The 72,089-nt window shown below is 35.9% G+C and overlaps 1 long non-coding RNA gene across 1 annotated transcript; it reads right to left on the reverse strand.

The window, feature by feature from the left end:
* Positions 1–9,318: 9,318 nt before the first annotated feature.
* Positions 9,319–30,628, reverse strand: LOC145671962 (uncharacterized). The gene is made up of 2 exons (XR_014128603.1): positions 30,446–30,628; positions 9,319–10,123 (listed from the first exon to the last, which is right to left on the reverse strand). It is a non-coding gene; the product is annotated as an uncharacterized LOC145671962 (long non-coding RNA).
* Positions 30,629–72,089: the final 41,461 nt, after the last annotated feature.

A 72,089-nucleotide genomic window follows, 5' to 3' on the forward strand; every position in this document is an offset into this window, starting at 1 on the left:
ACTATACGGTTTTATTGCAGCCTTCAATCCCCCCAAAACTTTGGAAAAGAACATCAGCCAATTTAAGAGTTACTACACGGATCCCAATGAAAAATCAGGTATTTATGAAATAAAATGTATTTGCCAAGAGAGTTCCATAGGCAAAACGAAAACAAATTTAAAAGTATGAGTAAAAGAAAGTATTAGAGATGCTAAAGTGAAAAGTCCGGTGTCAGGTTTATCAAAACATTTAAAAGAAACACAACACAGGATAGAAGAATCAAAAAGTTTATTTGCAGCTAGAAATGAATTTAAGAGACGGGTTTTTGAAAATTTATTTATTCATTTAAAAAATCAGAAATTAAATTTAGACAAGAGATGGTTGAGTGACGAATGGGAAGCGGTAATTACAAAATTTTCACAATATTGGCATAACAATAAAAATAATATGAGTTGGCAATCTTCGAACAAGGAACAAGTAAGGCGCATAAATTGAATCCGCCATATTTTAGTTTGCATCCATCATCCGGAGTTCGCTGACAGTTTTGACATGTTTTCACACAGCTCTTTCTTTGGTAAGCCCGTTCCATTTTTATTCCTTGATGTTTCTTTTGTTTATCTTCCTGGTTTTAACCTCCGTGATCAAAACTCCAGGGGAGAGTCGAAAGTTGCAAACTGTAAATAATATTCAGGAATTATAGAAAACTGTACGTAGAATGTTATTTTCCTTATTTAAAACTAAAATGTATATTGCGCGTAATACTGAATTCTCGTAAGTTTCTTTGAATAAAACAACATTTATTTCCTCTGATATACCAAATTGTTCTTATTTTCCCTTGTATTTGAGAATTTACTTCCTGCTAGTAGAGTTAATGCTAGCTGGCTTCGGTAAGGAAAGAGCTCCCGTCCTTAATCTTCTGAATCGTTAAATGTGCGAAGAGACTACTGGATCGCAATGACTAATTTCATGTTGGTAAAAATTCATTGGAACAATTAGTTATCAACAGAACTAGACTGAAAAACAGACTAATAAATGAAAAACAGGTAAACTGACAAATCTTATTTAAGGCAAATATGAGCTTTTGTAATTCTATTTTTCTAATTTCATTTCGTTTCTAATTTTATATACTATTTTTTGAACAACAAATAGTGGTAAGCAATATTGTTCAGATCTGCATTTGTATGTATAAATAAAATTATGTAACACCTTGTGCTACCTTCTGACATATCTTTTCACAATGCTGTATCGTGGAATTTTTTCCTATTACAATAGTCTTACAATAGATCAAGTAAAAGACATTAAGATATGTTGTCAGTAAGTAGTTAATTTTTTTTGCCATTCTGTGAAAGATCCAGTTTCAAATTCGAATAGGGGTGCACGTTGTTCGGATCCCATATTAAACCGGAAGTCAACATCTCGTTACATTCTTGGTAGTGAAGAGGAACGTTAAGTTTAAAAAAAAATGATTTTTAGGATTTAGGATTAAGATTTCTGAGCCTTCGGCAACTATGCCATTTAGAACGTCACGTTTGAGGGATGACATCCCTGGGCGAGCACACGATCCGGGTAAAGGGTAGAAAGAAAAGATGGGGAAATAAGGGAGACCTGTTACCATCCCGGTATTTGCGTGGTGTGAATGAGGAAAACCCAGGAAAACCTCATTTGCGATGACTGGCCTAAAAAGCTTTTTACCGAGTGCCCCCAGCGTGAATCGAACCCGGGACCCCTCGCACCGAAGGCGAGAGCGTTAAAAATAAGAAAGAAAAAGTTAAACCCATTGTTATAATTTTCCTTTTGCTGCATTTTAAGTTGAAGTAACACAGAAGTTTCTTGAATAGATTTAAATAGATTTATGAATAAAACGTATTAGAACAATATTTTGATGACTTTATTAATGTTAAATGCCATTTTTTGTTTTAGTAATCTGTACTTACTGTTTCAAATGTAATACGTATTAGGTACTAGATTCTCTGAAATATCAATTTTCATTGACAGTAAATTATGTCAAAATAATAATATGAAATATTATAATAATTCGTTGTCATGTTGTTGGTTTACATTGGTTAAAATGCTTGAAAATTATTTATTTTCCTAGTATGAAGTTATACTTTCTACCTGTAATACTGAATCCAATCTAATTGTGTTGTATTTAGGTAAAACTACTGCCTTTGATATTGAATTGTACCAATGTTTTGTTTTATTTTCATTTGCATTTGAGAATTTACTTTGATCTAGTAAGTTTCATTGTAGCTGGTTTGAGCGAGATACTTCAGTAAGAAAAAACAAACTTTTTTTCCTTAATCTTTCCCTGAGTCACTGAATGTGGAAGGGAATACTAGATTGGAAGAATTAATTTGAATTTGGTAAGTATTCTCCGAGACGTTTAGTTATTGTAATAAACGAAAAAAAAAAAGGTATATCAGATGTAAATATCATTTGGTTGGTATATTTAAATTTGATATAGTTTCCAAAAATAGGGTCACCATTTGCTGTAATTTCTCTAAGAACAGTTCCTATTTCTTTAAGTATTCCACTGTACTGAATTTGGTCTAAATGTACCGATTTTTGTATATATATATATCTATTTTTAAAAAGGAAAAAGAAGGAGAGGGGAAGGAATGGTAAGGAATAATACTCAGAAATGCATTTGTATATAATGATGTGACATTCCTGGTGGCTAACTCTCAAAATTTCATTTGATTTATATTGCATAACATTTTTGTCCTATTCCAATAGACATGCGATAGGTCCAGTAAATAGGGTACCTAAGTAGTAAATATTCAGCTTTATTGCCAATAAATACTTAGCTTTTTGCCATTCTACGGAACACCCAGTTGCAAATCGAAATAAGAGTACGTTGTTCGGTTCCCATGTTAAATTAGAACTTTACATCTCATTACAGCCTTTGTACTGAAAACGGACATTAAACAAAAATAAAATAAATAAAACTCACACCATGATTTTTTAACGTTATGCATTGTATGTTGAAATCACACAAGACATTCTTGAATAGAGTTAGTTATGAATTATTCCAATGTTTTGATGTATTTATTAATATTGTATTACAAAATTAATGTTATATATTATTTTTGCTTCTATTTTTAGTAATTGGTAGTTCTCAGTTTGAATGTAATACAGTAGACTCTTTTAACTACCTATCTTCCAAAAAATAAGTCATTTTTGTTATCAGTTGCTCTCAGTGCTCCACAATAATATGTGTGTTTCTTCGTTTAGTAATTGTGTTTATTAAACAAAGTGCTGTACTTCATACAGTATTGTAGACTCAATCGCATTATTTTCAGTTTTGTATCTTTCTTCAATCAATAGATATAGCCTACACCGTAAAGAAATATGTGGTTCGTGTGATAGGCTAGTGTGTTTTATTCAATATACAGTATTTTTTGTGCTTTGTGCGATAGTCTAGTGTGCTGTATTCAATATGCAGTATTTTGTGTAGTTCATGTAATAGTCTAGTGAGTTTTATTCAAATATACAGTATTTTATGTGATTTGCATGATAGTTTAGTGTGATTTATTCAATATACAGTATATTGTGTGATTCGTGTGAAAATCTAGTGTGCTTTATTTCATATATAGTATTTCGTTCAATTGATTGTCACTGAGGCAATTTTTGGTCTAAATTAAATTTGTTGAATTAAATAATTTACGCCCTTTTGTTAAACCATTGTAGAGATACTATGTAATTTAGGAGCTATGAAATGGTTATTTTTGTTTTAACTGATTTTTTGTTCGCCAAACCGGCCCTGTGGTGACTGGTTTACACGGAACCTACTGTTTTAAATACTAGGTTCTTTGAGTGTCTATTTTCATCGACAGTAAACAGCTAGTAGCATGTCAAATCACAATGATTTATAATCAATTTACTGGTCTATGTTGGAAAAGTGCTGAATAATCAGTTATTGTACCTCTTTCTGAAGAACAGGTAAGGAATACTATTCTACTTTTATGTATAATGATGGTAAACAATAATAATCTAACAATAATCTAACAATGCTGTAGTAACACTTTCTCCCTACTCCAATAAATTTACAATAGATCCAGTAAAAGTCATTCGCCTTTGTCGTCAATAAATTGTTAGCTTTGTTGCCATTCTGCGGAAAACCAAGTTTCCAATCCGAACAGGAGTAAATGTGGTTTGGATCCCTTGCTTGGCTGAAAAAACACTTCTCATTACAGTCTTAGTGCTGAAAAGGCACATTAAGATTAAAGGTAAGAAAAGAAAGGAAGATAAAATTCATATAATCTTCTTCACCTCAATCATAGATTGGTGAACAACATGGAAATTTTAAAACTTTTCTCTCCCTTGGGAAAGCTGTTTTATACTTTGATAAGGTCTCTTCTTCGTAACTTCGTCTAGATATTCTGTCCTTTGTCTTCCTCTTCCTGGCTTTCCTTCTGCCTTTCCCTCTATCAACACAGTGATTCAATCGGAGTGCAAAATAAGATAGCCAAGAGTGCTGTTTCTTCTTTTACCTATTATCTTCATGATCTGTCGTCCCTCGTTAGCTTCCCTTAGTGCGTCTTCATTCCTTTTCCTTTCGGTTCATGATATGCGTAGCATTCTGCGCCAACATCACCAGCTTGGATATTTCAGCTTTTCTCAATGTCCACGTCTCTGATCTGTAAATCGCTACACTTCATATCAGTCTTAATAAATCTTTTCCAAACGTTCAACAACAATTTATTGATGTTAGTAGTTCTCTTTTCCTATTGAATGTTTGTTTAGCCTGCGCTATTCTCGAACTTGCGTCTTTTTCACTTCTTTCGTCTGAAGATATTAGACTTCCTAAATAGAGAAACGTCTTAACGTCTTCGATTTTCTCTCTCTCTAGCCATACGTTTGCCCCATACCATAGTGATTTTTTTTCTTGTGCTGCATTTTATGTTAAAATAATATAAGAGTTTCTCATATAGATTTATAGATTTTCCAATATTTTCGTGTATTTGTTACTGTCATAGTATATTACATGTTATTTCCGTTTGCGTTAATACCTTGTAATTTCTTTTTCTAAACGTACTATTAAGTACAACGCTTTTTTGAGAGTCTGTTTTTCTCGGTAGTTAATTATGTCAAACTAATAATATATCATGATATATTCATTTGTAGCCATTTTGTTGGTTTTCATTAATAAAGTGCTTAACAATTAGTTATTTCCCCTGCATAAAGCTTTGTTTATTGCCTGTAATACTCTTGCCTATCAGACTGGATTTTCTTTTCTTTAGTGAACCTATGTATATTGCCTGAGGTAATGAACTCTATTACATTGTGTTTATTTTCTTTGTGCAAAACTAAGTTTATTCCAACTCACATTAAATACAATGTTACATGTAGACGAATTGCCTTATTTTCATTTGTGTTTAAGAATTTGCTTTACTGTAATAAGTTTCATTCTATCTGGTTTCAGCAAAATATTTCAGTAAGAAAAATCTCTTCTTCTTAGTTTTCTTCTACGTTACTGGGTGATGAGTGAGAATGAGCGGATTGCAAGGACTCATTTTATTCATTTCTGTTGGTACGTATCATCTGAAAGCTTAGTTATGATTAAAAAAAAAAAAAAAAAGTAAATTGACGAAAATATTCTTATTCAAGACAAATATGAGTATCTATATCCATCACGCTTCTAGAATTTACTAGAAGAATAACTAAAATTTTCTGACCAGAGTATAGACCTTTATTTATTAAGACTAAAATACAGTGTTAAAGTTTCAATATCTTAACGTTATCTTCATCAGATACTAACTGAAAGAAATATCTCCAGAACAGGGGGAAACAGGGAAAAAAAACCTTAAGGAATGAACGAAACAACACAGGGGTGATGTTAGGCTCAAGAGAGAAAATAGTACTATATACAAACATGTTAAAGAAACAGGGCATGATATAGATTGGAAAGGTGTCCAAGGACTAGAAAGGGAGAAAAGAACAAAAGTAAGGAAATGGAAGAAAGCACGAAAGATAAAGAAAGAAGGAAGTGACAAATTAATGAGCTGAACAAGTGAACTGTTACTACATGAGCCACGGGATAAATTATTGACAAATTGAAGGAAAAGTGTAGGACTAGATTGATTCCCATGTAATTTATTTCTATATATTTATTGTTATTTAATATAGTTATTCTTATAAATAGTTTTATTTATATTACATTTAATGTTAATTCTATATACTTTTTATATTGTTAAATTTATAATCAGTTGTATTTAGTATATTTTTGTTACATTGAAGGTTATATCTAATATGCATCAAGGAAGAACAAAGGGAAAGTGTTTAGGGTATCATTGAGGCAGATGGACACTTATAAACAACAGGTGGATTGACAGAAGAAACAGATAAACACAGGTGGACGAATAATTAAGTCCAAACAAATTGGCCGATTGAACTTGTGTAGACTCGAAAAAGAAAGACACATAAGGCTTCCCAAACAAACAAGGAATGTTAGACCTTTTTCTTCTGAGTATATATATTTCAATGTTATGAAGATATTTCTTTCAGTTAGTGTTTGATGAAGATTATGTTAAGTTATTGAAACTGTAACACTGTATTTTAGTTTTAATAAATAAGTGTGCATAATCTGCTCAGAAAAGTTTTAATTATTCTTGAAATATGAATATCGTTTTATAGGTAAATATGAATTTGGCATATTGACTGGTTAATATTTAGTGGGACATCAGCAACGAGGAAATTTGCCCAGTTTCTCTCAGAACTCTCCCTACTTTATGAAATGTCTTACTTTCCTGAATTTGTGCAAAATGCTTTGAACTTTTTATGCATTTTCTGAAGAAAAAACAAAAATTTCGTCTGGTAAAGAATCCTATTCAAATGGGGATTTGTATATATTTATGAATCAATCCTAGCGGCCAACTCCGAAAATATAATTTAAGAATGCTATTGTAACACTTTCCTTACTCCAACAGATTTATAATAGGTCCAGTAAAAGTCATTGAGCTTTCTTCTCAGTAAATAGTTATTTTTTTCTCCATTCTGAAGAAGACCCAGTTTCAAATCCGAATATGCGGTTTGGATATTGTGTAAAATGGAAGTTCATATCTTGTTACAGTCTTGGTACAAAAAAAAAAAAAAAAAAAAAAAAAAAAAAAAGTTAAGCTTTAAAAGGTAAAATTCATAGGTTATTGTTTCTTCTTTGTACTGGATTCTATGTTAAAATCACACAAGAGTTTCTTTAATAGATTTACAAATTTTCTAATATCTCGATGTATTTATTATTAATATTACTTTATATTATGTTTTATTAATGTTGTATGTAACTTTTGCTGAAATTTTTAAATTTGTGGTGTAAATATAATATTAACTTTTTTGTAAAGCTTTTTATTGTCTGTAACACTAAAGTCGATCAACGTGTAATTTTTACTTGTGTTTGAGATTTATTTTGCTCCAGTAGGAATCATTCTGGTTAGTTTAAACGAGACACTTCAGTAGGGAAAAAGATGACCTTCGTGACCTTCTTCTGAGTTAGAGTGTTACTATCGATCAAATTTCGAGTCATATTTTTAGAAACAGAGTCAAATAGCGAACTCGTCCAAACTGACTCAAACTTGTCAAGATGATAGAACTTGACCTACTACATAAGCGTGTGAAACATTATGTTATGCTGGCTTTCAGTTCCTGACTTACTGTAGGTCAAATTTTGAGTCATATTTTTGGAAACGAAGAGTAATATAGCGAACTCGTCCAAACTGACTCAAACATGGCAAGGTGATAGAACTTGACCTACTACATAAGCGTGTGAAACATTATGTTATGCAAGCTTCCGGCTCCCGATTTACTATCGATCAAATTTCAGGTTATATTTTTAGAAAGAAAATTATACATTGAACCCATCCGATCGGGATTAAACTGGGCATAATAGTAAACCCTGACCTGTTATATAAGCGTGTGATATATGATGGTGTGCATGGTATTGATTCTCGAGTTATGGGAAGTCATATTTTCGAAATCAAAATTTCGCACTCCGTACTCACCCGGCCAGGGTCAAGCTAGGCATGTTGGTGGACTATGACCTGTTATACAAGTGTGGGAGATATTACGTTGTGCAGGCTTTTGGTCTCTAAGTTATACACAAAGCTTTAAATCAGTACATTAGGCTCAATTAAAACGTAGTACATACAGTTTAAATAGCAATTAAAGATCTATCTTGGACAGAAAAGTCAAACGAAGAACTATCTTTTACGTTTATTTATAGTTTACTTATTTTGGTAAGTATCCTCTGAAACGTTTAGTTATCGTAATAAACGAAAGCAGGTCAAATTGCAAAACTTCTCTTATTAATGCCATATACCACTATCATTGTGTTATTAAATATCAACTTATTACACTTTCCAAATACACCGTTCTAATTTTTCATAGCTTCTCTCAGAACAATCCTGATTTAATGAAATTCCCCATTATTCGGAATGTGTCCCAAATGTTTTGATATTTCTATATATTTTTCTGTAGAAAGATATATATATTTCGTTTTGTAATGAATACTATTCAGACGTGCATTTTTATATAATGATGTAACACTCTTGCTAGTTAACGACCAAAATATCATTTAGCAATGCTGTGATAAGTTTTATCCCAACTCTAATATATTTGCAATAGGTACAGTAAAAGTCATTCGGGTTCGTTGCCAGTAAATAACTAGCTTCAATGAATTATGCGTACAAATCGAACTAGTCGTGAATGTGGTTTGGATCCTATGTTAAACTGCACGTCCACATCTCGTTATAGTCTCCGTTCTGAAGAAGGATATTAAAATAAATAAACAAAAAAATAAAGTAAAAAGTGGTAACTCATAGTGACGATACTTCTGATCTATGATATGTTATAAGAATATCAGAGTTTCTTGGATAAGTTTTCAAAATCCTTCCAATATTTTGATGAATTTATTAATATTAATAATACATGTATTATGCCATGTTGTTGTTTATATTGGTAATTTGTATTTCTTGTTCTAAATGTAAAATTTAGTGCTAGGTTATTTTGAGTGTCTATTTTCATCAATAGTATATCATGTCAAACTAATAGTATATCCTATTGTAATGATTTGTGATCATTTTATGCTTGGTAGAGTGCATTATCGTTTATTATGTTTGTTATTAAGTAACTAATTATTATCTTTCCGTAAAGATACATTTATTTCTTACAAACCTAAATTATATCTAATTGAACCTTATTTTGTCTGTGTGAAACTGTTTATTACCTATGATTCTGAAATGTAATACTATCAAATTATGTTTTAGTTCCTTTATGTAAAATTACATTTATTGCTTCTAACATCGAATTAAACCAAGTTGTATGTTATTTTAATCTGTATTTGAGAATTTACTTTGTCATAGTTTTGAAACTTGATAGGTTTTATTCCAGCTAGTGTAAATATAATATTTACGTAAGAAGAAGCTATTACCCGTAATCTTTTTCTGAGCTACTGATCGTGTGAAGGGACTATTGGATTGCAGGGACTAATTTTATGTTTGTAAGTGTATCCTAAAACGTTTAGTTATCGTAATTAATTTTTCTTTTTTTAACAAACTAAACGAACAAACATTTGTCTTATTCAAGTCATTTGTTATGTAAGTTAGAATCCCTAAAGATGAATGCGATATCTGCATTCGAAGCGTTGGATGTCAATATCTTCATCTGACTGACAGCCCGATAACACTTATTGAAATCACGTCGCCAGAAAGAATTCAAGTTTTTCTTCAAGTCGTTTGTGTCATTTTATAGGTAAATATGAATTTACTTTACTTTCCAAAAGTAGTGTTTCAACTTGTTCCAGCTTCTCTCTATTTCATGAAATGCCTCACTGTTCCAAAGTTGCTCTAAGTGTTAAATTTTTGTCTTTTTGAAGAAAAGTAATTCTATTGAGATGTGCATTTGAATATAATGATGTAACAGACTGGGTGACTAACTTCCGAAATACCACTTAAGAATGCTGCAGTAACGCTTTCTTCCTACATCAATAGATTTGCAAATGGTCCAATAAAAGTCATTCAGCATCTTATCATCTATATTCACTAGGCTTGGGCATCTTAAACATGTACGAATCGTGTGCGAATTTCTGAACATGGCGTTCTTCGTGTCCATTCATACCGCACTGGCGCTTCTGTCTAGGACTACAGTCCACACCTGTGAAGAGATGTAAAGATGTCATGTATTCACGATACATTATGTTTTATTTTTATTACAAATGTTGGGACATTTCATATTGAATTTGACTTAGTGGAAGGTACAATTGGTATTCATTTGAAATCACCAACTCTAAATTATCATTGTCAAGTAGAAGTTAAAGTTACATTTATTTCTTCTTTTCAGTTCATTCACTAGTTCATTTACTTTACAGACACTAAAACTTTTCCATTTTTTTTACTTGTTCTTACATGTGTATTCTTAATCAACAAAACTCAGATTGTTTCCTTTGTCAACATTCTGATCATCACCTTATTCTTGGTCAATATATGTTACCTGCACTTTTAGTTGTGAACGCAAGAGATCATCTATCGACCAGGGAATGACATGATAGACGTTGAACAAAACTGAGAGAGAAGCCTTGTAGAGGGGGCTAGAAGTTGTATTTTGGATAGGTAGTCGCGCGGAATCATAGACACGCTTCAGAAGTCTGTACCTTGCTCTAGTCTACAAAGAACATTATTCACTTATCACGTCATCTTGTATTTACGATTATGTTTCATCAATATAATAAGTATCTCAATCTTGCCTAAAACTCATTGTCGCAGAAACATTCGTATTCTCACACGAACGGCCGTGGATTTGAACTCGCACCCTTTTCGCATCAGTCAACGAAAAAAGAAGAGACCAACGAATGGAAGGACGACGACCTATCTAACGAATTTTGCAAGGGAGACCAGCAAGATTTTCAAGTAAGTGCAAGTAGCTTGATCTATCCCAAAAGCTATTTCCTTTTCTCACTACTTTCTTTTCCTTAACCTCACATTCTGTTTCAATTTTATGTGTGTTCATTTTCATTTGTAAACAACTCAGATCCGTCTCCATTACCTACCAAATTTAATTTTAAACTCCTGGTTGCGGCTCGTCAGTTCAGACATCCCCAATATCCCTATTTTTTAACGTTTTGTCTGAGCTGCTTAAGCTGACAAGTGGCGATTGTACAGCTCTATTATTCTGTTTAGGCACGCTTCCTGCAGATATTGTTCCCTCAAATCACTACGCCTTCACCATTTATTAAAAAAGACAGAAATACTGTATCATGGCTATTGGGAAGTTTTACCTAATATATGATAACTTGAAGAACATGAAATAGCTTCCAATGAAAATAAATAGTTAAACTTATTTCCGGACTATCCCTAGTAAAAGTATAGTTATTCTAATATATTAATATTATATCTGTGAATACACAAACCTATGATAAAATCTCTTATTAGAATTCGACAAATTGATTTTATTTTATTGTTTTTCTTTTTATTGTTATTAATATTAAACGTATTTTTCTATAAGTTGGTATATATAACGAAAGTTTGAAAATCAAGTTCAAAACGAAAGTAAATTTGGTGTTATGTATTATTTATTATGTAATTATTGTTTCTGTTATTGTTGATTGATTTTGTATTTGATTCTTGTTTTATGTGATATAATATTTCTGTCATAATTTAAGGATTAGTTAATTATTTTAATTAGAGAAAAAATAGTATCATTTACAAAAAACATGCATTAATAATAATGTATGTTGGATTTGATTGAATTTGAGTTCAGCGTTCCGTTCAGCGGCAAGGCTATATAAGACATAAATTTACAACTTAAAGTGGGATCCGAATCATATGAGCTTCTGCCGAGAATGGAATCCGGCTAATTCACGCTAAAGGTACACATGCTATTCACATAGCAACAAGGCAGCTCAATTATAATATATGTGCGTTATTGTAACGGAAGAAGTGTATTTCAAAAGAGTATTTCTAAATATCAATCTCTCTCTCTCTCTCTCTCTCTCTCTATATATATATATATATATATATATATATATATATATATAGATAGATAGATAGATAGATAGATATAGATATAGATATAGATATATATGCATGTTAACTTACTTTCCTTATTTATTCGCAACGTATTTGAGTATTTGATAAACTGCCATTTTGTAACATAAATTACAAGCTTTTGGTTCTCTGTACAACAAACATATGGGCATTCGAAAACTAAGCTCAAAAGCATATTAGTGTATCACAGTTACTTGTAATGTGCCATTACAGTCTAATGAGATTATGTTTCTAATAGGAGGGTGCCCGAAATTTTTTGCACCGACTGTACTTGACGTTTAACAAAAAATTTCTGGCTGTTCATATAATTCGTAATATTGTTCATTATTCTATTTCAAATTAACATGGGAAAACTGTAAAAAATTTCATTGGGAATTATAGTTTTGGGAATCAATATCTTTATTTATATTTTAAATTAGTTATAAGTCTTGTATGTGGATGTGTAGATGGATTATTACAATTCTTACGGTGTCAGTGCTATCCGAAAATATAGATCCACTATTGGACGGAACTTTCCAGATCAAATAACCAATCTAAAATTCGACAGAATTTTCAGGACCACCCTTCACCTCTCTTTTAGATACCCAGGTCCCTCTAAAAAACTAGTTTAATCCAGATTTTACCAAATTTTATTCGTTTTAAAGCCCCACCGCCAAAAATGCTTTGTTTTGATTGGATAATAAACCCACGCTATGATATTAGGGCGCAATTATTCCATTCCACGCCGGGAAATTTTACTGACAACAGCCAGATTCGGATCTTCTCGATCATAAAGTTGAAAAAGGAGTAGAAAAGCTGCAAACAAGGTAATATTTGGGAGGTTTTTAACATCTAAAATCTCTGGAAGTCTCGAGGAGCCAAAAGCTATTAAATTTCGTAGTAAAAACTGAACTAAAAAGCTGAAATAGGAAGCATAACTCGGTGACGCCATGTTGTGCAGATATAGTTCGTGATGGACGGAATTCAGGATAGTGTGTGCATTTAATCTCCTTTCCTAAACCCAGTTTGCAGTTCAGTGAATCGAATAGTTAAATTTCCCTCTTGCCCCTCCTGAAGATCAGTGTTTCCCATCATATTTCCACCTTCCAATTTTCCTGCTAATTGAGGGTTACAAGACCTGTCCATATAGAGATTTGTTTATGTAGGTAGCGAGTGATTTTTTTTTAGCATACATGGCGGTATTTAATTTTGTTGTAGTTAGAATAGTAATCACAATGTACGTGTAAATTTACAGTAAGGGCTCCTATCTGACTTCCAAATTGGGAGTATGGCTTCCAGCGGGATGAGTTGAACATGTAGTTTGTTCCGGGTTCCTGCCCCTTCAGGGCAGGGGTCCTATTGTTAGCTAATACTCCGATATGTCCCCTCAGGGCATTGATTAAACAGGTTAAGTAAAGAATGTGATTTAGTAAATATAAGGGCCAGTTGGCCCTGTTCATTTCTTTGCTTTCGTTACTTTTCATAGAGCCGATTTGACATGGTAAAATATGAATGTTTTCTGTGTATATTTATTAGTATAACATGTATTAATGTAGTGTGTAGTATGAATGTGGCATGTATGTGTTCGTAATGTAGAAACATGTTGTAGTAGTAGTAATTGTGATAGTTAAGTGATGAAAGAGTGTGTGAGATAATTAAATATGGACAGTGTAGTATTTACTATGCGATAAATTTTTATTTTTCCGTCATTAAGTGAACGTAATATAGTATAATAATTCCGTGTACAAGGTCATATTCAGTTGTTCAAGGGTTGATTATATCGTCGCTAGCCCTAGTGTCAAAAGTCAGTACTAACCGCCATTCTTCTGTCGAGATGCTTAGTGATTTAGTTTTCATGAAATTGACCTTTCTTTCCGAAATAAAACCTAGAAGGTATAATTCACAGCCCATATGAATGTACAGTTAGGTCAAGTGCCCCAAAATTAATATATTCTGAAAATTTCAGCATTCTGCCTAGTCTAGAAATCGAGATATTTAAGTAAATAAACAATACGTAAATTTTTAACAGAAGTCGGGCGATATGATGCTAGTTCTTCGCTTTGAAATTATAATAAATGTCCATTTTTCCTTCGTGGCTGCAGAAGTCCATTGTTGCTGCAGAATTTCATAAACATTAAACATTATCGCAGATAATTCTAATTTCAGTGAACATACGTAGGATTTTTTTTTCGTTCTTAATAAAGCTACCAGGTATTACATAGTATTGTGTGTGTGTGAAAGAGTCTTGAGTTCGAGTGAGGTTGTCGTGCGGTGATCGGAATGGGAAATGTTTGTAGTGACTATAGATTTTAAAGTGTTATGATGAAATGTGTAAATAGGCTGGGCGTAGATAGAGGAAACAGGGTGTTTGTAGAATATAGCGTCGTGGCAAATGAATATTAATGTGAATATGAATATAAAGTGTATGAATATTGTAGTAAATGAATATAGAAGATAGAACGCCCATATAGTTAAATATATATAGTAGCCCAGTGAATACTTCGCCGCGTGTTGATATATATATATTGAATAGATACGTGTAGCTACAAACATCTCGGGTTCTGACCCCTGCACCATAATATCACGCGGACCGGAGGGCGATATATAGTCGGACTATGGTAATACTTTGTAGTTTAATGTGTTATAATAATAATCAACCATAGTAATACCATCTGATAGAATGGGTAGCATCATATAATCGCAGACTAGACATATTGAATGATAAATCATGAAAAGACAGTAGTAGTTATACAACAGGGCTGTAGTGAATTATATTTTCTGGTCGGTTTTAAAAAATAGAATATCCTGCTCCGTGAGATTTTTTTTTCCTTCACGTTACCTACTCAGGCTAGCTTACAATGTTCATGGAGGCGACAGCTCTGATAGGGTTACAGAATCAAAACAATTAGTTATTGAAATTTATTTTCCCGTACCCGGGCATCGACCCCATTCCCCTTGAATATTTTCGTTTTCTTTTCTTAGTTTTCAAACTAGATAGTGATGGAAATTAATCGATGCCTCAGAATTTAGCGCATTCTGCGAAGGGGAGCTATCGGTGAGGTTTGGCAATAGAAATCACCGATCCAAAATTCAGTTTATTTAATTTTTTATTTCGGCAAATCATTAGTTAGGGATATCTTAGATAATACTTCTATTCTAGTTTCATTACTGTCCTCGAACCTTCTTAGTTTTTCTAAGGGGTCGAATATTTTTTTTTTACTTAGAGATTTCAAAATTGGGGACGCAGTTACCTGGTCCCTTTCCCCCTCTCCTTTTATCCTGCTGGTCTGGGCCGGATACGGGGATCGGATTTCAATCTTACAAGCAAACTCTTGTGGGATTGGGATCTGATGGACACAGAACTTGCATCCTTGGCAGCAGGGCGCCCCTTGAGTCTACGTATTTGAGTAGACCACCCTTTTTGGCATGTTAAGAATATTTTGGCTATGGATTTTGTTGAGAGCGAAATTCGACTTCTATCTTTGTAGCGTTAGTTATTTCTCACTTAAGTCTTTGGCGCCCCTATTCTTCGTCTTCCTTCTTCTCTATCCCTCTCTCTGTCTTCATTACTTCAAGATTTTTTTTTTCCAAATTTTCAACCTCCCCCCCCCGATTTTGAACTTGTCACTTACGATTTATTTAACGTACAACTCTGATCTGAAATTACCAGCTGAGACGTTGCAAGACACGATTCATGGATAAAGTAGATAGTGATTGGGTCCTCCATCACATTTTGACCTATCGCCGAAATGAACAAAGACTTCGTAGTTGACGACACTTCGATTACGTTCTCTCACCGTCGTCCCTCTTAAGTTTTTTTTAATCCGTTGGTCACTTTCCTTTCTGTTTTGGTTTTCAATTACCTTGTAGTTAACCTGGGCCCAGAAATTGTACTTTGGTTTATCTAGTTATATCTTTAGAAATGCTCTGTGTTACGTGCCTGCCTCACAAAGTTTTTTTTCATTATTTAAGCACGAATTGAATATATAAAAGTGAAAAAATTTATAGATGCGCGGTATCAGGTAGAAAAGCGATTTTCTTTTTCATATGTAATGTCGGAAGTCATTTGTTTTGGGACAATGTTTGCAACCTTGTAAAAAATTTTATTATTGGGGTGATTAATTTAAATGTGTGCACATTTATTGAATATAAATATATATATATATATAGAGAGAGAAATGAATACGTCGAAATGTATATGTACTTAATATGTGAATATGATTTTAAAGTAAAAGTATGATATTAAATGTATTATGAATATATGTAAGAGCGCTCGTGTCTGTCCCCCCTAAACGTGTATTGGTTGCTATAGTTTGCCAGTGAGTTTTCCGACGAATTTGAGAATGTAGATTTTGTCATGAATACCGCCGTGCACTTAAGTAATTTTCCTTTTCTTTTGAATAAATGTAAATGATACCTTATGTAATTCTGTAATGGCATGTATTGGAAAGTAACGGCAGGTCTAAACGTAACCCACATCATAACGAATATTATCCCTGAACTACCAACCAAAAACCATTGTGGAAAGTGTACCTTGAATCCTTCTCACCTGCATATGTACCCTGTGACTTGACCAGTTTTTTTTAATCCTCAATTTGAACCTTTATACTCCGTACACCTGCGGGAGATCGTTTTAAAAATCCGAATTATATACACATATATACGAAAGTGATCCTAAGGAAAGGCCTCATGACATGTCCCAGTGTTGCATAAATAACTTAAAACTATTCAATTAATAAGTTTGGAAATGGACCGTCTAAGAGGAGAAACGTCCTCTAGCGATAGTGATTTTTCGAAATCCCTGGATGGGTATAAAGCGTCGCAGTGTGCGATTGCAGATATAAACTGTTAAAAGTTATAAACCAAGTATAGACGATGAATGGTTTTGTAAACCAATAGATATATATATATATATATATATATATATATATATATATATATATATAGATATATAGATATATAGATATATATATATATATATATATAAACACGAACGAAGTTAAATGGAGCGAAATGTTCTGGACACTACGAGTAGTGCGTGATTTGTGATTTGAACGCTCAAAATCATTAATATTTTATTACCCAATGTGAGGTAGAGACTCATATAAGATCTAATACACCTAAAAGTTTTTTTTCTTTTCTTTCCTCTTTGTTCATATTTTTTTTAAAGTGAAATAAGTGTCTTCTTGGCGTATGTCGCAAATCATAATTTTGCTTTAGCATGTCTAAGATACAATATATGTAATTATTTTTATTTGTCAAGATGATTGAATATATAAAAATTTACTAGAATATAACACTATGTACTCTATTAATATATAACCAAAAACTTGTGCTTTTAATATTTTCTTATAATTATTTGTTTTGTCCTTTTTTTTTCACTATGAATGTAATAAACTATTTGTACCTTTGTAGTTAGTTGGTTTCCTTTAAACATATATACACTGTCCTGAGTGAGTGAGCGAGTGAATGCATGATAGATTTAATATAAGCAATTTTAGTGATATCATCTGTTGTATTAACATCTATAATATATGTGTCATGTTTTAACATATGTGTTAAGGTAAATAACTTAGGTCATGAAGGACCGTCACTAACGGTTTAAATCGGCTCGAGGAGTGAAGCAAAATTAGCAGGATGAGCCTAAATACGACATCTTTCTTCCAGGAAGTTGAGACTCTTATTGATACGATACATAAATTTATATTGAGTTAATAAGTTTGGTTTTTTTTTTCTCTTGGCTAATTCATATGTGTGGTCGATCCTAGAGAACAGAGTTCAGATGCTGGATGGTTATCAATCACTGGTTAGAATAACAGTACAAAGAATTAAATTTCACGTTTCTCATTTCCAGGTCTAGGTCTGGGCAACCCCACGATCGTGGTGCCTGGAGCTAGGTCTGGGTGGTATGAGGGAACATGTGTCTATTCCGAAGCATTCCAAAATTGAGTAGTCATTAATAACATTTAGAATGTTTCATCTTTCAACGACTTTCCCGACCTCTTACTATATTTCCGGAATTATCCAGTAATCTGTTTCTTATTAAAATACCCCATTTCTTTTTCTTTCTTCTTTTCCTACCTCCTTCTTTTACCCTTCTACTTTCTTCTCTTTCTTTCCTATTTCTAAATGAATGAAAACGGAGTCATGATTGAGAGTAGTCGCTATTGGCACGGTCAATAAGTTGTTTCGATGAGTTTTCTTCGGGAGTCCTATATGGAATAATTAACAATAACAAAAGGTTTATTGGAAGTTACTTTATTGAAGAATAATCATGATTTCGATTAGTAGATGATGTTTCGTAAATCGTTCTCGTTAAAGAGAATTAATTTTAGCGACTCCTCTCCAGTACTCTACATTGCACTTTTCTTCGTTTACATATATTTTTTTTTAACGTTTTCTTTCAATTTTGGCGACCGTTGACATCGGACAGTTACCATGGAAACAATTGTTTTCCCTGGTAACGAATCTGAAATTATTTATTAAACACTGTTTAGGATCGAGCACATATTGACTTGGCCACAAAAGGTGCATAATTAAAAAGTTACAGTGGGATTAAATAATTATAGTCATTGGCTGTTCTGCTATCTTTGTCTCTCTCTGTAGAAAGGGGGAAATGAAGGAATTTGTTAAAGTGACTTCTAAAATTTGAAAATGCTGGAAGTTGACCCAAGGAGGGAATTAGATAGGAGTCCCTTAATTTATGAATAGTACCTGATTAATAAGTATTGTTAGTTTATAAGGATATAATTGCATGTGTTTATATTGTGTCTTTTTATATGGAAACTATGGCAACCAATAGGGAAGTAGTATCACACGAGAACGCGGAAGTCTCATGTACACAATGTACTTTAGAAAGTAGTGAGAAAAGAGCTCGCGTCTCTCGTAGGCTAGTGAGGTGTCACGAATGTGGGCTGAAATGGATCCATTTCAGTTGTATTAATTTAGAGGATACTGCTGAAAATGCAGAAAAGGTCCGGGCTGGTGAAATAGTTAAATACTGCAAAGAATGTGAGGGGAAGCTCCACCAGTCGCGTGAACCCATGAGTTTATCCTCTGAAAAAGAAAATGAACATCCCGATTCGGACGGTGAGCGAGGGTATAGTACCCCGAAGAACCGAGGCCAAATATCTCCAGTGGAGATATCTGACCTCGATGATGATGAAAAAGATGGGGATCCAATTGGTGATAAACCCAAAGAAAAGCAAAGGAAGACTGTGTCATCTAATAATGACGCTCTCCTCCTTTCATTGCAACAAATGCTACAAAAAATAGATGAGAAAATAGATAATAATAGCCTGGAGATGAGACGTGAAATGAATGAAAATAGCCGGGAGATAAGACGCGAAATAAATGAAAAATTTGACACCTCGAAACGAGAAACCGAATCTCGATTCGAGGTATTAACCCAGAAAATCGACAACATATGTTTGGACTTTGCTTCCTCAATAACCACATTGAGGCAGCAAACGTCTACTGAAACTGATTTGGTCAGATGCGAGGCTCAACAGTCCCTAAAGCAATTTCAGCAGGAGACTGAGGGTAAATTAGAGCATGTAAATTCTGAAATTGAACAAATGGATACCAAACTGCATAAAATCAACAATAAATTAGAAACACAGCAGGCCGAAATTGATAGTTTAAAGTCAACCTTGTCAGACCTATCATTGGAAACCAAACTGGAAGTAACTGACCAGAAAATTTCGAAAATTCAAAACGAGATAGCAAATATTCAAAAAGAAATGACAAAATCTAGTCGCGAAAAATCAGAGGTAACCTATCCTTTCCCCGGTAGCGATCCCTTAGAAATATTACCCGCTATAACAACTACCCGTGGCGCAGGAAAAGAAAATTTAACGTCAGTTGATGCACGGGATATTGCGACGCACTACCCCATGCATCGGTCAGAACCAAAGTCGTGGTTCAATTCCAATAGTGTGCCGAATCAGTCGAGTGTTGTGACGACTACGGTCACTAGCGTGAGTGCTCCCTCCTTACATGGAGGTATACAATCACATAGCGTGTTGCCTGGAAGAGGAGATGGGTGCCATTCTGAGTCGTTGTTCACGGGTGCGATTGGTCCGGGGATGGAGCCCAACATATTCAATACGACCAACAGAATCCCTTTCACTTACATGGGTAATTATAACACCGCTACGACGTCGTCGGTGGTAAATCCGGTGACGACTCCGATTGTGCAGGATAATATGTTAATTCCCAGTAACTATTCCCCTGCTTATGTTAGTATGGGTTTCAAGGTTTCGCTGAGGGACATCGAACGTTTTCCCACTTTTGACGGGAATATTACCAATGGACAGCCTCGTGTTTTTCTGCGTAGATTGCAGCAGTGTTTAGAAATGTATCGGCTGACCGATAGAGAACGTTTACAAATAGTTGAAAAACTTTTAATTGCAGCATCAGGCGCGTGGTTTGCTTCTATTAAATATAGAATTCATACGTTTGATGATTTTCTGATCCTTTTTAAGGAAGAATACTGCAACGAACATATAGAGAGGCTTCAGAAACGCAACCTCCAATCTTTAAGATATGATCGAGCCAAGTATGGGTCCCTTTTGGACTATGCTTGGAAGATCATCGAACTGTACTATCAGATTGCAGAAAATCCATCGCAAGCCGAGCTAGTAGACATAATAGTGAACGCTCTTCCACCAGATGAGTCGCGGGCTATTGCTTCCCACTTGTGCCAAACGGTGCGAGAAGTTACGTCACGCCTAGCTGCCCTGTGTGAGAAAGAAACTGGAGGCCCACCGAAGAGGTATTTCGCCCGACAAGCAAAAGTTGTGAAACCCGTGAAAAGCAAGGCAACGGCTAGTTGCCAAACGGACTTTCTGAGTTACACCCAAGCTGGATCTCGCTATCCGAGTGGGAGTGGCTCAGAAAGCAATCAATATAATGGTCGACGTCTGTTCCGTAACCGACCGATGTTTAACAATCGTCGGGGTTATTGCCCCTATGACCGCACAATGGGGGAATCGAACCCGAATAGGGACGATAATAGGAGGAACTTTAATGGGGCGTACCGGAGAAGAGAAAACGGTAATGGTCAAAACGGCAATGTTAACAATAACTGTGCAAGTAGATCTCAGGATTCTGCCCCTTCGCAAATACCAACTAATGGCGGAAATGGAATTCTAGCCACTCGAGGGACTGATAGTCGTGAAACTAGATCTTAATGTCATTGGATATGCCAATTTGCGAGTGAAACCCTATGAGTTGTCTCTTTCAATATCTCAGCTGGAACTCCTGTCAGTCCTGTTCCTTTGTGAACGTTTTTAGCAGTTAAATTATTGAAAAATTGCGCTGTATTACACCACCTAAAAGGTGAAAGTATCGGAACTCACAATTTCCAGAATCTTAAGCTTTTCAACTGTACTGAGGACAAAAAACGGGAACTTCTATCTCAATACCCAAAGTGAATGTTACACTGTCTTATTTGAGTGTATGAGAGTATGAGTGAGTAGTTAGTTTATTAGTATTAATACATGTTAATTCTATTCAACAAAATTTTGTTATTTAAACAAAATTTTTTTTAACGACGCCGGGGAACTGTAATGTGCCATTACAGTCTAATGAGATTATGTTTCTAATAGGAGGGTGCCCGAAATTTTTTGCACCGACTGTACTTGACGTTTAACAAAAAATTTCTGGCTGTTCATATAATTCGTAATACTGTTCATTATTCTATTTCAAATTAACATGGGAAAACTGTAAAAAATTTCATTGGGAATTATAGTTTTGGGAATCAATATCTTTATTTATATTTTAAATTAGTTATAAGTCTTGTATGTGGATGTGTAGATGGATTATTACAATTCTTACGGTGTCAGTGCTATCCGAAAATATAGATCCACTATTGGACGGAACTTTCCAGATCAAATAACCAATCTAAAATTCGACAGAATTTTCAGGACCACCCTTCACCTCTCTTTTAGATACCCAGGTCCCTCTAAAAAACTAGTTTAATCCAGATTTTACCAAATTTTATTCGTTTTAAAGCCCCACCGCCAAAAATGCTTTGTTTTGATTGGATGATAAACCCACGCTATGATATTAGGGCGCAATTATTCCATTCCACGCCGGGAAATTTTACTGACAACAGCCAGATTCGGATCTTCTCGATCATAAAGTTGAAAAAGGAGTAGAAAAGCTGCAAACAAGGTAATATTTGGGAGGTTTTTAACATCTAAAATCTCTGGAAGTCTCGAGGAGCCAAAAACTATTAAATTTCGTAGTAAAAACTGAACTAAAAAGCTGAAATAGGAAGCATAACTCGGTGACGCCATGTTGTGCAGATATAGTTCGTGATGGACGGAATTCAGGATAGTGTGTGCATTTAATCTTCTTTCCTAAACCCAGTTTGCAGTTCAGTGAATCGAATAGTTAAATTTCCCTCTTGCCCCTCCTGAAGATCAGTGTTTCCCATCATATTTCCACCTTCCAATTTTCCTGCTAATTGAGGGTTACAAGACCTGTCCATATAGAGATTTGTTTATGTAGGTAGCGAGTGATTTTTTTTTAGCATACATGGCGGTATTTAATTTTGTTGTAGTTAGAATAGTAATCACAATGTACGTGTAAATTTACAGTAAGGGCTCCTATCTGACTTCCAAATTGGGAGTATGGCTTCCAGCGGGATGAGTTGAACATGTAGTTTGTTCCGGGTTCCTGCCCCTTCAGGGCAGGGGTCCTATTGTTAGCTAATACTCCGATATGTCCCCTCAGGGCATTGATTAAACAGGTTAAGTAAAGAATGTGATTTAGTAAATATAAGGGCCAGTTGGCCCTGTTCATTTCTTTGCTTTCGTTACTTTTCATAGAGCCGATTTGACATGGTAAAATATGAATGTTTTCTGTGTATATTTATTAGTATAACATGTATTAATGTAGTGTGTAGTATGAATGTGGCATGTATGTGTTCGTAATGTAGAAACATGTTGTAGTAGTAGTAATTGTGATAGTTAAGTGATGAAAGAGTGTGTGAGATAATTAAATATGGACAGTGTAGTATTTACTATGCGATAAATTTTTATTTTTCCGTCATTAAGTGAACGTAATATAGTATAATAATTCCGTGTACAAGGTCATATTCAGTTGTTCAAGGGTTGATTATATCGTCGCTAGCCCTAGTGTCAAAAGTCAGTACTAACCGCCATTCTTCTGTCGAGACGCTTAGTGATTTAGTTTTCATGAAATTGACCTTTCTTTCCGAAATAAAACCTAGAAGGTATAATTCACAGCCCATATGAATGTACAGTTAGGTCAAGTGCCCCAAAATTAATATATTCTGAAAATTTCAGCATTCTGCCTAGTCTAGAAATCGAGATATTTAAGTAAATAAACAATACGTAAATTTTTAACAGAAGTCGGGCGATATGATGCTAGTTCTTCGCTTTGAAATTATAATAAATGTCCATTTTTCCTTCCTGGCTGCAGAAGTCCATTGTTGCTGCAGAATTTCATAAACATTAAACATTATCGCAGATAATTCTAATTTCAGTGAACATACGTAGGATTTTTTTTTCGTTCTTAATAAAGCTACCAGGTATTACATAGTATTGTGTGTGTGTGAAAGAGTCTTGAGTTCGAGTGAGGTTGTCGTGCGGTGATCGGAATGGGAAATGTTTGTAGTGATTATAGATTTTAAAGTGTTATGATGAAATGTGTAAATAGGCTGGGCGTAGATAGAGGAAACAGGGTGTTTGTAGAATATAGCGTCGTGGCAAATGAATATTAATGTGAATATGAATATAAAGTGTATGAATATTGTAGTAAATGAATATAGAAGATAGAACGCCCATATAGTTAAATATATATAGTAGCCCAGTGAATACTTCGCCGCGTGTTGATATATATATATTGAATAGATACGTGTAGCTACAAACATCTCGGGGTCTGACCCCTGCACCATAATATCACGCGGACCGGAGGGCGATATATAGTCGGACTATGGTAATACTTTGTAGTTTAATGTGTTATAATAATAATCAACCATAGTAATACCATCTGATAGAATGGGTAGCATCATATAATCGCAGACTAGACATATTGAATGATAAATCATGAAAAGACAGTAGTAGTTATACAACAGGGCTGTAGTGAATTATATTTTCTGGTCGGTTTTTAAAAAATAGAATATCCTGCTCCGTGAGATTTTTTTTTCCTTCACGTTACCTACTCAGGCTAGCTTACAATGTTCATGGAGGCGACAGCTCTGATAGGGTTACAGAATCAAAACAATTAGTTATTGAAATTTATTTTCCCGTACCCGGGCATCGACCCCATTCCCCTTGAATATTTTCGTTTTCTTTTCTTGGTTTTCAAACTAGATAGTGATGGAAATTAATCGATGCCTCAGAATTTAGCGCATTCTGCGAAGGGGAGCTATCGGTGAGGTTTGGCAATAGAAATCACCGATCCAAAATTCAGTTTATTTAATTTTTTATTTCGGCAAATCATTAGTTAGGGATATCTTAGATAATACTTCTATTCTAGTTTCATTACTGTCCTCGAACCTTCTTAGTTTTTCTAAGGGGTCGAATATTTTTTTTTTACTTAGAGATTTCAAAATTGGGGACGCAGTTACCTGGTCCCTTTCCCCCTCTCCTTTTATCCTGCTGGTCTGGGCCGGATACGGGGATCGGATTTCAATCTTACAAGCAAACTCTTGTGGAATTGGGATCTGATGGACACAGAACTTGCATCCTTGGCAGCAGGGCGCCTCTTGAGTCTACGTATTTGAGTAGACCACCCTTTTTGGCATGTTAAGAATATTTTGGCTATGGATTTTGTTGAGAGCGAAATTCGACTTCTATCTTTGTAGCGTTAGTTATTTCTCACTTAAGTCTTTGGCGCCCCTATTCTTCGTCTTCCTTCTTCTCTATCCCTCTCTCTGTCTTCATTACTTCAAGATTTTTTTTCCAAATTTTCAACCTCCCCCCCCCCGATTTTGAACTTGTCACTTACGATTTATTTAACGTACAACTCTGATCTGAAATTACCAGCTGAGACGTTGCAAGACACGATTCATGGATAAAGTAGATAGTGATTGGGTCCTCCATCACATTTTGACCTATCGCCGAAATGAACAAAGACTTCGTAGTTGACGACACTTCGATTACGTTCTCTCACCGTCGTCCCTCTTAAGTTTTTTTTAATCCGTTGGTCACTTTCCTTTCTGTTTTGGTTTTCAATTACCTTGTAGTTAACCTGGGCCCAGAAATTGTACTTTGGTTTATCTAGTTATATCTTTAGAAATGCTCTGTGTTACGTGCCTGCCTCACAAAGTTTTTTTTCATTATTTAAGCACGAATTGAATATATAAAAGTGAAAAAATTTATAGATGCGCGGTATCAGGTAGAAAAGCGATTTTCTTTTTCATATGTAATGTCGGAAGTCATTTGTTTTGGGACAATGTTTGCAACCTTGTAAAAAATTTTATTATTGGGGTGATTAATTTAAATGTGTGCGCATTTATTGAATATAAATATATATATATATATATATAGAGAGAGAGAGAAATGAATACGTCGAAATGTATATGTACTTAATATGTGAATATGATTTTAAAGTAAAAGTATGATATTAAATGTATTATGAATATATGTAAGAGCGCTCGTGTCTGTCCCCCCTAAACGTGTATTGGTTGCTATAGTTTGCCAGTGAGTTTTCCGACGAATTTGAGAATGTAGATTTTGTCATGAATACCGCCGTGCACTTAAGTAATTTTCCTTTTCTTTTGAATAAATGTAAATGATACCTTATGTAATTCTGTAATGGCATGTATTGGAAAGTAACGGCAGGTCTAAACGTAACCCACATCATAACGAATATTATCCCTGAACTACCAACCAAAAACCATTGTGGAAAGTGTACCTTGAATCCTTCTCACCTGCATATATATCCTGTGACTTGACCAGTTTTTTTTATCCTCAATTTGAACCTTTATACTCCGTACACCTGCGGGAGATCGTTTTAAAAATCCGAATTATATACACATATATACGAAAGTGATCCTAAGGAAAGGCCTCATGACATGTCCCAGTGTTGCATAAATAACTTAAAACTATTCAATTAATAAGTTTGGAAATGGACCGTCTAAGAGGAGAAACGTCCTCTAGCGATAGTGATTTTTCGAAATCCCTGGATGGGTATAAAGCGTCGCAGTGTGCGATTGCAGATATAAACTGTTAAAAGTTATAAACCAAGTATAGACGATGAATGGTTTTGTAAACCAATAGATATATATATATATATATATATATATATATATATATATATATATATATATATATATAGATATATATATATATATATATATATATATATATAAACACGAACGAAGTTAAATGGAGCGAAATGTTCTGGACACTACGAGTAGTGCGTGATTTGTGATTTGAACGCTCAAAATCATTAATATTTTATTACCCAATGTGAGGTAGAGACTCATATAAGATCTAATACACCTAAAAGTTTTTTTTCTTTTCTTTCCTCTTTGTTCATATTTTTTTAAAGTGAAATAAGTGTCTTCTTTGCGTATGTCGCAAATCATAACTTTGCTTTAGCATGTCTAAGATACAATATATGTAATTATTTTTATTTGTCAAGATGATTGAATATATAAAAATTTACTAGAATATAACACTATGTACTCTATTAATATATAACCAAAAACTTGTGCTTTTAATATTTTCTTATAATTATTTGTTTTGTCCTTTTTTTTTTTCACTATGAATGTAATAAACTATTTGTACCTTTGTAGTTAGTTGGTTTCCTTTAAACATATATACACTGTCCTGAGTGAGTGAGCGAGTGAATGCATGATAGATTTAATATAAGCAATTTTAGTGATATCATCTGTTGTATTAACATCTATAATATATGTGTCATGTTTTAACATATGTGTTAAGGTAAATAACTTAGGTCATGAAGGACCGTCACTAACGGTTTAAATCGGCTCGAGGAGTGAAGCAAAATTAGCAGGATGAGCCTAAATACGACATCTTTCTTCCAGGAAGTTGAGACTCTTATTGATACGATACATAAATTTATATTGAGTTAATAAGTTTTTTTTTTTTTTTCTCTTGGCTAATTCATATGTGTGGTCGATCCTAGAGAACAGAGTTCAGATGCTGGATGGTTATCAATCACTGGTTAGAATAACAGTACAAAGAATTAAATTTCACTTTTCTCATTTCCAGGTCTAGGTCTGGGCAACCCCACGATTGTGGTGCCTGGAGCTAGGTCTGGGTGGTATGAGGGAACATGTGTCTATTCCGAAGCATTCCAAAATTGAGTAGTCATTAATAACATTTAGAATGTTTCATCTTTCAACGACTTTCCCGACCTCTTACTATACTTCCGGAATTATCCAGTAATCTGTTTCTTATTAAAATACCCCATTTCTTTTTCTTTCTTCTTTTCCTACCTCCTTCTTTTACCCTTCTACTTTCTTCTCTTTCTTTCCTATTTCTAAATGAAAGAAAACGGAGTCATGATTGAGAGTAGTCGCTATTGGCACGGTCAATAAGTTGTTTCGATGAGTTTTTTTCGGGAGTCCTATATGGAATAATTAACAATAACAAAAGGTTTATTGGAAGTTACTTTATTGAAGAATAATCATGATTTCGATTAGTAGATGATGTTTCGTAAATCGTTCTCGTTAAAGAGAATTAATTTTAGCGACTCCTCTCCAGTACTCTACATTGCACTTTTCTTCGTTTACATATATTTTTTTTTTAACGTTTTCTTTCATACTTTCACAAATAACTTTTTCTTTCTTTAAGTAAAATGACACAAAAATACTTAACAAACATAATAATTCTTTAATTATAGGAAATTTTTATATTATCATACAACTAGGTGGCTGCAGATGAAAGTAAGTTCCTTAATTCATAATTGTATGTCTATAACAGATACTTTTACTATGCATACAGTATTTATAAATAGTATAATGTAGTGATTCTTCTTTTCTTGACACTTCATTCATTTAATGTTCTTCAGAACCATAATTATTTATGTAGTCAGTACTGGTGATTTGAAAAAAGAAAGAAAAAAATGTTTTATACATGCTATTAACAATTAAGTAATAGCGTTCACTTTGTTTAAAATATGTCTTTTTAAACACAACAATTATATATGCATGCTGTGATTTTCTGTAAATTCGTAATACTATTTTAAGTACATTATTGTGCTTTGTGTAGTGACTTGTTGTTCATACATGTATTTCTATTTTTTTTCTTTTTAATACAGCTTGAATTTTGCTTAGATAATGATGCATTTTAAATTATACGTGGATATAAATAGAGTGTAATATAAGTAATTTTAGTAATATTACTACTTGTTTTATGTTTCAATTGCATTCTTGGTAAAAAGAAGTAGTATTTTAGTAAATAGTATATCAAGTTTTAATATTGAAAGGAGTTGGTTAATTTACTGTTATTTATAATAGCTATGTTTAGTAGCTGTATTTAAATACTTATTTCAATTAGTAGCATTGTTAATACTATTGTCTTTCAAGAAGTATTGTAGTTTTATCTAAGAGATTTGCTTACAAATTTACGACCTTCAGCTTTGTCAATTCAAGTTAGCTATTCGGATAGCTTTAGTTACTACCATAACACTAAAGTTACTATTTCAACGATATGTAAGTATAATTCTTGCTATTCGGTGTAACTTGTGTATTCGAAGGTTAGATGAGCAATTTGAAATTATTAATGATTGACCATGATTTTGAAATCTAATAACAATTAACATGGTGTACAGTTTCTCTCAGAGCAGTACCTATTTCATGAAATATTTTATTGTGCCGAATTTATTTCAAATGTTCCAACTTTTTTGTACTACGTACATTTTTCTGAAGAATTTAGTGTCATTCTGTATACCACGCGAAGGAGGTTGGTTTATAAGAGTGAACAAACGTGACAATTGCAGTACAAATTGAAATTCCATATCAACTTCAGTATCTTATGAACAATACACTTACCCTAATCCTCCATTCACCACTCAAAAACTTTACTGTTCGTCCTTCAGTCTCTTAGAAACAATGCAGTTACCCTCATTTTCCATTTCCCACTCAAAGACTTTAGTGTTCCGCCTCCACTCGTCTGAATAATGCATTTGGCCTCACCCTCTACTCCCCATTCAAATACTTTATCTTACGCCTCCAATGTCTTCTCAATAATGCATTTGCCCTCATCCTCCACTCCCCACTCAAGAACATCAGTGTTCTGCCTTCAGTTTCCTTTCAATAATGCCTTTGCCCTCCCCCTTCATTCCCAACTCAAAGACTTTAGTGTTCCGTCTCCAATGTCTTCTCAATAATGCATTTGCCCTCACCCTCCACTCCCCTACTCAAAAATTTTAATGTTCTGCATCAAGTTTTCTCTCAATAATGCATTTGCCTTCACCCTCCACTTCCCACTCAAAGACTGTAGTATTCCGCCTCGAGTCTCTTCTCACTAATGCATTTGACATCACCTTCACACCCCACTCAAAACCTTTAGTGCTCCGTCTCCAATCTCTTCTCAATAATGAATTTGCCCTCACCCTCCACTCCCCCACTCAGAAACTTTAATGTCCCACCTCCAGTCTCTTCATAAGACATTTTAGGCATTCCTTCTATCCCCCTCCCCCCCAAAAGAAGTAAGGAGTGTATTATGTATTTTGTACTTTCATATGCTGAATTCTTTAAATAAGTTCGTTTAATATTAATAATCAAAACATATATAACAAGACAATATCAAGATCATGCTAATGTTTATTAAAGGTGTTACAATATAATTTGAATTATGTCCTTGTTGAATGTTCCTTCCCAAGTATAGATTTTTACTATTTCTAGTCTTTTATTAATGTTCATTTCGAGTACATATTTTGATGTCCATTTGTGTATTTTTTTAAATAAATGTTGCATATCTATTTCAGTAACTTATAGTTTATAAATATCCAAAATATTGTTAGACATACGCCAATGCCACTATAATAGTTGTAAGATTGGGGTTGCATGGGTGGGACATGGCGTACAGCCACCTCCTGGTGATGTATCCTGGGTAGTTTTACATTATTTACAATGTAAAATAAGTTAGGAGCATCACTGTTATAGTGAGAAGTTACGATGTATAAAAATAGTAAAGTTCTTCTCTATGGTTCCCACTATTTAAAAAATAGTAAATAACTTAATAATAACTTCATAATAAAGACAATAATGAATAGATGAACTAATAATTGCTTCTAAAAGGTTCCTTATAAACTAGAAATATATGTGCGCAGTTACTTGAGTCATAACTGTTGGGTACTCATATTTTTGTATTAGACAAAAAGTCAGAAAGAAAAGAAATTCTCTTCATGAACAATTATTTCTAGGCTTTAGATGATATCGATTTGTCATATGGCTTCAGCGTAGAACTTGAACAAAATTGATAACAGTAAGCATCCTTACCTGCCTCATGTCTGTATTTGCTGTGCTCTTTTCTCTTCTTGCACTGTAATTGCTGCCTTCTGTTGTTTGTACAAATCACACATTCATCTTCGTTCTTCATAGTTTATTCCTGATTCTTTCAGATTCTTTCTGAGCATTTTGTTTCCTACGGTGAAATAGAAAAACGAGATAAAGTCAATTGTCCAATAGAATAATTCACGGATTATAGTTATCACTTATTGCTGAATGTCCACTTAAAGCAAAGCAATAAGTTACCAGAAACCGTAGACGTTTTTTCAAATGAGCATACCTTCAGATCATCTATAAATAAACTATCTTTGTAATGTTGCCATTGTACTGTACTATTTTGATTTCAAATTGTTATTCTATTGTTAGGTTACATAATTTGTTAAAATGTTTCAGTGTAAAATGGCCTAGTGCTGTATCTGAAACCTATTATAAATAAATAAATAAAATTTTCGCATTTTTTCGTTCACTTTCCAAATTATATCTCCTTTAAGATGAAATAGCTGCTATAATTGCAGATAAAGCTGATCTGACTCTAAATAGCCGTGTAATTAAACAACTAACTCATTTATCTTTGTTATAGGAGACCTCGTAGCAATATTTATATACTCCAAGAGGAAAGTAGTAGAAGTTGATTGGTAGGTGTTGTTGGTGCAAATTTCTCAACAGTATTATCACTTTTACACTACTTGTGATAATGTAGCATATAATTAGTATAATCTATATAGTTTACGAAGCATTTTATAAAGGTAGAAAGAGACTGAAATATTAAAAAGCTTGTAAGTAATCATAGAATCTATGAAGAAGGTAATATAAAATCTTAGAAGGAAATCGGTAAGGAATTTGCAGTTCTCTTTGTTGATAGAATTACTTAGCAGGTGAAATGCAAATAAGTGAATAAAACTAAAATAAATATGTGTAGTAGCATCTTCTAACATGTTTAAAATTCATCAGCTTCAATATTAAGTCGTGGTTGTCGGTAAAAGTTCATGAAAACCATGTATGAACATCATTATTAAATTATTCATTGCAGCTTTGGTAAATTCAAGATTGCTAATAAAAACTCCAACTGACCAAACCAGTATATATATATATATATATATATATATATATATATATATATATATATATATATTTGTGTTACAGTTTTGGCTAAGCAACATAGCCTTCCTCAGACACATTATGAAAGAAATATCCAATTTTGACAGCTTAAATACAATCTGAATGCAAGACACGCAATTAAGAGTTTCATAACAGGTGCGCAAAAGAGAAAGTGACTACACTAATTAAAAATTTTCTTTTTAGAGCTAATTAAAAGCTTACGTTTTGTAAAGAGGGCGTGTCTTGCTTTCAGATTGTATATAAGCTGTCAAAATTGATATTTCTCTCATAATGTGTCTGAGGAAGGGTATTTTACGTAGCCGAAACTGTAACACAAATATATAATCTTAATATATATGAACACCGTTAGTACAATATTTGCTAATTGAAAATATAGGATACGTATCGTATAGCTTACGTAGAAATAACTTCCTTTTATCCAGGTGCAAAATCTCCGTGTGTTTTCGATACACACTAGTATCTTTATCAATGTCTTCAACGGCATTGCTAAAGTGCTAAATGGTAACATATTTCTTCTTCTATACATACTTTTTTTTTTTTTAAACGAAATACCATTCCTCAGTTTCAAAATGGTTAAACGAAGCCTCTTGAACAAATACGTTATAAGGTGGAGAAGCGTTGCACTTTCTTCAAGGAAAAGGGAGCCGCGGTGGCTCAGTGGTAGAGCGTTCATCTCTGGTGCATGGAATCTCTGGTTCGATCCCAACTCGCGCAAAGTTAACTTTGTGGTGGGCAAACACCGTGCATGGGTTTTCTCGGGGCTCTCCCGTTTCCTCCCATTTCCTTCATTTCTCATCATTGCCGTCTTCTTTACACTAGCCAGCATAACCGTGGGACGTAAAACTTAAAGACTTTTCTTTAAAAAAATTGTATTTTTCCAATGTATTTGTAATTAGGTTTGTGCACTTCAAACAATGTTCTAACACGCTCAGAAAGTTTAATAATCATTTTACTTACATGCAGTTGTGATTCCTGAAAATCTATTATATTTCTTAGCTTTCGGCTTTCCCATAGAGCCTTGTTCATGGAAAATAAAAATAGAAGGAAAAATAACAAGGAAAAGTCAGAAAAGTAAAAGGAACGGACTTATCAGGATAGAGCAATGCAAAAAATGCATTGTCCTAGATGCCAGTCGCACATCGAATGGTGGAGCAGCACACTGTAAAATGACATCAATTTGTGCTGACAACCCTCCCTTCTTGAAGAAAAGATTTCATCATGGAAACCAACAAACAGTTACTTTAATATAAGTTTAATTAACTTGGGTAGATTACAGTATAGCTTTAAAGTTTGGAACTTAAATGTGAAAACTGACAAACAATCTTAATATAAAACTTACTTCACTTGTTCGCCATCAATCTCAACACACTTTCTCAAGATATTATATCATATTTCTCTTTTAAAATTTTCTTTAACATTGGGAGTCCAGAGTAGTGGCTGCAGTCATGTAGTTATCACATTTCCACAACTTATATTTCCATTTCACATTTGTGTAGATGTCCAGAATACCCAGACCTCAGAGAATGTTTAATACAGGCTATTAATCTTAATCTTATTTAAATTTTGAAAGATAACGTTGTTCTTAATTATCTCGTCCCTGCTTTTATTCGTGCGATTGAAATAGTTAACTTTTTTGAAGCTTTTCACTATAGGTTTTACCTATTTTCTTAGTTTCTTAGAACTAATTTAGATATTGTTTCTGTTGTTTATTTTATATTTGTTGTTTATTATTTTTTTAGCATCTTATGACCTCTATTATAATTTTTATCTTCGTTAATTGTTTATTTTGTTCTATTGTACAAGGTGCTGAAAAAGTAAATTTACCCTTAAAATTATATTTATAATTCCCACAGTTCAAAAGTTAACAGCAGAGAGTCATTTCTATTATTCTGTCTTTCGGAGAATTCTAGCAGAGGTAAACGTTTGGTTTATTTGAGCACAGGTTTGAAATAAATTGACCCTTCATCCTCGAAGTTTGCAACCAAACGAGCAAAAGGAGACCACAAATTATGCGATTGCATTTCAGTGAAACAATATTTCAATTGAGACCTTTTAGAGTAAGTTCAAGATGTGTCTGGTGTCAACGAATTATAAGTATGTTTTTTTCTACTAACAGAAATGATACCGGTAATGTGAACCCACGAATTCGCTCAGAAATATCACATTCTTATAACAAATTCTTTAACGGACGCGTACCGAGGATGACGACCAAAAGTGTTGAAATGTATTCAGAAAGGTTAATATTATTTTATCATTAAAATACGTTTCGCTTTCAGAGGGAAAACAGGAATACATAAAGTAGTGAGAAAAGTCAAGATGACGAAGGTATTGAATAGCCTTAACCACTTATCCTTGAAAGTAAAACTTACTTTTCCTATGTTATTGTAACTAATTTGGCAGTTCTTTAAATAATAATAGATGTATTTTATTTATTTATTTATTTATTTATTTATTGATGACTTCTTTTACGTGGCGAAGTTATGGCTCTGCAGCCTTTTCGGAGCACTTAACCACGTACATACATTGTTTCTTTAAACACAAATACACAGAAAATATAAACAATTACAAACGAAAAGTATTTCAACCACATAAAAAAGAATATGCTACTTAAGTAAAAAAAGAAAAAAAAAATTGAAAACAAAAATGAAAATAATATACAAGAGAGAAAATAAAAAGGACCTCTATGTAGGAATACAATCTGAAATAAAAATAACTTGGAGAAACATAAATTAAATATTATATATATCGGTATTAGAAATATAAATATATATAAGCTGTACAAATTAACATGGGTTAGTAATTATGTGTGTGTTCATACATGGGTAATTAATAATTTGGTAAGACGAAGATGCCTCACGTGCTGATGGTATCCCTACCTTTGCTTAAGAGGAGGGACTTTACAGAATTTTTAAATTTGGCAACTGTTGAAACATTGTGTATTAATTGAGGTAAACTGTTCAAGAGGCGTGTAGTACTTATTATGAAGGATATGGAATATGAATTTGAATTGTGACTGGGTATGGAGCGCAAGAAATTATATTGTGATCTTGTGCTTCTATTATGAAAGTCTGATAAATATAAAAATCTACGTGCTAGATACGATGGTTCTGACGCAGTAAGTATTTTGTACAATAGGGTAAGATTATGTATATTTCTTCTTTCTACTAAAGACAAGATTGGTACATAAAACTTCTCGTTTTCAAGTTGAAACAAGACATACTATGAATTGCTCAAGAAATTCAGAGAAGATGGTTAGAAGCAGAGAACTTCTGTCTAGGCAAACCAAACAGCTGAGTAGGGGCCTCGACTAGGGAATGAAATGGGACACATTGAGAATACAGGACACGGAAAAATGATGCAGTCTGTGAACTATAGTGAAGACATCCGTTCCTTTGCAGAGAAGAGAATTCGTCGTTCGTAATCTTGTAATTATAAATGTAAATAAAAGAAGTATAATTGGTACTAGTCTTACTTTATTTCTAAATCTACTTGACTATTTGCTAAAGTCAAAGTATTTTAAATAAATAAATAAAATAAAAGTAATGATAGTTACAAACAAACAAAAGAGGAACCCCGACTCTGTTAACTGCATAATGATCCTTCTTGGTTTGTCTGTTAGATAGTTAGTTTTTACTGAAACAAACTTATACTTGACGGGCTCTAAACTGGACAATAGAACTTCATTGTTCTGTTTTAGCTCATTCTTCTTTGCCAGTGATCGCTAAACCATCGATCGCGAGCTACTAGTAGCTTGCAGGGACATTTTAGTTAGATCGCGTTAACACTCCGGTTCATGTTTACTAGAATTGGAAGTTTATAGGCAATAAACAAATGTAAGATTTTTTAAAAAGAGTTGGTAGTTGTTATTTTTTGGGGGAGGGGGGGGGGGGTTGTTCACAATAGGATTTTAAAACGGTACTGTAGCTCAGATGACGACCACTGCTCTATGCTATTGTCTTAGGATATATTTTAGGTTTAATTTATAGGATAGGACAGGATTTCTATAAAGAATCAACATTTATAAGGTTATATTTTTCGTATGTGAGGTCAAAATTACAACACTGTTGTACTGTTTGGACACCAAATGTCACTAAGTACTCTGATGTAATAGAAAATATACAGTTTAAAATTCTTAAAAATCTTGCGTACAAGAAAACCGGTGTTTACCCAAAGTACCGTATGTCCCCTATGAAGACTTAGAAACGAATTTTAGTTTTCAAACATTAGAAAAAAAGAGATGGGTTTTTGATTTGTTGTTCTTACATAAATTATTAAACGTTAAAATTGATTGTCCAGAATTAGTTTCAGAAGTGTTATTACATGTTCTAACAGGCAAGACTAGAACAGTAAACACTAGAGAAAAGCAAGAACCAATATCTTACATAATATATACACTGTGGAGAATGTGTGCTTCATATAACGAAATGATCAGAGTTAATGCAGTAGATGTATTTAATATGTTCGAAAACAAGTTCAAAACAATTGTCACGCAATAACTTGTGCATAATTAAGTGACGTATATTTGTGTATGTATATTAATGTATGTTAGGTAATTCTGTACACGACACTATAACTGGGCATTAAGCCTGTTGTGTTTTCCTTATGAAATAAATAAATTTATTTCGGCCATTGATACATATGTGTTGAAGTTCTTCAAGCTTGAAAAGACATGTGGCACAAACTTTACTATCACATTATTATTAATAGTAGTGTTAGTGTTGACTATACATATTTGATCAACACTTGAACTTAATACCAAATGCAATGATTTGACAAGCTGAAACGTACACTCATGTCCAAAATGATTGTCGCATATATATAACTGTCTTCTTGTAAGAATATAATTTGATAATGATTTTGCACGGTACTTTTAATACTGATACTATGTGTATAATCGGGAAATGTATATTTGTGGTAAATTTCATAGGAAAACAATTATAAATACGAAAGTTAGAATGAGTAAAACAAAATGTTGCTAAATGGACAAGAAAGTTTTATTTTCGTTTTATTGTTCTTATTTACTGCTCTTTTGACATGAAATTTGTCACATATATGTCTTTGCCGATTATGCACATACTAACATTATAAAAAAATACCGGGCAAATTCGTTAGCAAATTATATTCCTACAACAACATATTTATAGACATACGACAATAATTTTGGACATGAGTGTACAAATATAACTTAAAAAATGTGATTTAAAATACTGAAACATATATAGCAAAATGTAATTATACTCATCATGTGCCTATAGTTTTGTCACCAAATACATGTTCCTTCGTTCTTCGTCACTAACTTAAGATGATATTTAGATAAGAGACTTAAGATTTGGAAGTTAAAAATAAGTGAAACAAGACCTTCGGTGGTAGAATGTACAAATTCTAAATTGATTTGGCACATCATAGGATCTAGTGACATTCTTCTGTTTCTACTGTGATCAACCTGCAGATTTCTTAAGCCATAGAGTAAGTTAATATGCTGTTTTGGCATCAACTATTGCGCTTTCATGAGCTTAGATTATAAATAGGAGAGAGGTTTGGTTATGGGTCGCACCTTGTCCCCTACAGGGACAGTCATTCTGGAGTGCTCTAGTGCTCGAGCACTTGCAGAAATTTTGTAGCAGTGCTTATCACCCACACTAAACTGACGAAAGAAAATAAGAAAAGACCCCCCATCCCCCCAAAAAAGAAAGAATGGATAAATGTAGACCAAAGTAGTAGATAAATATTTTGTAATCTTTTACCATATTTCTTAACCTAGGAAGGCTAAGTCGGTTGCAAATTGTACTCCCACTTATATTTTCTATGATAGCTCTGTAAGTTAGTTTTCATTTTCCTTATATTTGCCTTTAAATAAATGAAGAATATAGCAATTAAATAATTTTTATATAGAAAGCGTTATTTTTCTTTAATATATATATATAAATTTTTGATTAGGGTCTAAAATGAACCCTACTCAGCAGTCCGTGGAAATAATTTAAATTATTGCAATGCGCATTCTTTTATATTTGAGCTAGCACTACTGCTTCATAACATAATAAATTCCGAGAATAATGATGTAAACATTGAACTTGTCACTTGGCATTGAGTACCATTGTGTAGCAGCTAGCTAAAGCTCTAGAGTGAACTATGCAGCCCTTACCAAATAAGAACTTCTTGCATATGGTTCTTTATCTGATGAGGATTATGTTGAGAATTTAGAAGAAGAAATTGACCACCAAAGTGATAAAAGTGATGACTTTATAAATTCTCACTACCAAACACACATCACAACAAAAGTACCTTGGGATCCAATTTGTATTCCGCTTTTCACTCCGCGGGTACTATATACCTTGACCGTGCAAGAGTTAAATGGCGGTGTTCAGAGCACAACGGCCTGAAGTTCAGTTACTAAGGTTGTGAGAAAATTCGACATAAAGTTTGTACTCTTTTTTTTTTTCTTAAATACATAGAAAAGTGAGCATTGCTTTTCACATTATAAGAATTAAATATAATACACGGACATGAATCTTTTAACCATTGAAAAGAGAATGAAGTAGAGATGTTAAATACGAAATACGTCCGAAATGGCCAAAAAGTGGACTTGAACCCTTTGTGCGCTGAGTGTCTCAAATTATATTAATTCTCGATATTTTCATAAAGCGGAGAGAGGAATATGGAATTGGGGCAGAAATGTTACCAGGGATGAAAACCCATAACATTTTTAAAATATTTGGAGGAGCACTAAGTGAATTCTCATATTTGGCTGACTTGAACTCTAAGCAAGGAGAATGTGTGAACAGTTCAATAAACATATAGGCCCTACAACGTATTTCTAAATCGAATATATTTTATAAAAGTATAGTAAAACTTTAAACCAGTTTGATATATGCTTTCGTTGGATCAAGATTATCACCATTTTTGACTGATTTTAAGGCCAACAATCAAGTAAAAACTCAAATGTCATACACATTGCACTGTATAAAAGTCGAACATTTTCTACGGAAGATATCGCAGTAGTTCTTCTTTGATCCTTCATTGATTTTAAATCCAAGCCGTTGTGATGACTATGAAGCCTCATAAATAATGCACGACATATACATATCGCACCAAATTCGAATAATTTTTACGAAAGTTACCGTAGAACATACTTTTAGGTCCCACGGTGTAAGTCACCCAATTTTTGACTGATTTTAATTGCAAGCAGAAAAGTAGGAAAATAATATATACTTCACATTGAATAAAATCAAATAATTTCACAAAAACTATTAGGGAATGGATTTTTTTTTAATATCGGAGAAGGGAAAGTAAGTCAACTTCTTGCTCTTGAATTAAACTCCCTATTCTGGAAATGGTTCTGAAGCTTTAGTAGCCACCGAACATTTTCGGGTTCCCCTAGACTCAGAGCACCCACGCATCCTGGAATCAGTCGTTCTTTCAGAGAAAATGTTCCGGGGGGGCACACTTACTATTCCGGGGAGGGGGGCACTGCTGGTACTATTCTATTTATTATATTAAAGACGTATTATTTTGATCTCATCCGGGGGGGGACACTCGCAGAGCTCCAGGGAGGCAGTGCCCCGAAAAAAACATGTCTGGAAGAAACACTGCTAGCAGTGAAAGTTACATCAGTGACCGTACTGCATCAAAATCGAATCATATTGGCGAACTTCGTCTAAGAAAATTATTTTAAAAATGGAAACACGAAAATTTAGGAGTATCACTTCAAAAAGCTATATAATTACCTTTCAATTCTAACACCAAATAGTCCATCAGACACCAAGAATCAAGTATTTGACTGTATATGTATTTTTAAGAGTTATAAAATAGAGTACAACATTTGAAAATCCCAGGAAATTGAATATCGGTATTGCTGGTTAGAAATTGAATGTATGCCATCATGCACCATTATTAAAGCCTAACTTTTATGCTTTTAATTACTGAGAGTCACATAAGCAATCTTCCACTCTTATAGTTAATGTTTAACATAATGAAGTTTTTGACATTTTATTCGATAAGTTTTAAACATACGTACTTGAAACTTAATATAATTTTCATTATATAGACCGTACATGTAGAATATCGGAACGAAAAACACTGGATTAAAGAGGGAAAAACAGAAAGATGTTAGGAGTAGTACAATGCAGACTGTGGTCTACTTACTTGGAGAATTTGACTTTTCTGCAGATTGTGATTTTTTTTTAACTCCTAGTTTCTGGTTTGCTTCATACACACCAGACGAAGCAATTTGATAGAAATTGTAGTCAGAAATTAGACAAGAAATAAATAATTGCATTTAATCATAATGAATGTACATTTACACAGCGAAGGAACACCTCCCCAACTTGCAAATGTCAAATCTATGTGGCAATAAAACTTTTATCTTGAGACAGAAGGTTGCAATGCTGATGTGAAGAAAAAGAGAAAGCTCATTTAGTCATGAACTAGATGTCTGCACGGGCTCGTGCGGAGCCCGCGGGCCGGACTCGGGCCTTAAATTTTTAAGTTTACAACCATATTTCTCGGGCCTCCTCGGGCCTAACTTTGTAAACATACTGTACAACGACATTTATTGGACCGTTCTTTCTGGAGAACGTTTGAAGCACAACTGCAAAATTGAACTTCTAATTGCTGTAAATAAAAATACAATATTGCGCTAATTATTAAGTTTCTGTAATTCGGACTTATTTAGGGGCTCACTTGATTACCACACGAACTCGGGTCGGGCCTCATATTATAAATTCATGGGCTGAGCCGGGCTCGGACTAAAAATTCCGGCTCGTGCAGTCCTCTACCATGAATTAGCAGTTCTTGAGAGATGTGAAGTGCGATAGTGACTCGCAGTGAAAAAAAAAAAAACTGACTAATTATTCAGACTGTATTGGAAGATTATAGAGATAGGAAAGTGTCTCGTACATATAGCCTTTACCCGATCTACAACTTCTAGTTGAAATAAAGGAATAAGATAATAGGTGAAACTTATTTCTGTTACGATGAAACCATATCGAGAAACCATTCGTTGATATCACTTAACCTTTTTATCGCTATAGCAGGGCCAAGCAGAGATGGTCTCTGACGTTTCTTATCCCATGCGGTGGGACAATGCAGACTCTACTTTGATACTAATGTTATCAACCACGGTCACTCTGTCTTGCATCATTAATTTAATTGCCACTATAGATGCACCGAAAAAAGCCCTGACACGTGAGTAGTGCCAATGTCATTGCGAGCTGTCAGAGGTTTTCTTTCACTGGCTGCCCTATAGGTAAAGATTAATATTCAAAGAAGTGGCAATAAATTTGTACAATTGCTGGCCACACTACAGGAATAAAGTTAGAGATAGAACATATTATTTGGGACGCTTAACCAATCTGAAAAAAATTGTTTCTGGCTATCTCTTAGCACTTTTTCTCTAAGGAAATTTATATTAAACCGGAAGTAGTAGTAAATTTCTCCCACTTTGATGTTTTGGTAGCGAGATGAGTTATAAATGTTACCTTGCTTTGAGACATTAAATCTATCAAAGAAAAAAGAAGCTTTTTGCTATCTATTACCGTTACAGCAAATGGTTAATTCCTACTACTTTCGACTTAAGTAGAGAGTTACGTATTACACAGAACCTATCCTTGGAATGTTGAATCCATTCCAGAAAACCGTTTGTCGTTATCTATTACCGCTTTTGTTGTATTGAGATCAATATTAAAGCCGGTAATAGTAGTAAATTTCTCACACTTCCGGTTTTAGAAGAAACATACAAATGAAAATACCTTTTCTTTAGACTCTGAATCAAGTTTAAAAAAAACACTCGTCGCAATCGCGCATTTATTCTATACTGACAAAGGGGGTCTCGGTGGCTCAGTGGTAGAGCTCTTGCCTCTGGTGTATGGGGACCTTGTTTCGATCCCGGCCAAGTAAGTTTGTGATGGACAATATCATGTCAATGGATTTTCTCGGGTTACTCCCGTTTTCTCCCACATTTTCATTCCACCATTCTATCATCATTCATCTGCCTAACTCATACGTTTCTCTTAGTCTAAAACGCACAATTGTAGGACATCCAATTGAAACATATTTTCCATTGTGATCAACGTTGAAACCGGAATTTATGCTACTTTCGGTTTGAATAGAGAGTTTACGCAGAAAATGAAACCTATTCTTAGGACGATAAATCGATTCCAGTAAAACCACTTCTCAGTGTATGAAACCATTTTTCTTCTAGCATGGTCAACGTTGCATTAGCAAGTTGTTAATATTCTTTCAGTTTAGCGAGACGATTAACAAAGTAAACGGAACATATTTTTGGAATGTTAAATTGATTCTAAGAAACCACTTTTCACTGTCTTGTACCGTTTTTTTATCAAAGGAGATCAGTATTGGAAACGGAAGTAATAACACATTTCTGCCACTTCCAGCTTTAGTAAAGAGATACTGGGGAAGATAATGACTTTCTTGAGACGGTGGTTTGATTTCAAAATGCCGTTCCTTCTTATTCGTTACCTTTCTTGCTCTTTGCCAATCAACGTTGCAACTGAAAATAGTTAATTTCTTCCACTTCCTGTTTGAATGAAGGGTTATTGGATGAGACTGAATTTATTCGTGGAACGTTGAATTGATTCCAGAAAATCTCTTCTCACTATATCTTACTGTTTATTCTCCTGATACGTGTTACCAACACACGGTCATAGCCAGTGGCGTATTTAGGGCAGTGGCTTCCGGACTTAAGCCCCCCCCCCCGAAATCTTACTTAGTATAGTAAAGTAAATGAAATATCTTGCAGAAGTTTCACATTTCCAGGCAAAACCCACTCAGAAAGTTAGCAAAGCCCCTCCCGAAACAAAATCGTAAATACGCCAGCTATTCTGTAAGACTTCCAATACTTACGTGTAACAAAGAGGTAACAGGTTCGATTGCCAGTAGGAAACAGTCGAAAGGGTGTAACACCTTTTCCAGGTCCGCCATTCTGAGTGCGGTTTTACTGGGTTTTTCGCGTTTACACCAAGCAAATGCCGGGATAGTACGTAATATAATAGTCTCAGACCGCTTCCTTCCTTCCCCATTCCTTTCCTCCTCTCCAATTCCCTGGGCACTGTGATCGCCAAGGGACGTCATCCTTCGTATGTGTGACGAGCCAACATGGCCATAGATGCCGAAAGCGCACAAATCTAATTCCTAATCCTAATCATAGTGATTGGCTAACATGGCTATAGATGCCGAAAGCCCAGAAATCTAATTCCTAAACGTAGTGATGGGCTAACATGGCCATAGATGCCTAAAACCCAGAAATCTAATTCCCAATCATAATCCTAGTGATTGGCTAAAATGGTCATAGATGCCAAAAGCCCAGAAATCTAATTCCTAATGCTAATCGTAGTGATTGGCTAACATGGCCATAGATGTCGAAAGCCCGGAAATCTAATTACTAATCTTAATCATAGTGATTGGCTAACTAGATGTCGAAAGCCCGGAAATCTAATTCCTAATCTTAATCATAGTGATTGGCTAACATAGGCATAGATGCCAAAAGCCCAGAAATCTAATTCCTAATCCTAATCCTAGTGATTGGCTAACATGGCCATAGATGCCAAAAGACCGCAAATCTTATTCCTAATCCTAATCATAGTGATTGGCTAACATGGTCATAGATGCTAAAAGCCCAGAAATCTAATTCCTAATCCTAATTCTAGTGATTGGCTAACGTGGCCATAGATGCCAAAAGCCCAGATATCTAAGCCCTGACCTAACCTAACCTAATCCTAATCCTAGTGATTGGCTAACATGAATATAGATGCCGAAAGCCCAGAAATCTAATTTCTAATCCTAATCCTAGTGATTAGCTAACATGGCCATAGATGCCGAAAGTCCAAAAATCTAATTACTAATCCTAATTCTAATTGGAGTTTTACGTCCCACGATTATGCCGGTTAGGGTAAAGGAGACGGTGATGAAGAGTAATGAATTAAATGGTGGAATGAAGAAAGTGGGAGGAAACGGGAGAACCCCGAGAAAACCCATACACACGGTGTTTGTCCACCACAAAGTTCACTTGGCGGGGGCTGGGATCGAACCAGGGACCCCAAACACCAGAGGTGAATGCTCTACCACTGAGCCACCGCGGCCCCAATCCTAGTGATTGGCTAACATGGCCATAGATGTAGAAAGTCCAGAAATCTAATTCCTAATCCTAATTCTAGTGATTGGCTAACATGGCCATATATGCCGAAAGTCCAGAAATCTAATTCGTAATCCTAATCCTAGTGACGAGCCATCATGTCCATAGATGCCAAAAGTCCATAAATCTAATTCCTAATCGCAATTCTAGTCATTGGCTAACATGGCCATAGATGGCGAAAGCCCAGAAATCTAATTCCTAATCCTAGTGATGGGCTAACATGGCCATAGATGCGAAAAGCCCAGAAATCTAATTATCAATCATAATCCTAGTGATTGGCTAACATGGTCATAGATGCCAAGAGCCCAGAAATCTGATTGGCTAACATGGCCATAGATGCCGAAAACCCGGAAATCTAATTCCTAATCCGAATCATAGTGATTGGCTAACATGGTCATAGGTGCCAAAAGCCCAGAAATCTAAGCCCTTACCTAACCTAACCTAATCCTAATCCTAGTGATTGGCTAACATGAACATAGATGCCGAAAGCCCAGAAATCTAATTCCTAATCCTAATCCTAGTGATTAGCTAACATGGCCATAGATGCCGAAAGCCCAAAAACCTAATTCCTAATTCTAATTCTAGTGAATGTTAACATGGCCATAAATGTAGAAAGCCCAGAAATCTAATTCCTAATCCTAATCCTAGTGATTGCTAACATGGCCATAAATGTAGAAAGCCCAGAAATCTAATTCCTAATCCTAATCCTAGTGACGAGCCATCATGTCCATAGATGCCGAAAGCCCAGAAATCTAATTCCTAATCTTAATCCTAGTGAGGGGCTAACATGGCCATAGAAGTAGAAAGCCCAGAAATCTAATTCCTAATCCTAATCCTTATCTGCTGGGCTTGAAAAATCCACTCGCCTGCTCGCCAATGGCGAGTACTTTTTCACATTTGTCGAGTACAGGCTGTGTAACACTGTGATTACAAAATGGTCTGGCTAGTATTTGCAAGCAAGATTCTTCAAGGCCTGCTTATCTGTAGCATAGTTTGGAAGTGTAAAAGTATTCCTCTATTATTATGGATGTGTCAAAATATCAAATAATACTTTCGACTAAGTGGATAATTTCAAATATCTAGGATCAGTATGAACAGATCAAAACCATATCCAAGAAGAAATTAAATGTCAACTCAAAGCAGACAATTGGTGTATTATTATTCACTTCAAAATCTTCTGTAATCGAGAATTCTGTCAAAGAATTTGAAACTGTAAAAACTACAACCATGCCTGTTATGCTGTATGGTTACGAAATACGGTCGGTTTCTCTGACTATGAGGGAAGAATGCGGACCGAAAACATTGGAGAATACAATCCTGAGACAAATTTTGGACCTAAGAGGAATGAGAATGAGGAATGGCGGAAACATCATAACGAAGAACTACATAATATATGCCGTTTACCAAACATTGTTAGGGTCATCAAGTCTAGGAGGGTCAGGTAGACAGGTCATGTAGCCAGAATGAAAAAAAGTAGCAAAACTTTCAAAGTCTTAACTGGAAGTCCAATTGGAAAATGACCATTAGGAAGACCTAGACACAGATAGGAGGACAATATTAAGATGGATCTGTTAGAAATAGGAATACAAAGTAAAAACTGAATCCATTTGGCTAAGGACAGAAGTCAATGGAGAGGTTTTGTGAAAGTGGCATTGAACCAAGGGCGCCAATCCTGGGGTGGCCGGAGGGCCCGAGACCCCCAAAGCTCATGTGTGCCTCCTATTGTATTTATAAATATACAATATTTGGCATAATTTGAAGGCAATTTGTCTTAAAATCCTCATATATATATACCTTCTGCATCTGAATGCCCCCCCCCACAAATTTACAGAGAAATCGGCGCCCTTGCATTGAACCTCCGGGTTCCATAAGCCATAGAGTTCAGTTATTGCAGCTTCAGTTCAACGTTGAAACAGGAACAACCGGTTTTAACTGATATTGAGGCAAGCTCCCTTAAAGCATGATTCTAGAAGGGAGAAGGTAGAGTTATATATAACAACTTTATAGGTTTGAACTTCGCATCTGCAGCGATAAACTTTTGAACAACTTCAAGCCAGCTATAACTAAGTAGTAATTCGATTGTTTAGCTTTGGTCTTGGATATCACATTAAAACGCGACATTATTGAGATCAGCATTTCAAGTGGGCCGCTTCTTTTCTATATGCTATTTGAACTTTCTCTTTCTTCCCAGATTATTAAATATTAAATTAAAAAAACTAAATTGAATGTAAGAAGAAAGCGAACACCTACACGCCCTCTATAACTTTACTTCATTATCGAAAGCTTTTAAATTAGTTTTCATTAAAGTGTTAGACGAATTCATCAACTTTCGCGTTAAATTATTATATTAAGCTATTTTCAATGGAAGTTTTTCGAATTGATTACATCTTGAGTGACTTTAACTCTGAATTGAGTCACCCACCATTGTGTCGTATAACACAACAGGAGAGAATGTTTTGTGGAACATAATAATACTGAGGATTATGGGTCGTTGTAGGGTCATAATTTCAGGCTTAATTCCTCATAAAAAAGACTTAATCTTTGTGTTCTATTTGACGTGGATCTTTGAAAAGTTAAATGCATTTACGTAGTACATGTTACACGTTGTGGTGTTATCTGCTTTAATTTCTGTTCATTGTGTATACTTTTCATTTTTTCTGAAGCAAATATTGTTAAGGTTTTTAGTATTAAGTGATAAGTACTTAGGTATTTTGCTTCGTGAATCGGTTTAATGCAGGGATGCAAATAACCACTCGCCCACTTGCCCGGGGCGAGTGCTTCATCGGTGCGGGCGAGTATTTAATATCATACCGAAGCTAAGTAAATGATTTCTATTGTGGGATGTGGGCTATATAGTAGCTTTTTTCTTCGGCTGGTAAAGGTTTGTTGGTTATTTGCATCCCTGGTTTAATGAAAGGCGTTTTCATTAGAAATGTTCTGAAGGAATATATAAACCAGTTTTTGGTTTATAATACAATGACTTGGGTAGTCTTCAAGAAACAACACATTACATTTTAAAGTGATTTGAATTCAAAGAAAAAAAAATGGATTTGTGTCACCGAACGGTGTGTGTGTGTCACTCTCACGATTATGTTTGTCATTGTTAATAGTACTTGTATTGTATCACGTTCGGGGAATGTGCCACTGTTAGAAATATGTGTACCACTGTTATGAGAATCTGTGTTACTGTTTAGAATATTTGTGTCACTGATATGAGTAAAATGAAAATGAAATCTTTAAGTTTTACGTCCCACGGTTATGCCGGTTAGGCTAAAGGAGACGGTGATAATGAGAAATGAATGAAATGAAGAAAGTGGAAGGAAACGAGAGAACCCCGAGAAAACCCACGAGCACGGTGTTTGTCCAGTACAAAGATCACACGGCGCGAGCTGGGATCGAACCAGGGTCCCCAAGCACCGGAGGTGAACGCTCTACCACTGAGCCACCGCGCCCCCCACACTGATATGAGTATTCGTGTCTCTGTTAGTAATATGTGTTTCACTGTTAAAAGTATGAGTGTAATTGTTAGAAGTTTGTCTCTATTAGGAGTACGTCACCGAAGGAGGTATTTGTGCCACTGTTAGGAAAAATATGTTCCTGTTAGGAGTATGTCACTATTAGGAGTATACATGTGTTACTATTAAGGTATGTGTGTCGTATACTATTGCATATGTTATCGTTAGGGGTATGTGTGTCAGGTTTGAGAATATGTGTATTACCGATAGAAGTACGTGTGCCAGTGTTAGGAGTATATGCGTCAGCGTTAGGGGTATGTCACTGTTAATGGTATATCTGTCACTGTTAGGAGTAAATGAGTCACTATTAGGGTTATGTCTGTCATTATGAGGAGTATATGTGTCACAGGGGTACGTGTGTCACTGTAAAGAATATATGTGTCACCAGAGGAAGCATGAGTGTCACTGTTAGAAGCATTTTTGTCATTGTTAAAAATGTGTCATTGTTAGGAGTATTTGTGTCATTCTTAGAAATATAAGTGTCACTGTTAGAAAGATTTTTGTCACTGTTAAGAGTTTGTATGTTCCTATTAGGAGTATGCGTGTCTTAGAAGTATTTGTGTCACTGTTATTAGTATATGAGTCTCCATTAAGGGTATGTGTGTTGCTTAGGAGTATAGTGTCACCGTTAGGGGTATGTGCCTCACTATAAGGAGTATATGTGTCACAATTAGGGATATATCTGTTCAAGGGCGCCTATCAGGGGGGCATGGTGGGGCGCTCGCCCCCTCCTAGAGGAAATTGTACTTGGGAATATCGAAAACCCAATAGAACTTTTACATTAGTTACAAAAAATTTGAAACTACATTTGAAACGTCGCTTATACTTGCCCCCCTTGGAAACCAAAACATGGGCGCCCATGTGTCTGTCACTGTTAGGAGTGTACAAGGTCTGTCCTTTGAAAGTAATGTCAGTGAATTTATTATGACGCGACTGTACGTTGGAGAGCGGTCTAACCGGTTGAAACTGGTAGCGGGAAAACCCACCTAAGCAGCGCTCCGTCGCAGAGTGAGGGCAGGCCTGTCCGTGAGGGTTGTTTTTTATTTTGTGCAAGTGAAAATGCAACGCTCGTTAGAACAAAGATTTGCGATCAAGTTTTACGTGAAACTTGGCGAGACCCCTACGGAAACTGTTATTATGATCAAGATTGCTTACAAAGAACATGCCCTATCAGATCGGCAAGTGTTTCGGTGACACAAGGCCTTTTTGGAAGGCCGGGAAGAGGTCGACGACGAGGACCACGCCGGACTGCCATCTACGACCACCACGGCTGACAATGTGACGCGAGTGAGGGAACTGTTGAACTCAGACCGACGATTAAGTGTTCGTTTAATGGCCGAAATGTTAAACATTCCGAAAACTCAAGTTCATGAAATCGTTACAAACCATATCGGCATTCAGAAGATGTGCACAAAAATGATACCAAAAGTGCTCACTTACGACCAAAAGTCACTCCGTAGTCTTGATCAAGGTAACAGTTTCTGTAGCTGTCTTGCGAAGTTTCACGCAAAACTTGATCGCAAATCTTTGTTCTAACGAGCGCTGCATTTTCTCTTGCACAAGATCAAAAAACAACCCTCACAGACTGGCCCGTCCTCACTCAGCGACGGAACGCTGCTTAGCTGTGTTACTCCACTACCAGTTTCAACCGGTTACACCGCGCTCTAACGTACAGTCGCGTCATAATAAATTCACTGACATTACTTTCAGGACAGAATTTATATATGTCACCGATAGGGGTGTGTATGTCACTGTAAGGAGTATATATGTCATACCGTTAGGAGTACACGTGTCACCGTTAGGAATACGTGTCACTGTTAGGAGGATGTGTCACCCTTAGGATTCTGTGTGTCAATGTTATAGATCTGCATTTCAACATTGGGAGTATGTGTGTCATTATTAGGAGTATTTGTGTCACCGCTATCTGTATGTGCGTTATTGTTAGGAGTACGTGTGTCTCTGTTAGAAGTATTTGTATCACTGTTAGGAGTATATATGTCACCATTAATGGTATGTGTGTTCCTTAGGTGTATATGTGTCACCGCTAGAAGTATGTACACTGTAAGGAGTATTTGTGCCACCAGGAGATGTGTGTGTCACTGTTAGGAGTACATGTGTCACTGTTAGGGTATATGTGTCACCATTAAGGGTATGTGTTCCTTAGGTGTATATGTGTCACCGTTAGGGGTATGTGTGTCACTGCAAGGAGTATTTGTATCACAGTTACGGGTATGTTTGTCACTGTTAGGAGTATGTGTCACCAATAGATGTATGTGTGTCACTGTTAGGAGTATATGCATCACTGTTAGGGGTACATGTCATACTGTTAGAAGTATACGTATCACCGTTAGGAATACATGCCACTGTTACTGGGATGTGTCACCGTTAGAGGTATGTGAATCACTGTTAGGAGTCTGTGTATCACCGTTGGAAGACCAACACTAAAATATACAATATGATACTTAAAAGTGTATTTGTTTTACAGATAATTCATTAATTCTACAAAATTATTGGCGTTTAAGAAAAGAAATGTCCAAAGATAAGACATTTACTAATCAATAAATCTTATTGTGCTGTACTAAGTAATATACTACATCTCAGTATAAAGCTCATACGTAGTTTTCGAGACAAACGAATTTGTCTGAAAACTTAAAACGATAACCATGTACCTCCCTTTGACACTTAGTGTGCGCCCTTTATGGCTATGGAAACAGCAAAGATACAAAATTCAGTACGAGCCAAGTCTTAGCTTGATGTCAGCATGTGTGGGCAATATTTCGTCATGGAATACAACAACAATTCCGACAAGTTTTTGTCTTCGGTTACTGAAAAGTTGTAGTATAACTGAACTACGGATTATTCTACTGTAAGATGTTGGAAGTCACAGTGATGCGAATATGGATCGATGCCTCCAGGAATACAACTACTTATGATTCATATGACCGAATCATACTATGAACCTGAATACATAGTTATGGCGGATCGCACAGCACATCCCGAACATTGGAGCACAAATTTGGAGTTATTTGCGCAGTGACCAGGTCCCCAGAAGTAGTTTAGCATTATCTGGTGGAGCCGCGCATGTTTACATGACACTCAAATCTTCAGGTTGTAGACATGTGTGGCTTCGACGCTTATGCGAACACCTCGAAACCCTATTCGTACGGTATCCTCTTCTTGGATGAATTCTGCTTCTGTCTGCAATATCATGGGGTTCATATTCATGCCTGTGAAGTATCTGGTAGTTCCATTGTGGATTGCTACACTGGCCCAGAAATGAGTGTTATGGAATGATATGCTATTTGATTCCGTATCATCTTGAATTTAATAGTTATTGCCGAGTCTTTGACCTGCCAACGGTACATCGAGATGGTGTTGGACCAGGTTGTGGTCTCTTTATTGCAGGTATGTAAACACTTTCGAATAGGATTACCAATCATCGCATGTGGCATGCAATGTGCTACAATTCCCAGATATATACGATGTTCTACTGCTTCCTTGACCTGTGGGATCATCTGATTTGCCAAAAATTGAACACTTCTTCTTCGTGATTGGGAAACACCTTACACGCAGAGAGCTTTCCCAAGTAAAGTTGATGAGCTTTGGCAACGCCGTATACCTTAAGAAGATATCCAAGCTTTTATTGTCTTCGTGTCCCAGGCATTCTATATATGCGTGTTGGACTACACGGTAGTGACTCTGGAATATTTGTTAGCCTCTCGAGATGCAACCACATATTATATATAGCGATAAGTGTAATCACTTTCCACTTACAAGCCAATTGCCGCATTTTCAACTGCTATCACTTCCCTTCTTGATGTTGAATTTTTAATGTTCAACAGTATAAAAATTTACTTCATAAAAATACACTGAGAAAAATCCGTTCTTCGGACAGCGGTATATTGTATAAATATACGGAATCCTCTTGGTTACTACAGAAATCAGTATGGAGCATACGTTATTCATATGCTACATACGTACTGCCCTTAGATGTTACATCATCCCGTTGCAGGTTGTCTGACAACTAACAGTTTTCCGTATATCACATGCACATACACTGAGAAAAAAAAATGTAGGTGGCATACTTAAAAACGTAGGTTACATTCGTAATTCCTGTAGTTTCTGGACTTAACGTACAACCGTATATAACATCCTGCAGCAAACGTATAGCTGAAAAAGTATGTATTATACGAACTGTCCGCATAAGTGCAATGACGTCAGTCGTGTGACGTCATCTGCAGTAACAAGTATATACGGAGGTGATATCTAGCTTTGTGACGTCAGGATCGTATGTAGCATGTGGGTTAATAATGACGACACTAACTGACTATCAGGACGGAGCATAATTTCAAGAAGTATGCAATATACGTTCTGTACGTATGTTTCTTGCGTTCAACCCCGAGACAGCATCTATATTGTACTTGTGCCCCGTACGTACGACTAGATACAGTATACGTATTGTACGTATGTATTATACAGATTTTCCTTATGTCGCACACAGCTTGTCCCGATACAGCATACAGAATATCCGTATGCACCATACAGAGTGCACATATGTAGCTTACAGACTGTCTGCATGCAGCATATAGATTATACGTATGTCGCGTACAGGTTGGCCATATGTAATGTATGGATTGGATGTATGTAGCTTATAGATTGTCCATATGAAATATATGGATTTTACCTGTATCGCATACGTATTGCCTTGTTGTAATATATGGATTGGACATATTCAGAATCTAGATTGTACGTATAGTGCACCATTATTAAAGTGCTGCAACATACTGAGAAATGCATGATACATTCTTACTGTAATGTTGTCACATATTATTTTTCTCTGTATGGAAACAAAAATAGCTTAAAATATGGTTGATCTCCTTTGTGCCAATAATAATAAAATTAACAATACTACACTTTTCAAATCTTAGTTTGGAGCAGTGAAACTGTCTAAAGAAATGTATTTACCTGCAGGGTGTCCTGTAAGTTTGGGCTTCCTGCTAATTCGTTGGAAAGCTACTGCAAAGCCAAGTGTTGAAAAGTGACACAAGCGTTAATTTTAAAATTATGGGCACAAAGAAGGTTAACCATATGATAAACTATTTTCGTTTTCATACAAAATAAATCAATATGTGATATATTACTGTAAGAATTTATCATATGGTTTGCAGTTAGTTAGTTGCAGGACTTCAATAATAATGCAAATGCCCAGCCATATACAATCCTATATTCAAACTCAAACAAGATTTACGTACAATCATTTTATTAAGCTGTTATCATCCATTGCTTGTACGATATAAAGATTATTTTACCTCATTCTTTTCCTTAATAGTATCTTCTTCTAAAGTGCAGTTGTTACCACAAAAGGCCTGAATAGAATTTTCCAGAAATAACTTCTCTGTACATTTTAATTAACAGGTATGTTTTTTTAATGTCGCAATAATTAAAAGTATGCTGACACCCGAAAACGTGTTCGCTCACAAGATGATTCCTACTCAGTACTCGCCATTAAAAATGCAACACCAAGAAGGAGACTGGGTAGCTGCACCAAAGTTCCCAGGCAGATACCTAATAGTAAGTGCAGAATATTCTTAAACGTCCGCTGTATTCGCTGTGTGACAACGTGGTGACAGCGGAGGCGTTGTGCAGCCATCGACTAAACATATTTATCCTTCCCTGCTCTAGACATTCTGCAAATTTGGACTTTCCTGGATGCATCCTTCTTAGTGCAACATTTTAAGCAACGAGCAGTTTAACAGTCTCATACATTGCTTAAAGAAAGAGCAATGATTCTCAGAATTGATACTCGGCAATGATACTCGCAATGATACTCGGAAGATATATATACAATAATTTAAAACGGTTATTTCAACCTTTGCAATTCAGAGCACAAAAAGAAGTATAGCTAAAGGAACACTGATTTTAGCCAGATAGTAACTAGTAAACTCAATCACACTCAGTACCATTAGTTGCTTGGAGTTGTCCGTAAGTCAGAGATCATGGTATCTCATTTCGTGTAGATTTTCGCATTTGTTTAATGCTAAAAATGTATTTTATCACTAATTGAACCCAGTACCATATATATACCGACAGGACGTACCTTAGTCACAAGGTGACATGAGTGAAACACTAAACTATTCGATTGACACCTGCGGCCTTGTCAACACTAGATAAAGCTACAAAGTGATTAAGTAAATACGGAACATAGTTCATACAAAGTATAGCGATGTATGAAGTCTCCGTTTCATATGACTTGGATAAAGGATACATCAGAAATAGCAACAAAGAAATATATAATGATTTCTCTGGATAATTTGGATCAGTCCAGAATTCGAACACACACACGTTGGTAAGTCCAACTTTTTTTTTTTACTTCTTTCTTCGGATCCCCAATAAAGTTGACTACTGTAAAGCTGAGTTATAGATCCTATATTAAAACAACACCTTCGCTAAACATGTTCAGTATACACATTGCCTTACATACAGAACAATACATTAGTTATTAATGCATGTCTGAAATAATAGTGCTTCGTATAGAATTTTACTTCATCCAATCGTAATAGCACAAAGATAAAAAATATTGCGAGGAATAATGTTCTTATTACAGAGAAAAAGAGTTGAAATGACTTAACACTAACAAACATTTTCTTTAAACAGAGATAATATTTTATACTAATTTATGGAAGAAAGAAATAATTTGTAGTACAGTATCTTTATTAGGGTTATATATTCGTACAAAAGAATGTAAATACAATTGGGTCTGTCTTCAGAAAGGACGTACTTTTAGCCACAACCTACACTGCTTCTTTTCACTGTCTTCCAAGCAGAATCCTGGTTTTGTTTTGATGCACGAAATACCTGAAACAAAAATCAGAAAATATTTAAAATATTAAATTCAGTGTGCTTAACTTGGTTGTACTTAACAATACAAAGTATCTTAACATTTCTGAGATTAAATGGACAAAATCTGTTCGGTCAGGTATGGACTTTTGGGTTGCACGTAGAAAAACTATGAAGTGTTTATTGATGCTGAACAACTCAAAATGTATTACTATTCAAAAGTAAGTGGGTACCCCAATGGTGTTCGGGGTACCATGGGGTACCTAATGTCTGTATTTTTTAGATATGTGGAAATGTATGTCTCTAAAATGTAGGGAACTGACATTTGTTTACCGAAAACCTCAACTCGGTAAGCCTTAGGGATATTGAGATATGGGAAAATAAAGAGCGATGTAGAGGGCCAATGCCCTTCTACATCATCTGCATATCGAAATGCAGATGAGGGGCACATTTGCATATGTATATGTAAATATGATATTTTGTGGAATAATGATTTGCTTAGTATTTGCCTATGCAGTGCATATTTATTTGATATTATTAGTAATGAAGTGTGAAACACCTAGCATAGTACGTAAATATTAATACAATATTGTATTATATTGTATTTATTTCCTTGTGTTTATTCCATTTATAGGACTTATATATTGTATTAATGTGTTGCATATAATTACTTCGTTGTTGCAGTATGCATAACTAACAGGGGATGATGGAAGATAATGAATAAAAAGCAGAGATGAAGATTAATTGAATAAAAATGAGAAGATTCTATAAGAATCATATAGATTTTCAGAACGCTGGAAGAGAGCTAGAGCTAAGAGAAGTTTTTTTTTCTTTCCCGACTTACTGTCGCCTTTACTACAGGATGGGAGGTCTATCTCAACTCACCACGGAAAGAAATACCCAGAATAGAAACTAAATAAGCATAGTATACCCAGGAAGAGCCTATAGACTTCCTTTGGTGAATCTACACTGGGTTTGATACAGTGTGTTGGAACACGGAGTTCGTATTGTTTAAAATGCCATAAACTTTTTCACTTCTACATGTGAAAATTTTGGTTTCTATAGGTGTGAGTTCCTATGTCCCGAGTGTCAGCGTCTCTTCCTCCCCTCTTGTTCTCCAAAAACCAGTAACCTGGCTAGCGAGCCTCTTGCTTGGTTCCCACCATGCAACACCAATTTGAAATTGTATACTTTATTTTGACTTATTTTCTGTGTTTAATATTAATATTTACGTACTAAGCTATACTCGTTCTTGGAAGACCGTATAAAATTCTGTTAATTTTAACAACGTGTTTCCCTTATCGAACAAGACACTTAGATCTTGTATTTGTGAAAATAAATAATTAACAAAGATGTTTCCTTCAATCTCTCTCCAAGCAAGCATGGCTGCATTAGTGAGCAGACGGTTTGAACGACGGCCACAGAAATTGGGTGTACCGCTGCTTCTGAGAGAGATGACAGTCAATAAATTGTATAAATATGTATTCTTTGTATGTTTAACTTTATTTTAATGTATAACATCATATGTTTCTATGTTTATTTGTATGTAACTAGCAAAGGAAAACAAAAGTAGGCGGAAATCTGTCATAGTTTCTGCTGTAAGCAAAAGCTTCCGTGTTGTCCGCTATCAGGAGTAGGGGCAGCACGTATCGGCCAAGAAAGGTGAAGTTGGCTACGAATGGTGGCTGAAGAAGGGCATTGACACAGGAGACCACCCGCAATATTCGCCGCAAGGCATGAACCTTTTGTCAAAGGGTGCTGGGAGAAGCGAGTTTCTTCGTTTCCTGTGTTTTGCCAGAAACATATACTCGTTTTCCTTGGAGAACGGGGTAGTTGAAGCTAGACTTGTGAAGTAACAAGAGATAGTTTTGCGGTGTAGTAGGAAGTCACCAGACTTCCTGAACAGAGTTCGAGACCCAGGACACGGTGTGAACAATTGTTCGGTTCCCCGGGATTTGTCCTGTGAACAACTGTATCGCGAGTGAGTTGTACAAAATTTCTTCAAAACATGAAATAGTCCAGTGACAAACAGTGTGTTACTTACACATATGTTAAGTGATACGTCAGTTGTGCTTATCAATTTCAGTGACAATGGAAGTTTAAATTTTGAAGTTATTAATTTAATATTCGTTCATTGCCCTGAGTGCTGCAGTCACTCAGTAGAGCTCACATAATTTGAAGCTCATTCGCAAACCCATTGTTAATATGGGACAACCCATTTTGCCAACTATGGGAGAAAAATATATCCTACATATCTAAAGTAGAGATATATAACCAAGGCCGGTAAAGCCATTACACCGGGCCTGTCCTTGGACATTTTAGCACAAGGCAGTTTGTTTTTAAGATTGGAGATACTAAACGTTCTCTCTTTGAACGTCTGATATTCAGCGTAACTTACCTTCTACAGAACATTTTCTTATAGTGGAATGCCTATCTAGGAGGACACTTTGTTCAAATCAATTTCAATACTTGTGAACGTCAAGTGAAGTTTGAACTGTGCTTCGGCATATAAAATTATTATCATTGTGTATCATTAATCTGTGTTTATTAACCCACAAATATAGTGAATATGTTTCTTCGACAGTGAAAATACATCTCTCCTCTAATAAAACAGTTAGAGACAAGAAACTAAAATGATGAGGAGATAATTTATATTGTAAATATTTATACATATTTTTTTTAATTCTAAAGGTCAGGCAGACCTTTCAAGTTTCAATTCAATCTACGTTCTTTCTCATTCATTTTATTTTTTTTTAGTGTGATAAATTATTAAGTATTTCAAAATATCTAAGTAACGTGTTTATGTTATAGTGCACTACAAAGGTGATAAGTATTTAGTGTATAAAGTGTGATATGATCCTCGCATCTACCATGTTGAATGTTCCTGATCCCTCTGTTGGAAATAAATCTGTCAGCTCTTTCCAGAACATCTGTTTATTCCATCGCTGTAGGGTGAGTACCTGCACTAATGATATCTTTGTTTCAGGAGTGTGATTCAAGGAGACATTTTCCCCTTGATAGAGTATGTTGTCCATCTCTCTGTATGGGGCTCAGAGAGAATTCTGCCCAAAAGAACAAACTAACAGCCATGAATAGTGAGATCAATACAGGCTGCTACCTGTAAAAATAAGAGGTTTTTTTTTTTTACCTATTTGAAACGTATAACTGACTCACTATTATAGCATCCTTGAGCATGGTTGTTATGCAGATTGCCCTGAGATCTGCTGTTCTACAGAAATAAATAGATAGTTTGCTCTACCGACTTCATAAGGGAGTGGCGGCCCTTACAGGAGAGAACCTGATCTCCAAGAGGGAATAAATAACTTTCACATATTTTGTTATTTGCATTCTAGGCAAATATTGTAGTTAATTAAATATTCCCAGCCACTCTCCTTTCAACATTCTTTTTATATTGTGTTGGTGTCGTTAGGTAAACAGTAGCTTCGGCTCTGGCCACCTAGCACCTCACAATAAGAAGTGGCGCCCAGCGTGGGGCACGATACTTCACGCATTTGCGCCACACTAATAAGTGGCGCATCAGCGTTAAGGGAATTCGAGTATAATTATATATACTCAAGTGGTCAACATACGGCTTGTGTAAAATTTCGGTATATGTATTGTTTTTCTCTCCCCGAAAATTTCCAAGAACGTAGGTGTCTTGTGTTTTGAAATTTATTTATGTTTGAATATTTTTGTCTGAACATTACTAGAGAATTCAGTTGGTTAGAACTTTGGGGGGAAGAAACCTTGTAATTCCGTTTTACTCGTAAATGGTGGTAACACGAGCTCAGGCTCGAAGAGAAAGAAATATGGATAACGAGTTTGCTTTTGAAGAGTTCGCTCAGAGAGCTGGGGAGCTCTCAGATGAGAGTAATGTTATTGACACGCAGAGCGCTAGCGAGCGTCCCGTCAGCGTTGTGGGAGACGCTGATGCGGTGGATACCGTTCCGCCAGTTCCAAGTCGGGAACCGGAAGTACCATTGCGGGAGGAAAGGGAGGTAACCACAGAAACTAGGAGAATGCCAGATCATAGAGATAGCACCGTAGTCAATGAGGGTAGCGTGGTGGAACAGAGAAGCTATTTAAATTTTGAGGCCATTTTAAGCGAGATATTACAAAGTGCGAAAAGACAAGAAGAAAATGCAAGGCAGTTAGAGAAAAAGTTAGAGTCCAAATTAGAAGAAAGTGCAAAAGGGTTGGAGAAGTTAGAGAGGAAATTAGAAGAAAGTTCAGAGAAATTAGACAAAAGAGTAGAGACTGGCCTGGAGCAGGTTCATAGAGAGACGAAGGACATGTATAAACGTCTCGAACAGGCCATAGAGTCAAGTAATGCTCGTCTGGAACTCCAGTTGGAGACTGTGAGTTCGAGACTAGAGCACAGTGAACGTGAACTAACAGAGCGGCTAGAGATCACCACCGTAGAACTTAGGGGGGAGATTGAAGGCGCTCGGGAGGATCTAAATACACGTGTCACGGAAACAACTCGAAGATTAGAGGAAAATTACACCGAACTTGCTGACAGTGTTAGACAGGTCTCGTCTCGCGTAGAACAGACCACTCTTACTCTGAATAATCAGGTCAGGCGAGTGGAAGTGAATTTCACTTCCCAACTAGCAAGGATCCGGGGGGAACTAGTGCAGGAAACGCCACTCGATGAGATCAGGTCGGAATGTAACGGCAGCATCCAACAGATGCAAGAGACCGTACATGACGTGTGTGCACAGCTTGAGAAGAAAATGGAGGAGTGGAAGAGCTCCATTCAGAAAGAGACCAGTGAGGTTATAGAAGGGAGACTCGCTAACATCTCTGTCTCCAGTGCACCGGAAAGACCACCATCTCCGAACAATGTCTCGAGTCGCGATCTGCCTGGTTCTCAACCTGGGAACCATGCTACTTCCCGCGAGACAGAACCTGTCCCGTCGACGTCTCGCTCATGCAATCATGAGACGAGACAACACCTCGCAACAGCCTTTGGACTCATACACAGGGACGTTACTCTACCTGTGTATGCAGGGAATGAATCGGAAACCGAAACATACAACTTCCTTCAAGATCTCGACCGGTACTTTGAGGTCACTGGAGTACCGGACGAGATGAGGCTCAGCTTCATACCGAGAGCGATTCGGAATACTTGCTACCAATGGTTTCAAGTTAAACGGAACAAGATCCAGACCTATGAAGATTTTGTGCATAACTTTAAACAGTGCTACCTTAGTGAAGAGCGGCTGGCAAACCTAAGGGCAACGATTCTCACCTCCCACTTCGACAACCATATACACAAATCCCCCGCAGAATATCTGCTAGATCTGTTACATAAAAACAGTATACTAGAACCAAGAATGTCTTCCAGGGTAACCAGAGGAAAGGGGTCAACATGCTCCAAGTGAGCATGGAAAACGAGGACAATAACCCCTCTGGCCACAGTGGGAAGCACGCTGCTCGTAAACAAAATAGAGCGAGAGAAAACCAGCGTCCTTACCAGAGAAAGAGACATCAAAATACGAATAATAACAGCCACCAGCGATCCCCGCCTCGCCATCCGAGCAGCGGAAGTGGGTCGTCTGGCTGGTCACGTGGGGGGAACTCCCACTCCTCTCACAACAACAACAACATTCGTGGAGCCCGCGGTAGGAGGGGAGGAACGCGCCACACGGATAGACCACAGGGAAATTCCTTCCGTCATGCGGACGAGGAAATCCAACTGCTGGAACACTATGACCGGGCGCCTCCTCCTACCAGTCAGAATCAAAACATGAACAGGAGTAACCAATCCTCTTCGTCTGCTCCCAGAGAATGAGGATTGTCCGCATGTACTTGGGACAACGTTAGGATGACAATGGAGAACACGAGTACATCTGAGTTGACAAATAAAAATTCCAAGTATGTGCGTAATTTAGGAGAAAATGTAGAAAATATTCATTTATACGAAGAATCATGTGAAACCGCAGTGAAAGAGATTTTTGAAAATGTAGTAGAAAAGGAAGAAGAAAACTGTAATTTTTGTTCTGAAATAATAGCAAGGAAGCATTTCAGTGAAGGCATGTTCAAAAATAAGTTAACCTTGTTAAGTAGGACAGGAGAACACATCGATTTAGATAGGGCTGTATATGAAGAGGCCAATGGCATTTTTAAGAATTTATTTGATTCAAGTAACGAAGAACTACCCAGTAATAACGTCATCTCACTACCAGAGATTAATGTACTTTTGTTTGGAAAGGAAGTTAATTCTTTATTAGATACAGGAGCAACTTGCTCAGCTATATCGAAAGAAATTTGGGACTCCGTCTCAAATAGCCACCCCACACCCGCATTTTTGAGTGCTAAGAATATACGGGTTACGTCTGCTTTCGGAAGTAAATCAGCGACGATCATAGGCCAGACGCTGTTAGTCATTCAGATACATGGGAAGGAATTTCATACATTAGGCATCATTATTTCAGGTCTGAACAGATCTTTGATTTTAGGTTCCAACTTCTTTACAGAATCTCGTGCCGTGTTAGATTATGATACTGGCCTTCTACATCTCAAACATCCTCATGATGTAGAAGTCAAATTTAGATCTGTAGATTGCGAGACTGAGGATTTAGTAGTTCGGTGTTTAGAATTGAATGGTGAGTGCGAGAAACCATATAGTTTCTTTGAAGAGTTAGATAATTTTGAGTGTAATTTTTCCCCGTCAGATGAAGGACGGAAGGCCATACGGGTTAGCGCACAGAATGAGCATAAGACCTGCAGAGAAAAGGCTGCTCGTGCCCCGAACTTGGATGATGGTAGATTCCCAAGTGCCCAAGAAATGGCAGTTCATGTATTCCCACCAGAAGAGTGGCTTAAGGTGAACACACGTGCCTCCCATTCAGATATAGAAGATTTTGTTGCGAACTACTCAGATCTCTCAGCCTCACAAAGAGAGAGTTTGAAGGCCGTTCTTTTAAAGCACCAGGCGCTTTTTGATATCAAGCCAGGTTGCATAACTAACTACGAGCACGAGGTTGGAGTAACGGACGAACGTCCCATAAAAACAAAATTGTATCCTTACCCAAAGAAATTCAGGAATTTGGTATCGAATGAAATTTCGCGTTGGGAGGCCTGGGGTGTGATCAAGAAGATGCCGACAGCGTTTATAAACCCTCTGGTAGTGACGCCAAAGAGCGACGGACGCATTCGTGTGTGTATAGATGGAAGAGCTCTGGCTAAAATTTCAGGGGATCTCTCCGACAGACCCATGCCACCCCTATCTGTTCTCCAAGATATTTGCGACAACTCTTGGTTCAGTTGCGTAGATGCAACTGAGATGTTCTTACAAATTAAGGTGAAAGAAAGTGACCAGAAATATCTTGGGTTCCTACATGAAGGCATTTCATATGTTTTTCAAAAACTTCCGTTTGGGACAAAACAGAGCCTTGCTTCTTGCGTAAGAGCATTAGATATGATAATTGGATCAGAAGCTAGAGAGTACTGCGGCGCTTATGTTGATGATTTAATTCTAGCCGACAGGAGCTTCGAAGATCACTTGGTACACCTCGACAGAGTGTTGGGTTTACTCACTGCGGGCGGCCTAACTCTCAGGCTGAAAAAGTGCAATTTTGCGAGAAAATCATTGAACATACTTGGTTTCCATCTTTCGCAATCCGGTATCGGTAAAGATCCGGCGAAAGTGAAGGCGGTGTTAGATTTTAGGACACCACGGAACGTGAAGGAACTGCGTTCCTTCATTGGCTACTGCCAGTACTATCGTTGCTTTAGTAGGAAGTACTCGGAAGTTCTCCATCCGTTGTTCCAACTGCTGAAGAAGAATGTTAAGTTCAAATGGGAACCAGTGCACCAGGCAGCAATGGACAGAATTAAGCAGATCTTCCAGGAGGAAGTAGTTCTGAAAACTGTCCTGCCTGACAAGCAATTGATTCTCGAATGTGATGCGTGTGATATTGCGTGTTCTTCTCTATTGTACCAGCGTGATGACAATGATGACATCCGTGTCATTGCTTTTACATCACGTGTGTTCAATGCCGCACAACGCAACTATTCGATAACGGAGAAGGAATTTTATGGACTCATAGATGGCGTTGTTAAGTTTAAACAGTACTTAGTTGGTACTAAATTCATAGTACGCAGTGACCACCTTGCTCTTAAGTTTATTCTCTATTGTAGACTGACAAACCAGCGTATCACCCGGTGGGCGATGTTACTCTCAAATTTCAATTTCGAATTCCAGTTTGTCAAGTCCAATGAGAATCTAAGCGATTATCACTCTAGGTACCCTCCTCACACAGAAGAAGACCTCAGTGTTGCACGGAAGCCTATCCTCCAGGAGTCGCTGATGTCCATCCTGACGGAAATCCCATGTGAGTTGAGGAAGATGATAGCCATACTACCGGAGATGCAGTCTTCAGATCCTGTCTACGGCAAGATCAAGAAAGACGTCGAAGAGAAGACGGACTCACCAAAGGTGAATGGTGCTTGTCACCGTTTTGAAGTATTGAACGGGCGCTTATGCAAGCGTGACCGGGAAGGAGTCCGAATTTGCATCCCAGAAGTGTTAGTAGTTCCACTGCTCGATTATTACCATTCAGATCGAGGGCACATGTCGGCCAGTAAACTACTACCACTTCTATCAGAGTTTTTCGTATGGCCAAAGATGAGGGCAAGTGTGAGGCGTTTTTGTGCTTCCTGCGAACTATGCCAGAAAAGCAACCCCCCTCAATGTTATCGTCCGGGACCACTGAATCCCGTCGTAGTGGAGAAGCCAGGCTATTTGGTCTGTGCTGACTGGTTAGGACCTCTAACCAAAGGAATTGGGGAAGTCCATTACGTATTAGTATTTTATGATGCTTTCTCCAAACTAATAGGATTGTACGCATGCAGAAAGGCAAACACTACCACGGCCATAAGGAAACTAAAGGAGTATCTGAAAGTTAACCCTAGTGTGGAACTAGTCTTAACAGACAGAGGGTCACCTTTCCAGTCTACCCGCTGGAAGACAGAATTAGCAGATCTTGGTATCAGGCACATCACTTCGACGCCATATTATCCGCAAGGAGAAATGGCAGAAGTAGCTGTCAAGGCTACAGTACGTTTGCTAGGTAAATTGTGCCATGATAACCAAAGATTGTGGCCCAAATACTTGGAAAAGATAGAGAAATGCTTAAATTCTGCCAACACCTGACCACTGGCGTGTCAGCCTTTGAGTGTCACTTTGGGCAGTCTATGTCAAGAGACATAGCCAGGCTGTTTGACATCCCAGAAGTGGATAAGCGCCATGACGTGCAGTACTATGTAGAAATTGCTAGAAAGAACCATAAACGGAATGCTGCTGCACGAAAACGCAACTTCGACAAGTCACACCGTACTGTAGAGTACAAAGTGGGTGATCTTGTTCTAACTAGAGTCTTCCCCAAGTCGGATGCTCTAGCAGGTGTATCGAAGAAGCTCTTGCTCTTGTACTCAGGACCATGGCAGATTGTCGCCGCCACTGGTCGTAACATGTACACACTAGGGGATCCAGCGACTAAAGAAGCAAAGATGACAAGGAATGCGTTTCTATTGAAACCATACATCTCTAGAGAAGAGAAGGATCAAAGTGGTACTGGTACATAGAGAAGACACAGATCACACATATAAGCATCAAATACCGGAAGTGACAACTAGTGTATATAGTGTTAGTGTTGTGTATATTTCAGTGTATTAGTGTAAGTGTATGTATTGGGATCCTATGGTTTGTGATGTTCATGTAATTCAGGGAACACTGAATTCTCTTATTTAGCTTTGATTATTGATTTGCATTTATTATGTTATTGTGTGTTAACATTGATTTTTTTTTTTAACCTTGGATGTATTTTGTAACTCTAATATTTCAGGAACGAGAATGTGCCCTCCGTATGATCTACGTCCTGTACTAGAAAGTACAGCACCTAGAATCATAGGGGGGAAATTTATGTAGAGGGCCAATGCCCTTCTACATCATCTGCATATCGAAATGCAGATGAGGGGCACATTTGCATATGTATATGTAAATATGATATTTTGTGGAATAATGATTTGCTTAGTATTTGCCTATGCAGTGCATATTTATTTGATATTATTAGTAATGAAGTGTGAAACACCTAGCATAGTACGTAAATATTAATACAATATTGTATTATATTGTATTTATTTCCTTGTGTTTATTCCATTTATAGGACTTATATATTGTATTAATGTGTTGCATATAATTACTTCGTTGTTGCAGTATGCATAACTAACAGGGGATGATGGAAGATAATGAATAAAAAGCAGAGATGAAGATTAATTGAATAAAAATGAGAAGATTCTATAAGAATCATATAGATTTTCAGAACGCTGGAAGAGAGCTAGAGCTAAGAGTTTTTTTTTTCTTTCCCGACTTACTGTCGCCTTTACTACAGGATGGGAGGTCTATCTCAACTCACCACGGAAAGAAATACCCAGAATAGAAACTAAATAAGCATAGTATACCCAGGAAGAGCCTATAGACTTCCTTTGGTGAATCTACACTGGGTTTGATACAGTGTGTTGGAACACGGAGTTCGTATTGTTTAAAATGCCATAAACTTTTTCACTTCTACATGTGAAAATTTTGGTTTCTATAGGTGTGAGTTCCTATGTCCCGAGTGTCAGCGTCTCTTCCTCCCCCCTTGTTCTCCAAAAACCAGTAACCTGGCTAGCGAGCCTCTTGCTTGGTTCCCACCATGCAACACCAATTTGAAATTGTATACTTTATTTTGACTTATTTTCTGTGTTTAATATTAATATTTACGTACTAAGCTATACTCGTTCTTGGAAGACCGTATAAAATTCTGTTAATTTTAACAACGTGTTTCCCTTATCGAACAAGACACTTAGATCTTGTATTTGTGAAAATAAATAATTAACAAAGATGTTTCCTTCAATCTCTCTCCAAGCAAGCATGGCTGCATTAGTGAGCAGACGGTTTGAACGACGGCCACAGAAATTGGGTGTACCGCTGCTTCTGAGAGAGATGACAGTCAATAAATTGTATAAATATGTATTCTTTGTATGTTTAACTTTATTTTAATGTATAACATCATATGTTTCTATGTTTATTTGTATGTAACTAGCAAAGGAAAACAAAAGTAGGCGGAAATCTGTCATAGTTTCTGCTGTAAGCAAAAGCTTCCGTGTTGTCCGCTATCAGGAGTAGGGGCAGCACGTATCGGCCAAGAAAGGTGAAGTTGGCTACGAATGGTGGCTGAAGAAGGGCATTGACACAGGAGACCACCCGCAATATTCGCCGCAAGGCATGAACCTTTTGTCAAAGGGTGCTGGGAGAAGCGAGTTTCTTCGTTTCCTGTGTTTTGCCAGAAACATATACTCGTTTTCCTTGGAGAACGGGGTAGTTGAAGCTAGACTTGTGAAGTAACAAGAGATAGTTTTGCGGTGTAGTAGGAAGTCACCAGACTTCCTGAACAGAGTTCGAGACCCAGGACACGGTGTGAACAATTGTTCGGTTCCCCGGGATTTGTCCTGTGAACAACTGTATCGCGAGTGAGTTGTACAAAATTTCTTCAAAACATGAAATAGTCCAGTGACAAACAGTGTGTTACTTACACATATGTTAAGTGATACGTCAGTTGTGCTTATCAATTTCAGTGACAATGGAAGTTTAAATTTTGAAGTTATTAATTTAATATTCGTTCATTGCTCTGAGTGCTGCAGTCACTCAGTAGAGCTCACATAATTTGAAGCTCATTCGCAAACCCATTGTTAATATGGGACAACCCATTTTGCCAACTATGGGAGAAAAATATATCCTACATATCTAAAGTAGAGATATATAACCAAGGCCGGTAAAGCCATTACACCGGGCCTGTCCTTGGACATTTTAGCACAAGGCAGTTTGTTTTTAAGATTGGAGATACTAAACGTTCTCTCTTTGAACGTCTGATATTCAGCGTAACTTACCTTCTACAGAACATTTTCTTATAGTGGAATGCCTATCTAGGAGGACACTTTGTTCAAATCAATTTCAATACTTGTGAACGTCAAGTGAAGTTTGAACTGTGCTTCGGCATATAAAATTATTATCATTGTGTATCATTAATCTGTGTTTATTAACCCACAAATATAGTGAATATGTTTCTTCGACAGTGAAAATACATCTCTCCTCTAATAAAACAGTTAGAGACAAGAAACTAAAATGATGAGGAGATAATTTATATTGTAAATATTTATACATATTTTTTTTAATTCTAAAGGTCAGGCAGACCTTTCAAGTTTCAATTCAATCTACGTTCTTTCTCATTCATTTTATTTTTTTTTTTAGTGTGATAAATTATTAAGTATTTCAAAATATCTAAGTAACGTGTTTATGTTATAGTGCACTACAAAGGTGATAAGTATTTAGTGTATAAAGTGTGATATGATCCTCGCATCTACCATGTTGAATGTTCCTGATCCCTCTGTTGGAAATAAATCTGTCAGCTCTTTCCAGAACATCTGTTTATTCCATCGCTGTAGGGTGAGTACCTGCACTAATGATATCTTTGTTTCAGGAGTGTGATTCAAGGAGACATTTTCCCCTTGATAGAGTATGTTGTCCATCTCTCTGTATGGGGCTCAGAGAGAATTCTGCCCAAAAGAACAAACTAACAGCCATGAATAGTGAGATCAATACAGGCTGCTACCTGTAAAAATAAGAGATAGTTTTTTTTTTAACCTATTTGAAACGTATAACTGACTCACTATTATAGCATCCTTGAGCATGGTTGTTATGCAGATTGCCCTGAGATCTGCTGTTCTACAGAAATAAATAGATAGTTTGCTCTACCGACTTCATAAGGGAGTGGCGGCCCTTACAGGAGAGAACCTGATCTCCAAGAGGGAATAAATAACTTTCACATATTTTGTTATTTGCATTCTAGGCAAATATTGTAGTTAATTAAATATTCCCAGCCACTCTCCTTTCAACATTCTTTTTATATTGTGTTGGTGTCGTTAGGTAAACAGTAGCTTCGGCTCTGGCCACCTAGCACCTCACAGCGACACCATAGAAGTGTGGGGTTTGCGTACTAGTTGGTGCAGTTTCGGAAACGTAATTACGAGGGCTTACAACAACCTCAAAAGTAGTTTCAATTAAATACACTACACACACGCCCTGATGGGGGTTTTCGGGTACCATGATATTCGCAGAACTCTCATTTCTAAATATTCTAAAATATGTCTCAATAACGTAAACCGCAAGTCGGTACGCCTAACAGTTACCGAAATATGGTGAAATAAAAAGCGACACCATAGGTACGTGGAGCTTGCATATTAGACAGTACAATTTAGAAAATTAATTAAAATATGACTATCAAGATTTTGTCAAATAAAGGGAGGATCCATACAGTTATGGGGTTTTCGTGATAGGTGGTAAAATTTCCGAAACCGGTCATGGAAAGTTAATAAGCATCAGTAGCAATTTCATCTTAAAATAATTAGGTATTTCCATGGAGTTTAAAAACATCATGGGGTCTACCAAGATTAAATTTTAAAAGCTTTGGAAAATATATTTTGACATTTGTAAAGAGTATTGGAAATATGTATTTACCTAAAACTTCCAGCTAGTACATCTAGCAGTTAGAGAGACACCATACAATAAAAGCGTATTAGATCTTGAAATTTCAGAAAACAATTATTAATCCTAACAAAAGTTAAATAAGATGGTACTTATATGGGTTAAGTGAGTACCTCAGACTCGTCAGTACAATTTCGATCGAAAGATTAATTCAGCTCTAAATTTTCTTTGGACAATTCCAAGCGTTCATCGGGCTCTGAAATAAAGTGAACATTTTTTGTCAGTATCTAATTTAGCAAGCGAGATATAAGGAATTATGCATTTTATGACGTCGTAAAAATAGAGACCCACATGGATTTGTACTTTTGAGTGTTTGCTGTAAGAAGAAGAAATTTCAGAAAACAACCGTATATACCTTAATAGACAATTAAATGGGCGGGGTCACGGTGGCTTAGTGGTAGAGTGCTTACCTCTGGTGTATTGGGTTCTTGGTTCGATCCACGGCCAAGTCAGTTTGTAGTGGACATCGTATTCGTGGGTTTTCTCGGGGTACTCTCTTTCCTCCCACCTTTGCATCCCATCATTTCGGTCAACAACATTCACTTGCTTTAATCATAATCTCCCTGAGACTAAAATGCATAATTGTGGGTCGCTACACTGAAATATTTCCTTTTATTTAATTTTAAAATTAAATAGGGAGTTAAGTATGATCGTATCTCTACGGGTTAATTGAATACTCCAATAGTTTCTGCAAAAAAGATTAGTTAAATACCCTACCACTAAGCTACTGTGTCCCCGCCCACTGAATTGTCTATTAAGGTATATACAGTAGTTTTCTGAATTTTTTTCTTATAGGAAAGACCGAAAAGTACAAATCCATAAAGATCTCTATTTTTACGTCATAAAATATATAATTCCTTATATCTTGGTTACTATCTTAGATATTGACAGCGAATTTTCATTCTTTTGCACAGCTCGATGAACCCTTGGAATTGCCTGAAGAAAACCTAGGACTGAACTAATCTTTCGATCGAAATTGTACTGAGGTACTCATTTAACCCATAGAAGTACCATCTTATTTAATTTTGTTGCCACCAATAATTGTTTCCGAAATTTCAAGATCTCATACACTTTTATTTCACAGTGTTTCTCCAGATGTTAGATGTACTAGCTGGAAGTTTTGGGTAAACACATATTTCAAATACTGTTTACAAATGTCAGATTATATTTTTAAAAGCTTTTAAATTTTAATTTTGGTAGACTCCATGATGTTCTAACACCCCATGAAGATATCTAATTACTTTAAGATGAAATTGCTACTGGTGTTTATTAACTTTCCATGACCGATTTCGGAAATTTTAGCATCTAACACGAAAATCCCTTAACTGTGTTGGTCCTCCCTTTATTTGACAACATTTTAATAGCCGTGAGTCATATTTTAATTCAATTTCCGAATTGTAGCGTCAAGTATGCAAGCCCCATATACCTATAGTTTATTTTCCCATACCTCGGTATCCATAAGGCTTATCGAGTTGCAGTTTTCAGTTAAAAAAAATCAGTTCTTTACATTTTAGAGACATGTATTTCCATATATCTAAAATGCAGAAATTAGGTACCGCATAGGAACCCCATTGGAGTACTCACTTACTTTTGCATAGCAGGGTAAAAACGCCAGTGGTTCTCATTTTAAGGTTGAAAACATACTATTTTGTCTCTTCTCTGAGCATCGTGAATCTGTCGGAGCTGTACCATAGTTGAAAAGACTCACTGATCCTTCCTATAATGACCATGTAGTCAGAATTCAAAAAGGAGTAGCCGTTGGAGGAAAAACAATATTTTAAAATCCTTGCACCAGTAGTCGTCACCTTAAAATCAAAATGTTCCAGTAGTAGTCAGGATTTTCTACCAGTGTTCGTCACTCAAATAACTTGACATAATTTATTCAAAAACGCACTTTGTATCAGTTTAGGGTTAAGAATAGAATATAAAGTAGTAAGCTTAATAACTTTGCACCACTTTTAGCACTCAAGAATGAAAATAAACGTTTGCACATACATTTTAAAAACAATCTGAGAAACAAAATAAGTTAACTGAATTCAAAATTTAATTATACATCACCTTAAGCTTAAGAATACACTATAAAATACTGAGATTAATAAAAAATGAAATCTTTAAGTTTAACGTCCCACGGTTATGCCGGTTAGGCTAAAGGAGACGGCGATAATGAGAAATGAGTGAAATGGTGGAATGAAGAAAGTGGGAGGAAACGAGAGAACCCCGAGAAAACCCACGAGCACGGTGTTTGTCCACCACAAAGTCCACACGGCGCGAGTTGGGATCGAACCAGGGACTCGAAGCACCGGAGGTGTACGCTCTACCACTGAGCCACCGCGCGCCCCTGAGATTAATAACAATGCATTACTGAAGAATGAAAACAAAAATGTTTTAGCTACCTGTATTGTATTTACATGTTATTTCTCATTAACATTTTTTTTTTGATAACTCATGATCAAGTCTAGGGATGCGCAAGAGAAAAGATTTGAGATTGTGTCCTCTCGAAAAGGTGCCGCGAAAGTTATGTCTCCTCTCGAAAACTGGATCCGTTTCTATTGGAAGAGCTCTATCTCGCCTCGAATTTCGTAACAAAAATTCTGTCTCGTCTTGTCTCGTGCGCATCCCTAATCAGGTCCATAGCTAAAAACTTCATTTCGGAGGGGGTTCGATAGGGCTTTGGGATATCCGAATTTAGATATAGATAATCGATATCGACAAACTATCGAAACTTGTTCGAAATATCGAAAAATACAGCAATATCGAAATATAAACAATATCAAAAATCGAAAATATAGAAATATGAAAGAGATCAAAAATATGGATATATCGATCAAAAATGGATATATGATCTTGGAATACGATTTGGTGGAATAATGAGGGAGAAAAATAATCATTGATTAAATATTAAATTGAAAAGAAATAAGAGCCTGACGCTCAAATACTTATCTATCCGGCACCCATCTTGATCCCCATAAAATATCATGAAGTGCTTGATTGATTCTAAACCCAATAATAATAATAGTAATTTAACAATAAACACAGAATATGTAATTTACGCACCTTGAAATGTAGAAATTAATGATTGTAATCCCCAGCTTTCCAATAGACCTTTGATTTCTCCAAATGAAGATTCGGATATCTTGTTTCTTCTCAAGCAATAATGGGTTACAATAATCAGTTGCAGTCCAAAGCCAAGTCACTAAGTTAAGCATGAATATAAAAGAATTCATTAGTTAGATGCATACAAAATCCTACGCATGTAAATCCGAATGTACTTGTATTAAATTGTAAATTTAAACAAACTAAATTATACTACTTTGGAAAGCATCTCCAAATATAATGTTTTCATTCTAAAGTGAAGGAACTTTTAAAATGGGATGACCCGTTTGCGCTGTACACTCTCTATGCGCCCAATGTGAAATGAAACTGCAACGTTGCCATTTACCTGGACCCACAACATAAGTGAGTGAAGTTACGGTCTTTTACGCTAACATGTCGATGGCCACCCCCCGTTTCAAACAGAACTTCATTCACTTATGTTGTGGGTCCAGGTAAATGACAACGTTGCATTTTCATTTAAAATTGGGTGCATAAAGAGTATACAGCACAAACATTCGTCCGATTTTTTTTAAAAAAGTGTTCACTTTAGATTGAAAACGTCATATTTCGAAATATCTTTTCGAAATTCATGGTTTATTTTCGAGGTTTCATATTATTATCGGTATCAACCAGTAATTAAATAACTTTTTGTGTTATAGAGAAACGAAACAAAGTCTGCTTTATCAATTTAAAGCAGAATTTTGAAAAAAGACCAAAATTTCCCAAGCAAAAAAGCGAAGCAGAAAAAAACGAGTTTTTTTTTTCAAAACAGACGTTTTTTTTCGAGCCCTTGCATCTCTATCATGAATATTTGAACGCCCTTCCCGAAAGTGTCTGCACTACTGCCGACCTTCATTACTGTCGTTCTGTAAATGGCACACAATTCCCAATGGATGCCAGCTGCATTTTGTTCTTTAACGATCAAAAATTATATGATAGATCTCACTTCACATTTGGCATCATTTTGTATTACGGCAGCCATTTCATCTTACTGCTACTCACTCTATTCAACTCTACTCTGACTATTCTATCTCTATTGCAAGCACAGAATACTAGAAGATGCTATTGTGCATGCTCAACATCATTAGTGTTGTCAACCTGGTGTAAAAATATATCGGTCCTTTTTATTTTACATGCGTCTCTTACATAACTATTGTTTGATTTATGTGTCCACGAATGTATTTTTTTTATCAGCTACAGATACGTCGTGAATATATAGTCAGGACAAGCAGGACGGAAGACCCTCATTTGATTCTAGGTGAATATCTATCAGCAGGACATTTCAGATTTTGATTGGAGGATGGATGAGGATTGGATTTGATTCTATATTAC

This window comes from Thermobia domestica, chromosome 15 (assembly GCF_964235325.1).
Source record: "Thermobia domestica chromosome 15, izTheDome1.hap1.1, whole genome shotgun sequence".
Taxonomy (NCBI): Eukaryota; Metazoa; Arthropoda; class Insecta; order Zygentoma; family Lepismatidae; genus Thermobia; species Thermobia domestica.